Source organism: Rutidosis leptorrhynchoides, chromosome 8, assembly GCF_046630445.1.
Source record: "Rutidosis leptorrhynchoides isolate AG116_Rl617_1_P2 chromosome 8, CSIRO_AGI_Rlap_v1, whole genome shotgun sequence".
Taxonomy (NCBI): Eukaryota; Viridiplantae; Streptophyta; class Magnoliopsida; order Asterales; family Asteraceae; genus Rutidosis; species Rutidosis leptorrhynchoides.
Window position 1 is genome coordinate 35485314 of NC_092340.1, and position 72089 is coordinate 35557402.

A 72089-nucleotide genomic window follows, 5' to 3' on the forward strand; every position below is an offset into this window, starting at 1 on the left:
AACCTACGTACTTAATGACACGTTTTAACATATAAACGAAAGTAATCCACATGTAGTAAGATCCCAGAGTATAGTATATGTGACGATCGCTCCAAATCCATATGGACGAATACGTCATTCATTGATTTCATTGCGAGATATTTGACCTCTATATGATACGTTTTGTAAACATTGCATTCTTTTGAAAAGGCATACCATAAATGAATATTTAATTCCAAGGTTTTCGACATCTGATGATTTCTACATATAGACAATCACCGTAAATAATAGTTTACAATAATACATCCGTTGACAATGCAGTCAAAATAGATACATGATGATGATTTTGTGAATGCAACGTTTTCTTGAATAAAGCATGCAAGACTCCATGCACATAGCTTGTATAACGTATAAGCAAACAACGGAAGACTTCTAGGGAACCTGAGAATAAACATGCTAATAAGTGTCAACACAAAGGTTGGTGAGTTCATAGTTTTAGTGTTTCGCATAATATGTATATAAAAGTGGATCACAAGATTTCAGTTGTTTCATCTAGAAACGTTTATCAAAATATTCTACGAAATTGAGCACCCTGGTAACTAAACTTAACGTATATATAATTTGTACCCTTTGTATAATCATCTTAAAAATACACGCAAACCAACGTGTACGCTTCTCAAATAGCATATGTCCGTTAAAAGGCTAGTGCTCTAGCTTGGACGGGGATATCAAGCCCTATGGATCCATATATAACTACTCACGCCCACCAGTTCTTATAACCGGCAGTTACTAGTTACCAAAGCTAAGGGATTTTCGGTTCAAACTCGGTGTAGAATTTAGTATGTACTTATGATAGTTATGCGAGGTGTATATGAAATACTATTAAATTTTAGAAGGAAATACTATTAAATACGATACAATTTTACACAAGATATTTATTTATTTATAGAATGGATATACCTAAACCTTGCTACAACACTATAGGCAGTGTACCTAATCGTAGAGTAGTATAGTTTTTAGTAAGTCCGGTTCGTTCCACAGGGAGCTGGCTTATTTCACACTATATTTTAAACAATTATATTCGTACAAAATATATTATATTAATAATATATAAAAGGGGTTTTACCGTTTAATGACCGGTTTGTCGATTTATATTTTAAGCGAAGCGTAAAGTAAATGACGATATTTAACTAATAAATAACAATAATTAAAATGACAATAAATAAAAGTACGAGAAAAAATGAAATAAAATATATTATGCTTATTTAAACTTCCGTAACCATGATGGTTGACGTGTTGATTTTAGTTTTATGCCCATGGGTTAATTGTCCTTTGTCCTGGATTATTTAATATGTCCGTCTGGTTTTTGTCCATAACAGTCCATCAGTCATAAATTTAAAGTGCGAGTGTCCTCGTCAAATTATTCTTATACCCGAAGTCAAATATTCCAACTAATTGGGGACTTAAACTGTAACAAGGTTTTAATAATTACACCAGGATATCGACTGCGTGTAACCCAAGATTTTAATACTTTGTTATCAATTATGCCAAGTGTCCTTGTACATAATTTCACCCCTGTTTTAATAATTCCATAGACTATTAATCCATTCCCGTGTCCGGTTAAATGAACGATTATTCGTACATATAAATATCCTGCCCATCGTGTCCGATCGAGTGTATGTGGTTATTTATAGGTACGTCCAATTGTAAATCTTTATATTAAAATTAACAAACTATCATTTATTAAACAAATATAAAGCCCATTAATAGCCCATAGTCTAATTTCCACAAGTGTCGTTCTTTTGTCCAAACCCCAATTATGGTACAAAGCCCAATTACCCCGTCTTTAATATTTAGTCCAACATCATGATTACTTTGGCTCAAATAAGCATAATAATAACTTAAGTACGAGACATTAATTTAAAAAGGAGAACATAGCTTACATTGATTATTTATCGCGTAGTGGTACACGGACAGAGCTCCGACTTTAAAACCCGTAAAAATAACTTTTACATAACCCAAACTAATCTAATATAACACTAATCTATACTATATATATATATATATATATATATATATATATATATATATATATATATATATATATATATATATATATATATTATATTTATTTATTTATATTATACTACGGAGTATTATTATTATTATGTTATTTTACTCGGCCAAATGCTCGAGTCTTTTATAAGCATTTCTGAAATCTTGTGCTCCGCGAGTCGCGATAGAAAAAGGCTGGGATCTCCGCGAGTCGCGGAGATCGTGAATACAGCTCATCCAAGTTTGGAACTTTGCTTTGCCGACATATTATTTATATAATTATAATATTTAAATAATTAATATAATTATTTAAATATTATATTATATTCTCGTGCATAGTTGACTCGTAATTTTTAGTCCGTTGCGTCGAGCGTTGAGAGTTGACTCATGTCCTGGTTCCGGATTTTCAAACGTCCTTTCGTACTATTTTATATCGTGCACTTTACGTTTCGCGATTTGTAATTTGCACAAAAATTGTTCTCCTTAAATTTCAAAATCCGTGTGAGTCTTTTACTCACTTTTTAGTGGCACTTTTAAGTGTACTATGGCTTTAGTGGCACTTTTCAGGCTTTAGTGGCACTTTTTCTTCAATTCTTTAATCTTCGTGCTTCGTCTTCACATTTATTTATTTAAACAATTACAATGAAAATATAATACAATTACATATAAAAATCTATTATTTAGGAGGGATATTGCTATAAAATATATGTTCCTTTTTAGCCTTATCAAATATCCCCACACTTGAGCATTGCTTGTCCTCAAGCAATACAGAACTTGAAATAAAAACATACATGAATCACTTTTTTATTCATCACACTTTGTACATTAGTGATTTTGATATGGTGGTATAAACAATGATAGTAACGATAGAACCATGGTTAAAGGTGGGTGTGTCATCCACAGTTGCCTCGGGTTTAGGTCAACGACACTTGCAATCAAATAGCCGATTTACTTTCGGTTTCCAAAGCAAAGTGCACATTTGAAAGGCGGTTTATAGTCCCACATGACTATGAAAATTTAGATCCGTAAGGAAATTGGATCTTTATGAAAATATTTGATCTTTTGAAAATTCAATCTAGTTTTTACCCTAGATAATTTTTCCGGAATAACCCTTCACCGGTTTTTGCAAATTATTTTTGTGGGTTGTGTGGGTTTCAGATTTGAAAATTTTAGCTCAACACTTGTGGTTTTGTGTTACCCACTTGCTAACCTTGTATTAGGAAAGCAACACGTCCAGTTTACTTGTCCCGTATATTACCTTTCGGCAAACTACCGTCCGGTTGTAAAGGAAAGCGATGAACAAGAAACTGTTAAGGCAATGTCCCGTGACATGCTTTTAATTATGGTTAAAAACGTGTCGGATGCAGTTACTATCCTTTGTAGGAGCAATAGTAAAGATCACCCTATACTTTTTCGGTCTGGCACAAGGTCCTGTCTTCGACCATGCTATGCAACCACCGTTCTTACGGTTGACACCCGATTTGGTTCAGGTGACCTAATGAATTCCAGGTGAATTCCTAGGATTTTACGTTCAATGGTAATGAACGCATTGAAAATGGGTTTTCAAAAAATAAATCGGTTTTAATTTGATCAAAATATTTTCTCGTTCAAGCTCGAGTTTAGATATCATCGAATTCCATGAGTTTGTAATTCTCAATCTTTAAAGTCAATCTCAAGGATTGAGTAATATCAGTCTTAAAAGCTGATTTTTAATCTTTAAAAGGAGATTATCCTTTCTGGGGGTCTGATTCATTAGTCTTATCAAGCTAATTTGCACGGTGCCCCCCATTGTGCGAGATAAATCCTTCTCATGGTTAGGATAAATCTGACCACATGACGACCCTGTTTGATGCTGAGGTCTGTGGATTTCCTGCTGATTTTAGAGATGAATTTTCTAGATTTTTCGTCAACCTACAGCTGGTCTGGATGACAACTTCATGACTTAAATCAAGAAGCACGTTTCTTTTTCGGAAGACTTTACTTCCTTTTAATGATGGAATTGATTAATCGTGTAGATCCATCTTTCTTACAGTAAATCGGGTAAACCAGTTAATTTAGTCCAAAGTAAAAGCACCTGCAATAACTTTACAAAAATATGTGATAGATAGTTTTTAATTGAATAACTTGGTACATTCTCCCCACACTTGGCTTTTTTCATGCGTCTTTTTATATCTTAATAAATAAATTCAAGCATTTTAGTTGTTTCTCAATTTATGTCCTTTCCGAGGTAACAATAATTTCGGCATTAACACCTAGTTTTATCGTTCATAAATATGTATAAACATGATTTTGAATTCATTTAGTTTAAAAATTTTAAAATTTTCATAATATTTAGAAAATAAGTCAAGTATAAACCCGAGATAATTTATAACCTTTCCCCACACTTAAGATCATGCAATGCCCTCATTTGCATGAAATCAGACTATAATTATAAATTCATGAGGGTGATTAGTGTAGAAAGTAGTTAAAGATACCATAAAATTGCAGGATGATAGATGGTGCACCTCATCGTTCATTCCTTCTTGTTTTATCACACATGTTTTTCTTCAAAAAGGGTTGCTTTTCTGAACTGTTTGATAATTTTTGAAAATGCGTCTTTTACCCTAATCGTGCATTTTTATTAACGAGTTATGCACTAACCCGAACCCCTAATTTAACGTTAAGTGGGGTTAAACTTCCCCACTCTTAGCTGACGACATGTGAAGTCGGTAGAATAAGTTCCACGAATTAGAGTAGTGAGCCAGTTATTTACATCTCGGGTGGTGTATAATATATCAATGGGTTTAAAGTTTAGACTCGCCCGATTGTCACTACTTAATTCTTTTTTAAGTGTAGCTTTTAGTAAAAGGATATGTCTCTTTTCTGGTTCTTGATCAAATGGATCGATATACATCGACATACATATTTCTATAGGGTGGATAATTCCTAACATTTCCTTCCGTTCATTCTCGGGATCAAAGGTTTCACCTCTATTACCCAATTGGGTGAAATTCGAGGTGTCATTATCTATTAAAGCTCGTAGTTCATCTTCGGTAGATGACTCGTCTATTGAGAATATTGGGTTAGAAGGTTGTGGAATGGTGAATTTCGGGATTGGAGTAGATTCTTCTTCATTAACGGTACTTATTGGTCTCACCATTTTGGTCTCGGGGGTAAAATTTTCAACGTTATCGTTTTCCCAAGAGTACCAATTTGTCACCCTTACTTCTTCTTTATCCATTGATGGATCGATGATTTCGTCGGTAGAGGCTAATGTGTCGATATGTTGTGAAATTGGTAAGACTGAATAAAAAGTATCATCGGGATAGTTGGTAATTTCGGAGCTCTCGAATTCATCAAAATTCGATGATATGAGATTTTCTTGCACAATACTCCTCAGATCAGCAGGTGTGTAGTCTGATAGAGTTTCAGCTTGCCGGTTTACAAACTCTCTCATTTGTTCATTTTGAGCATTGAGTTCTTCGAGTTTGATTTTCATATTGTCTAATAAATTTTCAGACACGTAATTTTCCTCGTCTACTGGTTGTTGAGTTTGGATATATTCTTGAGAATAATCCCAATTTGAATTGTATTCTTCATAATCATTCCATTCAGGTTCCGTGGGTGCGTAATTTTCCAAAGGAACGTAATAATAACATTCCCATGTTGAGTGATAATCTCCACAGATTTCACAACCAGTTATTGTTTCGTCATTCGTGATCCAAGATTGACCGAACGAATTGTCATCAACACTCGTTTGAGAGTATTGATTTAATTGATTTTGGATATCAAAAAGGGTTTCCATAGCCTTGTTTTCAAAATTTTCCATTTTATTGCAATGGCCAAATTTTAGCTACAATGTGGTGCATTTACTAATTATCCTATTAGTTATAAAAATAGAAAAACTTATATAAGTTGTCCAATTAATAGACTTTTCTGCTTTTGCCCACGTTTCGAATAGCCAAAAGATGCAGCAGGGAGCCAGAACCCTTTAAATCGGAAGCTCACTACTCAGCCACTAACAAATCCAACTATTACTACGAAGCAGAAAATTGTCAACGTCCATTAATTTAACCACTTAAATAATTTTTCTTTCCATTTGAGATATTAGATAAGAAATAGAGAAAATTTCTAAGTCCTAAAAACTAAAGCGTCGAGAAATAAGAAAGAAAAAGAATGCGCGTCGAAAAACGTCGAAAAATAAAAATAAGAAAATAGCTCGTCGTAACTTAAAAGTCTAAAAATTATATCTAAAAAGTTGCGCCTAAAGGTCTAAAGGTAAATGCAATTTTATTCAGAAAACGGCAATTACTTAAAGGCACTAAAATCTATTTAAAACTAAAGCGAAAAACAGCGTCGTAAAATTCTAAAGCACCTAAATCTTAGTCTAAAGAAAAAGCACTTAAGGGATTTTACGGTAAAGCCTAAAAATCTAGAAGTAAAAATAACTATGGCAAAAACTATGGATTAAAATTAAATACGAGCGAAAAACATACAAATATTACGCTAAAAACAAATAAAAAGGGACAAAATATAAAAATATACTAAAATCCGTAAAAAGTACAATTTTTATAAAAATATTATTTTTATATTATTTATTTAATAAAACTATTAATTTTATAATTTAATAAAACTAATTAAACTAAATAAACAAAATAATAATAAAACTAAAACTAATTAATAAATTAATTAACTAATTTAGGGTTTATTAATAATAATAAATAATAATATACCGTAATAAATGCTGGTTTAGGGTTTCAGGTGCGTCAGACAGGGCGGCTCCGCGAGTCGCGGTTCCACTTGCCATACAACTCCGCAAGTTGCGGAGGATGTAAAACGTTTTTTTTTTTAAATTTTATATTGTTTTTCTAAAAATATATTTATACAAATATATATTAAAAATATAGCGTTTTGCCGATTCCCCTGCAGCGGCGCCAAAAACTTGATAGTTATGCGAGGTGTATATGAAATACTATTAAATTTTAGAAGGAAATACTATTAAATACGATACAATTTTACACAAGATATTTATTTATTTATAGAATGGATATACCTAAACCTTGCTACAACACTATAGGCAGTGTACCTAATCGTAGAGTAGTATAGTTTTTAGTAAGTCCGGTTCGTTCCACAGGGAGCTGGCTTATTTCACACTATATTTTAAACAATTATATTCGTACAAAATATATTATATTAATAATATATAAAAGGGGTTTTACCGTTTAATGACCGGTTTGTCGATTTATATTTTAAGCGAAGCGTAAAGTAAATGACGATATTTAACTAATAAATAACAATAATTAAAATGACAATAAATAAAAGTACGAGGAAAAATAAAATAAAATATATTATGCTTATTTAAACTTCCGTAACCATGATGGTTGACGTGTTGATTTTAGTTTTATGCCCATGGGTTAATTCTCCTTTGTCCTGGATTATTTAATATGTCCGTCTGGTTTTTGTCCATAACAGTCCATCAGTCATAAATTTAAAGTGCGAGTGTCCTCGTCAAATTATTCTTATACCCGAAGTCAAATATTCCAACTAATTGGGGACTTAAACTGTAACAAGGTTTTAATACTTTGTTTAATAATTACACCAGGATATCGACTGCGTGTAACCCAAGGTTTTAATACTTTGTTATCAATTATGCCAAGTGTCCTTGTACATAATTTCACCCCTGTTTTAATAATTCCATAGACTATTAACCCATTTCCGTGTCCGGTTAAATGAACGATTATTCGTACATATAAATATCCCGCCCATCGTGTCCGATCTAGTGTATGTGGTTATTTATAGGTACGTCCAATTGTAAATCTTTATATTAAAATTAACAAACTATCATTTAGTTAAACAAATATAAAGCCCATTAATAGCCCATAGTCTAATTTCCACAAATGTCGTTCTTTTGTCCAAACCCCAATTATGGTACAAAGCCCAATTACCCCGTCTTTAATATTTAGTCCAACATCATGATTACTTTGGCTCAAATAAGCATAATAATAACTTAAGTACGAGACATTAATTTAAAAAGGAGAACATAGCTTACATTGATTATTTATCGCGTAGTGGTACACGGACAGAGCTCCGACTTTAAAACCCGTAAAAATAACTTTTACATAACCCAAACTAATCTAATATAACACTAATCTATATATATATATATATATATATATATATATATATTATATATATCTATTTATATTATACTACGGAGTATTATTATTATTATGTTATTTTACTCGGCCAAATGCTCGAGTCTTTTATAGGCATTTCTGAAATCTTGTGCTCCGCGAGTCGCGATAGAAAAAGGCTGGGATCTCCGCGAGTCGCGGAGATCGTGAATACAGCTCATCCAAGTTTGGAACTTTGCTTTGCCGACATATTATTTATATAATTATAATATTTAAATAATTAATATAATTATTTAAATATTATATTATATTCTCGTGCATAGTTGACTCGTAATTTTTAGTCCGTTGCGTCGAGCGTTGAGAGTTGACTCATGTCCTGGTTCCGGATTTTCAAACGTCCTTTCGTACTATTTTATATTGTGCACTTTACGTTTCGCGATTTGTAATTTGCACAAAAATTGTTCTCCTTAAATTTCAAAATCCGTGCAAGTCTTTTACTCACTTTTTAGTGGCACTTTTAAGTGTACTATGGCTTTAGTGGCACTTTTCAGGCTTTAGTGGCACTTTTTCTTCAATTCTTTAATCTTCGTGCTTCGTCTTCACATTTATTTATTTAAACAATTACAATGAAAATATAATACAATTACATATAAAAATCTATTATTTAGGAGGGATATTGCTATGAAATATATGTTCCTTTTTAGCCTTATCAACTTGTGTCCATTGCTTTTAAAATAAAGTGCATGTATTCTCAGCCCAAAAATATATATTGCAAAAGCAATTAAAAAGGGAGCAAATGAAACTCACCTTAGCAGCATATAAAGTCGTTCACCAAAATGTGATCGAAACTCGGAATATCAAATAACCGTAGTCCTCAACGTATTAATATTGTGATTCAATATTGCAGGAAAGTATGTAGTCGCAACGAAGATGATAAACACTAGGTTGACTTGTGAATATTACCCACGAATATTACCCATAATCTCTATAGTTATAACCCATAGTTTCCTTAGCTTTATCCCGCTCGAAAACCATTTTTGAAATCGTTTGGACATAACCTCGTCGTAGTATTTTATGTATTATACTAATAATAATAATAAGATTAATAATAATATTAACCTTAATAATAATAATATTAATAATAATAATAATAATAATAATATAAATAATAATATAAATATATATATCAGAGAGAAAGAAAGAAATAAATATGAAGGTGTAAAGATTCGGGCAGAACTCGTGGCCTTTTATAGACTTGGCCAGATTTTTGCCTCCATGCGATCGCATGGATTTCTAGGCTTGTGGCCATGCGATCGCATGGCCTCAGATTCCAGCTCACATATGATTTTGTCCTAACTCTTGTCGACATAATTTAATATAAATATATAATATATAATTTAAATAATTAATTATATATTATATTAAATTCACGTGCATAGTTTATTTGTAATTTTTGTTCTGATAAGTCGTACGTCATCACTCAACTTATGTCCCGGTTCCAGTTTTTCAAATGTCCTTTCGTACGCTGAGAAAACTTGCATTTTACGTTTCGTGACACGTACCTTTGTTAAAATATAGTCTTAAATTATCAATAAACTATATCACTCAAAGTGTATCTTAAACTTTCGAGTGTTTTGGTCATTTACTTCTATAAATCATCGTCTCGTAGTATATACATATACATATATACATTTTCATTTTGAAATAGTGTTTTCCTGTAGTAAAGTTTCTGTAGCAAAGTCAATTTTTACTGTAGCAAAGTCAATTTTTACTGTAGTAAATAGTGATTTTCCAAAACACTGTAGCATTTTGGGTACTGTAGCAATTCGAAAATACTGTAGCAAATTAGTGTTTTACTTGTTTATTTTAAACGTTTTAGTTCAATTATCTAAATATCAATCGAATTAACAAACGAATGTTACTATCGTTTACTAAATAACTTGAAATCATATATATATATATATATATATATATATATATATATATATATATATATATATATATATATATATATATATATATAGTTCGTGAATCATAGAGAACAATCAAAGAATAATTGATTATATGAATATAGTTCCAAAACTGTCGTGACTCAATATTACAGACTTTGCTTATCGTGTCGGAAATGTTAATCATACAAAGATTAAGTTTAAATTTGGCCAGAAATTTCCGGGTCATCACAGTATAGCTTAGTAAGCACAAATACGCAGTTTTGTGAAGGCACAAAGCACAAAAGCAAGTCGAAAAAGTCGGGTCGTTACATTACCCACCTGTTAATGAAAATTTCGTCCTAAATTTTAAGTTGAGGTAGATGGTAGAGTTGTGAAGAGGTGAGGATATTTCTGTTTCATCTGATCCTCTCGCTCCCAAGTAAACTCAGGTTCTCGTTTAGCATTTCAACGAACTCGGACGATTGGAATCTTGTCCTCCAGGGTTTGGATCGTGCGCTCGCTCTGTCTGTCGATTTGCGGGTGATACGCTGTACTCATATATAGACGTGTTCCCAAGGCTTCTTGTAAAGAACACCAAAATCTGGAAGCAAAACGGGTATCGCGATCTGAGATAATCGATAAGGGTACACCGTGACGATATACAATCTCCTTTATATATAACTGTGCCAGTCTCTCCATCGTATCAGTTTCCTTCATGGCTAGGAAGTGTGCAGATTTGGTAAGATGGTCAACGATAACCCAGATGGTATCATAACCGCCTACCGTCCTCGGTAGCTTCGTGATGAAGTCCATTGTTATTCCATCCCACTTTCATTGCAGGATTTCGGGTTGTTGAAGTAACCCAGACGGCTTTTGATGTTCGGTTTTGATCTTGGAACAAGTTAAACACTTTCCAACATATGCTGCAACATCCCTTTTGAGGTTTGGCCACCAATATTGAACCCTGAGGTCGTGGTACATCTTACCAGCTCCTGAATGAATTGAATACCTTGACTTGTGGGCTTCGTCTAGAATAAGGCTCCGTAAATCCCCATAACTAGGCACCCAGATTCTTCTGGCAAAGTATTGGAGTCCAGTTTCCTTAACCTCAAATCGAGAAACGAGAATGTTCAAGTGCTCTTGAGCAATATTCTCCTCCTTGAGAGCTTCATCTTGAGCTACACGGATCTAGATGTTGAGATTTGTCTGAATGGTGATGTTCAAGGCACGGACACGAAGAGGTACCGTTCTCTCTTTTTGGCTTAAGGCATCGGCTACAACATTTGCCTTGCCAGGATGGTAACGGAGTTCACAATCATAGTCGTTCAACGTCTCGATCCATCGACTTTGTCTCATATTCATTTGCTTCTGATCAAAGATGTGTTAGAGGCTTTTGTGTTCAGTGAAGATAGTGCTCTTAGTCCCATAAAGATAGTGTCTCCACAGTTTTAGTGCGAAGACAACAGCTCCAAGCTCGAGATCGTGAGTTGTGTAGTTTCGCTCGTGAATCTTTAGTTGTCGGGAGGCGTAAGCAATAACCTTCTTCCGTTGCTTCAATACACACCCAAAGCCTTGTCGGGAGGCATCGCAATACACAACGAAGTCATCTATGCCTTCAGGAAGGGACAGAATAGGTGCGGTGGTTAACTTTTACTTCAAGGTTTGGAATGCCGATTCTTGCTCGGTTTCCCAAACGAACTTCTTCCCCTTATGAGTTAATGCAGTCAAAAGACGCGCAATTAGAGAGAAACCTTCAATGAACCTTCAGTAATAACCGATGAGGCCTAAGAATTGGCGGATATGAGTCGGAGTAGTGGGGGTTTCCCACTTGCTGATAGCTTCGATCTTTGCGGGATCGACTTTGATACCCTGATCGCTCACGATATGACCGAGAAATTGAACTTCCTTCAACCAAAATTCGCACTTAGAGAATTTGGCATAAAGTTGCTCTTGTCTCAAGAGTTCTAGCACGAGTCGAAGATGTTGCTCATGTTCTGTTTCACTTTTGGAATAGATGAGGATATCATCTATGAAGACGATAATGAACTTGTCCAGATATGGCTTGCATACACGATTCATGAGATCCACGAACACGGCAGGTGCGTTAGTTAAGCCAAATGGCATCACCAGAAACTCGTAGTGGCCATAACGTGTTCGGAACGCCATCTTATGTACATCGCTCTCCTTCACCCTCAACTGGTAATAACCTGACTGTAGATCGATCTTGGAGTAAACACTGGATCCTTGCAGCTGATCAAAAAGATAGTCAATTATAGGAAGAGGATACCGATTCTTGATCGTCAATTTGTTCAACACTCGATAGTCGATACACATGCGGAAATATCCGTCCTTCTTCTTCACGAAAAAATAGGTGCGCCCCAAGGCGATGAACTCGGTCGGATAAATCCACGGTCTAGCAATTCCTGTAGTTGACTCTGCAACTCTTGCAGTTCGGAAGGTGCAAGTCGATAAGGTGCGGGAGCTACAGGTGCAGCTCCTGGCACTAGATCAATCTAAAACTCTACTGATCTCGGCGACAGTAATTGTGACGCCCCGTACAAAACCATCGTGTACGATTCGTCAACAACAGGATCTTTACACGGTCAATTACTACATGTTGTTTGAAAACTAGTTTTGCATTCATAAAAAGATAGCGTTTACAAAAGTTAACGTGACACAAAGGTCGTTACAAAGTCATTATTTGAAAATAACATAAGTTTCGAATGCAAGATAAAAGTTCCATGATTGAGACATCTCTAAGTAATGCAGAAGTCTATAACACCAAGACAGTAAGTCTAACAACGGAAGCAACATCGTCTAAGCACCTGAGAAATACACGCTTAAAAGTTAACACGAATGTTGGTGAGCTATAGTTTGTAACCAGTAAAGTAATGTAGACCACGAGTTATCATATTCAAAACAATATGAAAAGTATATGCTTGTCCGTGGGCACCCGGTAACTAACTTAACGTAATAGTAATACCCCCTAAAAGTACACTTGACGAGTACGTATGTCCTCGAAGTATCAAACACCCGTTAAATGCTAGCGCGACTAGCTCGAGTGGGGATGTCAAATCCTATGGATCCATATCTAATATTCGCGTTCATTGGTTCAAAACCAATGATTAAACGTTACCGTGCTAAGGGGAATCTTTATGCCGTTATATAACCCACACATATGTAAAGTTTAAGTTCTCGTGTCAAGTAAGTAAAACATGAAAAGCGCATGTATTCTCAATCCCAAAAATAGCATAAGTAAAAAGAGAAGCTATAACTCACAGTGAATAAGCAGTAAAAGTCGATACGAAACGTATGCAGGTAGTAAGTCGGACCGAAAGGTCGTCAACCTAAGTCAAAGGTCACTAGGTCAGTATGTTGTCCCAAAAGTTTAAAAGTGAATAAATTAAGTTTATGTGTCATCATCGACATCATCATTATCATCATCATTCATCAACACTAAGGTAAGTTTAACAAGAATAGAGATCGAAACAAAAGGCTGACTTCGGACAGCTGTTACGACCTCTATACAAATAAAAAAGACTCATAGTCAGTGGCTATGGCTCCGTATGTGAGTCCTCTAACCGCTGACCAATTTTCAGAACATAACTCGTATTCGTTTGACTGTGGTGATGGTTTAAGTGTGAGTAGTTCAGAAATTTCAGCACAACGTTACAAGGGCGTAGTGACTTTCGGAAGGCCATAAATCCTAAATCGTATATCGGATTAAGTTGAGGCCTAAATGAAAAGTCATCTAATCGAAATGAAATATCTGAAAATTAATTTTACAGAAGCCCAGGAGTCTGATCAGACCCCGAAAAACAGCAAACAAGTGCTCCCGTGAGGTTCTTGGTGCTTGATGCTCATCACGGTTCTCATCCTTGATACTTGTAAGCTTTAAGTGTACAACTCTTTGATGTTTTAGCATCACTTTGACCAAGGTTAAACCATCAACACACAACTAAAAGTAAAATCTATCATTCTACAAGTTTTGAACATCAAGATTGCCTCTATATTGCATGAATCCAATAAAGCTTCAACCTTTGTCCATTTTACACAAGTTCATGCATCTATATCATATGTGATGATGAAGACTTGATCTTTATCATCACAACAAACACAAAAAGGTTCCAAGTAAATGAGATCTACAATAATAACTTAGATCTCAAGTATTAAGAAAATCCCAAGCTAGAAAGCTTGGATCTTTACAAGATTAATGAGACCATAAGCTAGAAAGCTAAGATTTTTAACAAAATAATGAAAGTAATGAGAACATAAGCTAAAAAGCTAAGATCTTTAATATAATAATGAAACCCTAAGCTAAAAAGCTTGGATCTTTAGTGTTCTTGAAGATCTTGAAGCATAAAGCTTGGATCTTTAAGATACATGAAGATTACAAACACAAGTTTGAATCTTTATAACAAAATAACAAGATTAAAGCTAAGAAGATTTAGATCTACAAAATAAGTGAAGATTCAAAGCTAGAAAGCTTGAATCTTCCATGTTCTTGAAGGATTAAAACCCAAGTTTTGAACCTACAAGATGTAATCAAGATCAAAAGCTAAAAAGTTTGATCCCTTTGATGATGATGATGATGTCGTGGGTGATGAAGGGAGAAGAAGAAGAAATAAATCAAAAACTTACACTTTTAGAGTGAGAAAGACTAGAGAGAGAATTAGAGAGTAAGTGTGTGTAAATTGCAAATGTGATCAAGTGTGAAATGAGTGAAATAAAGCTTGTATTTATAGGTGGTGAGGTGAGGGTGGGGTGGTGTAGGTCGTGGGTTAGTGGGGGGGGGGGGGACAAGAGGGATACCTTTTTGCTTTTTGGTTAATGGTTGTTTAAAGTAAGTGCTTATGTTAGGATCCCATGAAACATTAAGGATAATGCTTAACAAAAATGCTAGTATGTTCCCTCTAATAAATGAGCATTTGTCTTTCATTAATATGGGTCACTAACTTATTTAAATTGGGCTAATTAAATAGTCCACTAGCTAGTGTAGGGTGGGCTAAAGTCCAACAAGGTAGAAAGTCCAACAAGACTAACTAGTGTGCTCTAGTAAATTACTAAGCGTAATTAAGCATCCAAAAACCCAAGTAATTGTTATTATAAAATAACAATTAGTATTTTGTAGTCGTAATATTCCGGTTACGACAAAAGTTAAACGTGTACATAGTACGCAGTTCGTTCAAAATGTCAAGTGACACTAACGATCATAAAGGCTTCCTGGGTTCAAGTTAAGTAACCTACGTACTTAAAGGAACATTTTAATATATAAATGAAAGTAATCCACATGTAGAAAGTTCCCAGAGCATAATATAGTTCGGTACGCACAGATACGCAGTTTCATGAAAAGCACAAAGCACAAAAGCAAGTCGAAAAAGTCGGGTCGTTACATTACCCACCTGTTAATGAAAATTTCGTCCCAAAATTTTAAGTTGAGGTAGACAGTAGAGTTGTGAAGAGGTGAGGATACTTCTGTTTCATCTGATCCTCTCGCTCCCAAGTAAACTCAGGTCCTCATTTTGCATTCCATCGTACTCGGACGATCGGAATCTTGTTGCGTTTCATGGTCTTAACCTCACGGTCCATAATTTCGACAGGTTCTTCCACGAAATGGAGTTTGTCGTCAATCGTAAGCTCCTCGAGAGGTATGACGAGTTCTGGTTCAGCAAGACATTTCTTCAGATTCGATCGTGAAAAGTGGGATGAACTGCGCTCAATTGAGTCGGAAGATCCAAACGGTAAGCAACGGGTCCAACACGCTCCAAAACTTCAAAAGGACCAATATATCACGGGTTCAACATCCCACGCTTTTCGAATAGGATTACACCTTTCCAAGGTGCGACTTTCAACATAACACGGTCGCCGATTTGAAATTCGCAATCTCCACGTTTAAGGTCGGCATAGCTCTTCTGACGATCACGGGCCGTCTTGAGCCTCGCTTGAATTTGGACAATCTTCTCGGTGGTTTCATGGACGAGTTCGGGACCGGTGAGTTGCTTTTCACCTACCTCGACCCAACAAATAGGAGAACGACACTTGTGGCCATACAACGCTTCGAAAGGCACGGCATTAATACTCGAATGATAGCTGTTGTTGTAAGAAAATTCGGCTAGAGGTAAATGCTTCTCCCAAGCTTTTTCGAAATCTATAACACAAGCATGTAGCATGTCCTCTAAAGTCTGAATCGTGCGCTCGCTCCGTCCGTCAGTCTGCGAGTGATATGCGGTACTCATGTCGAGACGTGTTCCCAAGGCTTCTTGTAAAGAACGCCAAAATCTAGAAGCAAAACGGGTATCGCGATCTGAGATAATCGATAAGGGTACACCGTATCGAGATACAACTTCCTTTATGTATAATTGTGCCAGTTTCTCCATCGTATCAGTTTCCTTCATGGCTAGGAAGTGAGCAGATTTGGTAAGACGGTCAACGATAACCCAGATGGTATCATAACCTCCTACCTAAAATGTCCCGTTCATATTGATTATAAACGTTCCATATTAATTGATTTCGTCGCGAGGTTTTGACCTCTATATGAGACGTTTTTCAAAGACTGCATTCATTTTTAAAACAACCATAACCTTTATTTTATCTATAAAGGTTTAAAAGCATTACGTAGATTATCAAATAATGATAATCTAAAATATACCGTTTACACACGACCATTACATAATGGTTTACAATAAGAATATATTACATCAAAAATAAGTTTCTTGAATGCAGTTTTTACATAATATCATACAAGCATGGACTCCAAATCTTGTCCTTATTTTAGTATGCAACAGCGGAAGCTCTTAATAATCACCTGAGAATAAACATGCTTAAAACGTCAACAAAAATGTTGGTGAGTTATAGGTTTAACCTGTATATTATCAAATCATAATAATAGACCACAAGATTTCATATTTCAATATACATCCCATACATAGAGATAAAAATCATTCATATGGTGAACACCTGGTAACCGACATTAACACGATGCATATAAGAATATCCCCTATCATTCTGGGAAATCCTTCAGACATGATAAAAACAACATCGAAGTACTAAAGTATCCGGTACTTTGGATGGGGTTCGTTAGGCCCAATAGATCTATCTTTAGGATTCGCGTCAATTAGTAGATCGGTTTACTAATTCTTAGGTTACCAAACAAAAGGGGCATATTCGGATTCGATCATTCACCCATATAATGTAGTTTCATTTACTTGTGTCTATTTCATAAAACATTTATAAAACTGCATGTATTCTCATCCCAAAATATTAGTTTTTAAAAGTGGAACTATAACTCACTTTCATAGATTTTTACTTCGTCGGGAAGTAAGACTTGGCCAATGGTCGATTCACGAACCTATAACAAATATGTACATATATATCAAAGTATGTTCAAAATATATTTACAACATTTTTAATACCTTTTAATGTTTTAAGTTTATTAAGTCAGCTGTCCTCGTTAGTAACCTACAACTAGTTGTCCACAATTAGATGTACAGAAATAAATCAATATATATTATCTTGAATCAATCCGCGACCCAGTGTATACACGTCTCAGACTAGATCACAACTTAAAGTATATATATTTTTGGAATCAACCTCAACCCTGTATAGCTAACTCCAACATTACTGCATATAGAGTGTCTATGGTTGTTCCAAATAATATATATGCATGGGTCGATATGATATGTCACAACATTTGCATACGTGTCTATGGTATCCCAAGATTACATAATATATTAGAATACATGTATAATACAATATAAGTTAGCTAGGATATGATTAATATAGATTTGTTACAATATTTCCTGTAGCTACAACAATCAAAAAAATATCCAATCTATTTTTACCCATAACTTCTTCGTTTTAAATCCGTTTTGAGTGAATCAAATTGCTATGGTTTCATATTGAACTCTATTTTATGAATCTAAACAGGGAAAGTATAGGTTTATAGTCGGAAATATAAGTTACAAGTCATTTTTGTAAGAGGTAGTCATTTCAGTCGAAAGAACGACGACTTGATGACCATTTTGAAAAACATAATTCCACTTTGAGTTTAACCATGACTTTTGGATATAGTTTCATGTTCATAATAAAAATAATTTTCCCAGAATAACAACTTTTAAATCAAAGTTTATCATAGTTTTTAATTATCAAACCCAAAACAGCCCGCAGTGTTACTAAGACGGCGTATGTCCGGTTTTACGGTATTTTTCGTGTTTCCAGGTTTTAAATCATTAAGTTAGCATATCATATAGATATAGGAAATGTGTTTAGTTGATTTTAAAAGTCAAGTTAGAAGGATTAACTTTTGTTTGCGAACAAGTTTAGAATTAACTAAACTATGTTCTAGTGATTTCAAGTTTAAACCTTCGAATAAGATAGTTTTATATGTATGAATCGAATGATGTTATGAACATCATTACTACCTCAAGTTTTGTGGATAAACCTGCTGGAAAAGAGACAAATGGATCTAGCTTCAAAGGATCCTTGGATGGCTTGAAAGTTCTTGAAGCAGAATCATGACACGAAAACAAGTTCAAGTAAGATCATCACTCGAAATAAGATTGTTATAGTCATAGAAATTGAACCAAAGTTTGAATATGAGTATTACCTTATATTAGAAAGATATCTTACTATAAATAAGAAAGATTTCTTGAGGTTGGATGATCACTTTACAAGATTGGAAGTAAGCTAGCAAACTTGGAAGTATTCTTGATTTTATGAAACTAGAACTTATAGAATTTATGAAGAACACTTAGAACTTGAAGATAGAACTTGAGAGAGATCAATTAGATGAATAAAATTGAAGAATGAAAGTGTTTGTAGGTATTTTTGGTCGTTGGTATATGGATTAGATATAAAGGATGTGTAATTTTGTTTACATGTAAATAAGTCATGAATGATTACTAATATTTTTTTTAATTTTATGAGATATTTCATGCTAGTTGCCAAATTATGGTTCCCACATATGTTAGGTGACTCACATGGGCTACTAAGAGCTGATAATTGGAGTGTATATACCAATAGTACATACATCTAAAAGCTGTGTATTGTACGAGTACGAATACGGGTGCATACGAGTAGAATTATTGATGAAACTGAACGAGGATGCAATTGTAAGCATTTTTGTTAAGTAGAAGTATTTTGATAAGTGTCTTGAAGTCTTTCAAAAGTGTATGAATACATATTAAAACACTACATGTATATACATTTTAACTGAGTTGTTAAGTCATCGTTAGTCGTTACATGTAAATGTTGTTTTGAAACCTTTAGGTTAACGATCTTGTTAAATGTTGTTAACCCATTGTTTATTATATCTAAAGAGATGTTAAATTATTATATTATCATGATATTATGATATATCAATATATCTTAGTATGATATATATACAGTTAAATATTGTAACAACGATAATCGTTACATATATGTCTCGTTTCGAAATTCTTAAGTTACTAGTCTTGGTTTACATATGTAGTTCATTGTTAACACACTTAATGATATACTTAATTATCATTTTATCATGTTAAACATAGTGTATCATTATCTTAATATGATTCATATGTATTTAGTAAGACGTTGTTATAACGATAATCGTTATATATATCGTTTCGAGTTCCTTAATTCAATAAGCTCATTTTTATGTATATAACTCATTGTTAATATACTTAGTGAGATACTTACTTATCATAATCTCATGTTAACCATATATATATCCATATATATATCATCATGTAGTTTTTTCAAATTTTTAACGTTCGTGAATCGCCGGTCAACTTGGGTGGTCAATTGTCTATATGAAGCACATTTCAAATAATCAAGTCTTAATAAGTTTGATTGCTTAACATGTTGGAAACATTTAATCATACAAATATAGTTTTCATTTAATATATAACATGGAAAAGTTCGGGTTACTACACTACCGTCTTCGGTAACTTCATGATGAAATCCATTGTTATTCCTTCCCACTTCCATTGCGGGATTTCGGGTTGTTGGAGTAATCCAGATGGATTCTGATGTTCGGCTTTGATCTTGGAACAAGTCAAGCACTTTACAACCTAAGCTGCAACATCCCTTTTGAGGTTCGGCCACCAATATTGAACCTTGAGGTCGTGGTACATCTTACCAGCTCCTGGATGAATCGAATACCTTGACTTGTGGGCTTCGTCTAGAATAAGGCTTCGTAAATCCCCATAACTAGGCACCCAAATTCTTCCAGCAAAGTATCGGAGTCCAGTCTCCTTAACCTCGAATCGAGAAACGAGAATGTTCAAGTGCTCTTGAGAAATATTCTCCTCCTTGAGAGCCTCTTCTTGAGCTACGCGGATCTGGTTATTGAGATTCGTCTGAATGGTGATGTTCAAGGCACGAACAAGAAGTGGTACCGTTCTCTCCTTTCGGCTCAAGGCATCAACTACAACATTTGCCTTGCCAGGGTGGTAACGAAGTTCACAATCATAGTCGTTCAATGTCTCAATCCATCGACGTTGTCTCATATTCAGCTGCTTCTGGTCGAATATGTGTTGGAGGCTTTTGTGATCGGTGAAGATAGTACTCTTGGTTCCATAAAGATAGTGTCTCCACAGTTTGAGTGCGAAGACAACAGATCCAAGTTCAAGATCGTGAGTAGTGTAGTTTCGCTCGTGAATCTTCAGTTATCGGGAGGCGTAAGCAATAACCTTCTTCCGTTGCATCAATACACAACCAAATCCATGTTTCGAGGCATCGCAGTACACAACGAAGTCATCACTGCCTTCGGGAAGTGATAAGATAGGTGCGGTGGTTAACTTCTGCTTCAGGGTTTGAAATGCCGACTCTTGCTCGGCTTCCCAAACGAACTTCTTCCCCTTATGAGTCAATGCAGTCAAAGGACGCGCAATCAGAGAGAAACCTTCAATGAATCTTCGGTAATAACCGACGAGACCTAGAAATTAGCGGATATGATTCGGAGTAGTGGGGGTTTCCCACTTGCTGATAGCTTCGATCTTTGCGGGATTGACTTTGATACCCTGATCGCTCACGATATAACCAAGAAATTGAACTTCCTTCAACCAAAATTCGCACTTGGAGAATTTGGCATAAAGTTGCTCTTGTCTCAGGAGTTCTAGCATGAGTCGAAGATGTTGCTCATGTTCTTCTTCGCTTTTGAAATAGATGAGGATATCATCTATGAAGACGATAACGATCTTGTCCAGGTACGGCTTGCATACACGATTCATGAGATCCATAAATACGGCAGGTGCTTTGGTTAAACCGAATGGCATCACAAGAAACTCATAATGGCCATAACGGGTTCTGAACGCAGTCTTCATCACATCGCTCTCCTTCACCCTCAACTAGTGATAACCTGATCGTAAATCAATCTTGGAGTAAACACTGGATCCTTGCAGCTGATCCAAAATATCGTCAATTCTAGGAAGTGGATACCGATTCTTGATCGTCAAATTGTTCAGTTCACGATAATCGATACACATGAGGAAAGATCTGTATTTCTTCTTCACGAACAAAACAGGTGCACCCCAAGGCGACGAACTCGGTCGGATAAATCCACGGTCTAGTAGTTCATGCAGTTGACTCTGCAACTCTTGCAGTTCAGAAGAAGGTGGTAGTTAGTAAGGTGCGCGGGCTACAGGTGCAGCTCCTGGTGCTAGATCGATCTGAAATTCCACTGATCTCGGCGGTGGTATTCCCGGTAATTCTTCTGGAAAGACATCGAAAAATTCGTTCACAATTTGCACATCCTCCACACTTTTCTCTTCAACTTTTAGCTTCTTCACATGTGCTAAAACAGCAAAACGTCCCTTCTTCATAACCTTTTGTGCCTTCAAGCAACTAATAAGCTTCAACTTTGGACAACATCTATCTCCGTAAACAATCAGAGGCTCACCATCTTCGCGTGGTATACGGAGAATCTTCTCACCACAAACAACTTCGGCTCTTACCTTGGACAACCAGTCCATACCGATAATCACATCAAAGCTTCCCAACTTGATGGGTATCAATTCAATCTCGAAATCTACACCAGCTAAGTTTATTATACCTCCTCGGCCAATTTGGTCAACTTTCTCAAGTTTTTCATTGGCTACCTCAACTAGCATACTCTCCTCCAAAGGTACTAACGACCAATCTATCTTAGAGCAAAAGTGTCTATCTACATAACTCATATCGGCACCAGTATCAAACAAGACAGAAGCTAATAGATTGTTGATAGTGAATGTACCTGTGACCAAGTCAGGATCCTCACGGGCATCTCGGGCGTTCATGTTGAAGACTCTTCCACGTGCTGGCCCGCCATCCTTCTTCTTGTTCGGACATTCGTTTTTGAAGTGGCCTTACTGGCCGCACTCAAAGCACTTCCTGGGTCCAATCGGGTTTGTCCTCATAGCTTGGGCGGTGATCTTACAATCTTTGCTGATGTGTCCAGTCCTCTTACACTTTTCACAAACCACGTTGCAGTACCTAGTATGATTCTTATAGCATCTCTTGCACTGAGGAAGGGTACCCTTGTAGTTAGGGTTCGAGCTAGGTGATAGTGCTCCAAATGAACATGTATTTAGGCACAATATCCTTTTAATATGTAAAGCTTTTAGTTGTAATTGTTCTATTTTTATGTAATATTCGTTTAAATATATAAGTGCGAAGACAAAAGAAGAAAACGACGATTTGAAGACGCAAATGACCAAAAAGCTCAAAAGTACAAAGTACAATCCAAGTGGTTCAATTTATTGATAAGAAACGTCTAAAAGTTACAAGAGTACGAGCCGCAAAAAGAAAAGTACAAGATAATAAATAGTACGCAAGGACGTTTGAAAATCCGGAATCAGGACCAGAGTCAACTCTCAACGCGCGACGTAACGGGGCTAAAATTACAAGTCAACTATGCACATAAATATAATATAATATATAAATAATTCTTAAAATTATATATATTATATTATATAATAAAACGTCGGCAAAACTAGAAAACAAAAGTGATTGGGCTGGATCCAGCTGGCCATGCGATCGCATGGCCAGGATGCCTAAAATCCATACGATCGCATAGAGGGAAAATCCTGGCCAAGTCTATAAATCGAGCAGTTTTTGGACGAATTTAAGACACATCTTTTTCTTTTTCCTTCTATGTAACGTGTATATATATATATATATATATATATTTATAATATAATTTTAATTTTAAATTAATAATAATAAGGTTATTTTAAGAATGTTTTACGGGTTTTAAGTCGAAATTCTGTCCATGCAACGCTACGCGATTAATCACCACTGTAAGCTATGTTCTTTCTTTTTAAATTAATATCTCGTAACTAATTTATTATTATGCTTATTTGAGCCGAAGTAATCGTGATGTTAGACTAAAATATTAAGACGGGGTTATTAGATTTTGTACCATAATTAAGGTTTGGACAAAAGACCGACACTTGTGAACATTGGACTATGAACTATTAATAGATGGGGGGTATTTGTAGTGACCCGAACTTTTCCATGTTTATATATATTAAATGAAATTGTTATTTACATGATTAAGTGTTTCCAACATGTTAAGTAATCCAACTTGTTAAGACTTGATTAATTGAAATAGGTTTCATATAGACAATTGACCACCCAAGTTGACCGGTGATTCACGAACGTTAAAACTTGTAAAAACTATATGATGACATATATATAGATATATATATAGTTAACATGATATTATGATAAGTAAACATATCATTAAGTATATTATCAATGAACTACATATGTAAAGGCAAGACTACTAACTTAATGATTTTGAAACGAGACATATATGTAACGATTATCGTTGTAACGACATTTAATGTATATATATATATATCATATTAAGAGATATTCATACATCATATTATCATGATAATATAATAATTTATAATCTCATTTGATATTATAAACATTGGGTTAACAACATTTACCAAGATCGTTAACCTAAAGGTTTCAAAACAACACTTACATGTAACGACTAACGATGACTTAACGACTCAGTTAAAATGTATATACATGTAGTGTTTTAATATATATTCATACACTTTTGAAAGACTTCAAGACACTTATCAAAATACTTCTACTTAACAAAAATGCTTACAATTACATCCTCGTTCAGTTTCATCAACAATTCTACTCGTATGCACCCGTATTCGTACTCGTACAATACACAACTTTTAGATGTATGTACTATTGGTATATACACTCCAATGATCAGCTCTTAGCAGCCCATGTGAGTCACCTAACACATTTGGGAACCATAATTTGGCAACTAACATGAAATATCTCATAAAATTACAAAAATATGAGTAATCATTCATGACTTAATTACATGAAAACAAAATTACATATCCTTTATATCTAATCCATACACCAACGACCAAAAACACCTACAAACACTTTCATTCTTCAATTTTATTCATCTAATTGATCTCTCTCAAGTTCTATCTTCAAGTTCTAAGTGTTCTTCATAAATTCTACAAGTTCTAGTTTCATAAAATCAAGAATACTTCCAAGTTTGCTAGCTTACTTCCAATCTTGTAGAGTGATCATCTAACCTCAAGAAATCTTTCTTATTTACAGTAAGATATCTTTCTAATACAAGGTAGTACTCATATTCAAACTTTGATTCAATTTCTATAAATATAACAATCTTATTTCGAGTGGAAATCTTACTTGAACTTGTTTTTCGTGTCATGTTTCTGCTTCAAGAACTTTCAAGCCATCCAAGGATCCTTTGAAGCTAGATCCATTTTTATCATTTCCAGTAGCTTTATCCAGAAAACTTGAGGTAGTAATGATGTTCATAACATCATTCGATTCATACATATAAAGCTATCTTATTCGAAGGTTTAAACTTGTAATCACTAGAACATAGTTTAGTTAATTCTAAACTTGTTCGCAAACAAAAGTTAATCCTTATAACTTGACATTTAAAATCAACTAAACACATGTTCTATATCTATATGATATGCTAACTTAATGATTTAAAACCTGGAAACACGAAGAACACTGTAAAACCGGACATACGCCGTCGTAGTAACACCGCGGGCTGTTTTGGGTTAGTTAATTAAAAACTATGATAAACTTTGATTTAAAAGTTGTTATTCTGGAAAAATGATTTTTCTTATGAACATGAAACTATATCCAAAAATCATGGTTAAACTCAAAGTGGAAGTATGTTTTCTAAAATGGTCATCTAGACGTCGTTCTTTCGACTGAAATGACTACCTTTAAAAAAATGACTTGTAACTTATATTTACGACTATAAACCTATACTTTTTCTGTTTAGATTCATAAAATAGAGTTCAATATGAAACCATAGCAATTTTATTCACTCAAAACGGATTTAAAATGAAGAAGTTATGGGTAAAACAAGATTGGATAATTTTTCTTGTTGTAGCAACGTGAAAATTGGTAACAAATCTATATTAATCATATCCTAGCTAACTTATATTGTATTATACATGTATTCTAATATATTATGTAATCTTGGGATACCATAGATACGTATGCAAATGTTTTGACATATCATATCGACCCATGTGTATATATTATTTGAAACAACCATAGACACTCTATATGCAGTAATGAGGGAGTTAGCTATACATGGTTGAGGTTGATTCCAAAAATATATATACTTTGAGTTGTGATCTAGCCTGAGACGTGTATACACTGGGTCGTGGATTGATTCAAGATAATATATATCAATTTTTTTTCTGTACATCTAACGTTGGACAACTAGTTGTAGGTTACTAACGAGGACAGCTGACTTAATAAACTTAAAATATCAAAATGTATTAAAAGTGTTGTAAATATATTTTGAATATACTTTGATATATATGTACATATTTGTTATAGGTTCGTGAATCAACCAGTGGCCAAGTCTTACTTCCCGACGAAGTAAAAATCAGTGAAAGTAAGTTATAGTCCCACTTTAAAAATCTAATATTTTTGGGATGAGAATACATGCAGGTTTTATAAATGATTTACAAAATAGACACAAGTACGTGAAACTACATTCTATGGTTGAATTATCGAAATCGAATATTGTAGTGACCCGAACTTTTCCATGTTTATATATATTAATTGAGATTGATATTTACATGATTAAATATTTCCAACATGTTAAGCAATCAAACTTGTTAAGACTTGATTAATTGAAATATGTTTCATATAGACAATTGACCACCCAAGTTGACCGGTGATTCACGAACGTTAAAACTTGTAAAAACTATATGATGACATATATATGGATATATATATATATATATATAGTTAACATGATACTATGATAAGTAAACATATCATTAAGTATATTAACAATGAACTACATATGTAAAAACAAGACTACTAACTTAATGATTTTTAAACGAGACATATATGTAACGATTATCGTTGTAAAGACATTTAATGTATATATATCATATTAAGAGATATTCATACATGATAATATCATGATAATATAATAATTTAAAATCTCATTTGATATTATAAACATTGGGTTAACAACATTTAACAAGATCGTTAACCTAAAGGTTTCAAAACAACACTTACATGTAACGACTAACGATGACTTAACGATTCAGTTAAAATGTATATATATGTAGTGTTTTAATATGCATTTATACACTTTTGAAAGACTTCCATACACTTATCAAAATACTTCTACTTAACAAAAATGCTTACAATTACATCCTCGTTCAGTTTCATCAACAATTTTACTCGTATGCACCCGTATTCGTACTCGTACAATACACAGCTTTTAGATGTATGTACTATTGGTATATACACTCCAATGATCAGCTCTTAGCAGCCCATGTGAGTCACCTAACACATGTGGGAACCATCATTTGGCAACTAGCATGAAATATCTCATAAAATTACAAAAATATGAGTAATCATTCATGACTTATTTACATGAAAACAAAATTACATATCCTTTATATCTAATCCATACACCAACGACCAAAAACATCTACAAACACTTTCATTCTTCAATTTTCTTCATCTAATTGATCTCTCTCAAGTTCTATCTTCAAGTTCTAAGTGTTCTTCATATATTCTACAAGTTCTAGTTACATAAAATCAAGAATACTTTCAAGTTTGCTAGCTCACTTCCAATCTTGTAAGGTGATCATCCAACCTCAAGAAATCTTTGTTTCTTACAGTAGGTTATCATTCTAATACAAGGTAATAATCATATTCAAACTTTGGTTCAATTTCTATAACTATAACAATCTTATTTCAAGTGATGATCTTACTTGAACTTGTTTTCGTGTCATGATTCTGCTTCAAGAACTTCGAGCCATCCAAGGATCCGTTGAAGCTAGATCCATTTTTCTTTTTTCCAGTAGGTTTATCCAAGGAACTTAAGGTAGTAATGATGTTCATAACATCATTCGATTCATACATATAAAGCTATCTTATTCGAAGGTTTAAACTTGTAATCACTAGAACATAGTTTAGTTAATTCTAAACTTGTTCGCAAACAAAAGTTAATCCTTCTAACTTGACTTTTAAAATCAACTAAACACATGTTCTATATCTATATTATATGCTAACTTAATGATTTAAAACCTGGAGACACGAAAAACACCGTAAAACCGGATTTACGCCGTCGTAGTAACACCGCGGGCTGTTTTGGGTTAGTTAATTAAAAACTATGATAAACTTTGATTTAAAAGTTGTTATTCTGAGAAAATGATTTTTATTATGAACATGAAACTATATCCAAAAATTATGGTTAAACTCAAAGTGGAAGTATGTTTTCTAAAATGGTCATCTAGACGTCGTTCTTTCGACTGAAATAACTACCTTTACAAAAACGACTTGTAACTATAAACCTATATTTTTCTGTTTAGATTCCTAAAATAGAGTTCAATATGAAACCATAGCAATTTGATTCACTCAAAACGGATTTAAAATGAAGAAGTTATGGGTAAAACAAGATTGGATAATTTTTCTCATTTTAGCTACGTGAAAATTGGTAACAAATCTATTCCAACCATAACTTAATAAACTTGTATTGTATATTATGTAATCTTGAGATACCATAGACACGTATACAATGTTTCGACCTATCATGTCGTCACATCTATATATATATTTCGGAACAACCATGGACACTCTATATGTGAATGTTGGAGTTAGCTATACAGGGTTGAGGTTGATTCCAAAATATATATAGTTTAAGTTGTGATCAATACTGAGATACGTATACACTGGGTCGTGGATTGATTCAAGATAATATTTATCGATTTATTTCTGTACATCTAACTGTGGACAACTAGTTGTAGGTTACTAACGAGGACAGCTGACTTAATAAACTTAAAACATCAAAATATATTAAAAGTGTTGTAAATATATTTTGAACATACTTTGATATATATGTATATATTGTTATAGGTTCGTGAATCAACCAGTGGCCAAGTCTTACTTCCCAACGAAGTAAAAATCTGTGAAAGTGAGTTATAGTCCCACTTTTAAAATCTAATATTTTTGGGATGAGAATACATGCAGGTTTTATAAATGATTTACAAAATAGACACAAGTACGTGAAACTACATTCTATGGTTGAATTATCGAAATCGAATATGCCCCTTTTTATTAAGTCTGGTAATCTAAGAATTAGGGAACAGACACCCTAATTGACGCGAATCCTAAAGATAGATCTATTGGGCCTAACAAACCCCATCCAAAGTACCGGATGCTTTAGTACTTCGAAATTTATATCATATCCGAAGGGTGTCCCGGAATGATGGGGATATTCTTATATATGCATCTTGTTAATGTCTGTTACCAGGTATTCACCATATGAATGATTTTTATCTCTATGTATGGGATGTGTATTGAAATATGAAATCTTGTGGTCTATTATTATGATTTGATATATATAGGTTAAACCTATAACACACCAACATTTTTGTTGACGTTTTAAGCATGTTTATTCTCAGGTGATTATTAAGAGCTTCCGCTGTCACATACTTAAATAAGGACGAGATTTGGAGTCCATGCTTGTATGATATTGTGTAAAAACTGCATTCAAGAAACTTATTTTGTTGTAACATATTTGTATTGTAAACCATTATGTAATGGTCGTGTGTAAACAGGATATTTTAGATTATCATTATTTGATAATCAACGTAAAGCTTTTTAAACCTTTATTGATGAAATAAAGGTTATGGTTTGTTTTAAAATGAATGCAGTCTTTGAAAAACGTCTCATATAGAGGTCAAAACCTCGCAACGAAATCAATTAATATGGAACGTTTTTAATCAATAAGAACGGGACATTTCAAATATGCCCCTTTTTATTAAGTCTGGTAATCTAAGAATTAGGGAACAGACACCCTAATTGACGCGAATCCTAAAGATAGATCTATTGGGCCTAACAAACCCCATCCAAAGTACCGGATGCTTTAGTACTTCGAAATTTATATCATATCCGAAGGGTGTCCCGGAATGATGGGGGATATTCTTATATATGCATCTTGTTAATGTTGGTTACCAGGTGTTCACCATATGGATGAATTTTATCTCTATGTATGGGATGTATATTGAAATATGAAATCTTGTGGTTTATTATTATGATTTGATAATATATAGGTTAAACTTATAACTCACCAACATTTTTGTTGACGTTTTAAGCATGTTTATTCTCAGGTGATTATTAAGAGCTTCTGCTGTTGTATACTAAAATAAGGACAAGATTTGGAGTCCATGCTTGTATGATATTATGTAAAAACTGCATTCAAGAAACTTATTTTTGATGTAGTATATTCTTATTGTGAACCATTATGTAATGGTCGTGTGTAAACGGTATATTTTAGATTATCATTATTTGATAATCTACGTAATGCTTTTTAAAACTTTATAGATAAAATAAAGGTTATGGTTGTTTTAAAAATGAATGCAGTCTTTGAAAAACGTCTCATATAGAGGTCAAAACCTCGCGACGAAATCAATTAATAAGGAACGTTTATAATCAATATGAACGGGACATTTCAGTTGGTATCCGAGCGTTGGTCTTAGAGAACCAGAATTTTTCATTAGTGTGTCTTATCGAGTTTGTTAGGATGCATTAGTGAGTCTGGACTTCGACCGTGGTTACTTGAAAAATGATTGCTTAACAAATTTTGTTGGAAACTATATATTTTTAACATGTAAATATTATGTGATATATTAATCTCTTAACGTGTTTGATATTATGTGATAGATGTCTACCTCTAGAACAAGTCCCATTGACTCACCTAATAATAATGAAGAGTCAAATGTAAATTGGAATGATTCGTGGACTGATTCACAAGTTCCCGAAGAGGAACCGGAAGAAGAGTCGGAACCGGAAGAAGAATCGGAACCGGAAGAAGAATCGGAACCGGATGAAGAAATAGAACCAGTGGGGGAAATAATAAAACGGTTAAGTAAAAGAAAATCCTCAACCAACCGACTAAGGTTAATTATGGTCAATGGTGTTTCCGCCAAGGAAGCAAAATATTGGGAGGATTACCAATTCTCCGATGAATCGGATTCCGACGAGAATTCCGATGATGTTATAGCTATTACCCCAACTGAATTTAAAAAGGCAAAAGAAAATAATAAGGGAAAGGGCATAAAAATAGAGAAATCTAATTCCAACCCCGATGAACTTTATATGTATCGTCAACCCCCGAAGTCCTTAAGTTGTAACAATGACCCGGGAACCTCTAAACCACCAGGTTTTTCTAAACCAATGTGGAAAACGACGGCTCGTATTAGGGGAACATCATATATCCCTAGAACCTTGGCAAAATGAACCAAAACCGAAGAAGAAGAAACGAGCGAATCGGAATAAGATAGTTGTATTCGTGTGGTGTAATATATGTAATATAGTGTGCTTATGCTTTATGATATATGTAAAAATTGCTTGTATTAATAAGTATTTTTTTTTATGAATCTAACTCTTGTCTATTTGACAGTATAAAAACACAAAATGGATAGACAACCCAATATTTTAAGAGACCTACCCGGAGACATGATTGATGAAATCTTGTCTAGAGTCGGTCAGAATTCCTCGGCACAACTATTTAAGGCGAGATCAGTTTGTAAGACATTCGAAGAACGTTCCAAGAATGCCTTGGTTTATAAAAGGCTTTCGTTCGAAAGATGGGGGATATCACATTGGGAAATCCGTAAGTTACGATGTGTTTACTTTGACGCATATATTGCGGGGAACCCAAATGCTTTTTTATGCAACGGGTTAAGAAATTATTTTGACACAATATATTCGAATATAGGACTTCGTGATTTAGAAAAAGCGGCTAACATGCAACATAAAGAAGCATGTTATGCTTACGGGTTAGTAATGTTCGCTTCTCACCAAAGTGAGAACAAGAACATCGGGCTACAACTATTAAACAAAACGTTCCCACAAGTGACGGACTCAGTAGTTGGGGTGAGAAACAAAGTTTTTAGATTGTTACGGGACTGTTGGACATTACGTAACCCTCGTCCCTTTGACGACGTTACAACACGCTGTCTTATCAACGGCCATAACGGTTATGTTCCACAAGACCATGGATGGGAATCAGTCCTAGTAAAACCAGAATGCATGAATTGTTTCTGGACGTATGAATTACGTGTCTTTATTGCCTTTGCTGAACGACTTGTGTACTAGCTAGAATTATATTCACAACTATCTTGTATCAAAGTTATTGTGTGCTATATTTCATGTTATATGTAAAATAAGCGGTATTGTAAGTTTGTAAAATATTGTGAAAAAGTTTAAACGCGAAATATTATTATAATCAGTTTTTCATATAGAATTGTAGTAGTTGAATTGTATATTAGCTACTAAGTATGAACTTAACGGGTAGGTACTGTAGTGACCCGAACTTTTCCATGTTTATATATATTAAATGAAATTGTTATTTACATGATTAAGTGTTTCCAACATGTTAAGTAATCAAACTTGTTAAGACTTGATTAATTGAAATAGGTTTCATATAGACAATTGACCACCTAAGTTGACCGGTGATTCACGAACGTTAAAACTTGTAAAAACTATATGATGACATATATATGGATATATATATATATATATAGTTAACATGATATTATGATAAGTAAACATATCATTAAGTATATTATCAATGAACTACATATGTAAAGGCAAGACTACTAACTTAATGATTTTGAAACGAGACATATATGTAACGATTATCGTTGTAAAAACATTTAATGTATATATATATATATCATATTAAGAGATATTATGTAAAATAAGGACAAGATTTGGAGTCCATGCTTGTATGATATTATGTAAAAACTGCATTCAAGAAACTTATTTTTGATGTAATATATTCTTATTGTAAACCATTATGTAATGGTCGTGTGTAAACGGTATATTTTAGATTATCATTATTTGATAATCTACGTAATGCTTTTTAAACCTTTATAGATAAAATAAAGGTTATGGTTGTTTTAAAAATGAATGCAATCTTTGAAAAACGTCTCATATAGAGGTCAAAACCTCGCGACGAAATCAATTAATATGAAATGTTTATAATCAATATGAACGGGACATTTCAGTATTGTCTAATCGAATGACAACTCATTGGAATCTGTCGAACCTATCTTCAAATTAGTTAATCTAATAATTATTAAAATGATTATGTATGTTCTATTTAGTGACGTTTATACGACATCTTTTACGATCATTTAATTAATTATTTGGGTTGGGTAATTGATTATTCATTCTGATCAAGTGGATAAATTAATATTCATATCTCATTAAAACAGGGGTGGATTACATACAAGGATAATTGGTGTAATTGTTAACAAAGTATTAAAACCTTGGATTACACGCAGTCGATAACTTGGAGTAATTTTTAACAAAGTATTAAAACCTTGTTACAGTTCGAATCCCTAATTAGTTGGAATATTTGACTTTGGGAATAAGGTTAATTTGACGAGCATTTTATAATTATGACCGATGGACTATTATGGAAAAAACCAGATGGGTATCAAATAAATCCAGGACAAAGGACAATTAACCCATGGTAATAAATTAAAATCAACACGTCAAACATCATGATTACAGAAGTTTAAATAAGCATAATTCCTTTATTTCATATTTTATCGCAATTTTATTTATCGTCATTTTATTTATCGCACTTTAATTATTGTCATTTACTTTACGCTTTAAATTAAGTTATTTTTATTTTTAATATTTTACATTAGGTTTTAACTGCGACTAAAGTTTTAAAATCGACAAACCGGTCATTAAACGGTAAAAACCCCCTTTTTATAATAATAATTATAATACTACTTATATATATATTTATATATATACAAATATAGTTTTAAAAATATAGTGTTAAACTTGGCTAGTTCCCTGTAGACGAACCGGACTTACTAAAAACTACACTACTTTACGATTAGGTACACTGCCTATAGTGTTGTAGCAAAGTTTAGGTATATCCACTCTATAAATAAAAAAAACTTGTATAATATTTTGCCGTTTTTCATATTAAAAATAATTATATTTCGTATACACCTCGCAACACATCAAGTATTTTTGGCGCCGCTGCCGGGGAACTCGGCGAAACGCTATATCTTTACGCTATATTTTAGTGAAACTATATTTTTATAAAAATATATTATTTCTTATTTCATAAAAATATTTTGTATTTATAATAAGTGTTAAAAATAATAAAAAGAAAAAAATATATATATAGGGGCAGGATCAATGGGGAAGTAACCATTCGGGGGGAAGCAAAATTTTTTTTTTTTTTCATTTTTTTTGAATTTTTTTTTCCGGCATCAAGATCACACGAAAATATGAACATTTAGAAGAGACACTTCGTGATGAATGTTATTATTTAGGCGGAAAAACGATCGACAAAAATAACATTCAAGATAATATTGTTCGTGAAGAATATGAACGTTTTTTTTCTTCATGTTTTGTGAAGTAAAATTTAGCCCAATTTAGAGTTTAGGGTTTAGGGTTTAGTGTTTTGGGTTTATTCCATAAACCCAAAACACCAAACCCTAAACCCTAAACCCTAAACCGTTCGTGTTAAAAACTCAATCTAAATCCTAAATCTAAACTCTAAATCTAAACCCTAAACCCTAAATTTCTAAACCCTAATATCTAAACTCTATAAACCCTAATATCTAAACCCTAATATCTAAACCCCAATAGCTAAAACCTCAAAATCAGCTCGAAAAACACGATAATTGTTATATATTACTTCTTCGAGCGTTTTCCCGCCAAAATAAAAACATTTATCACAAAGTGTCTCTACTAAATGTTCATATTTTCATCTCATCTATAATGTTCGTGAACAAAGTTTTTTCAAAAAACGAAAAAAAAAGTTTTTGCTTCCCCCCGCTTCCCCCCGAATGGTTACTTCCCTCTTGATCCTACCACTATATATATATATATATATATATATATATATATATATATATATATATATATATATATATATATATATATATATATATATATATTTAAGACTATATATATATATATATGTATATATATATATATTTAAGACTTTATTTATAAAATTAATGTAGCGACCCGACAAAATCATCATTGACGGCGCCGTCTACTTAGGTCCCGTTACGTGGTCATAAGTCTTTAAAACAACGTTTGACCAAAAGATATGTCGCATTCATTTCAAATGTAAAGATTGTTCAAAGTTTACGAGAATAGTTCCACCACAAAATTTCGTTACAAGGTTATAAGTACAAATGAAACTTACGCGACACAATTTAAAAGTAGCCAAAAGACGCTCTGTGTATGCATATATACTCGACATCCAATGCAAGTATCAAAATAATGAGCGGAAGCATGTATCATGTATCGTTCAAGGACCTGAGAAAAACATAGAAATCTGTCAACGAAAACGTTGGTGAAATCATAGGTTTAAGTAAGTAAGTACAAATGAACCACAAGATTTGCATCAATGAAATAATAGTAATACATTCCAAAAGTTTGTTTCACGAGCACCCAATTATCAATGCTTAACATTCCTTCCATTGAACCCCATCACTTAGTGCTAGAACATACACTGTTTCTCGAAAATATATTTCATTCGTAAACGGTAGCGAACCGTTTGAATGAGGGTTTGTCAAACCCATATGGATCCATACAACATAAGTTCTTGCTTACACCCGGCAAGTGTAACTAATGATAATCGAATTGAGAATTTTGTTCTAAACTCGTATGTAGAATGTTTGTTTTCCTGTACTTGTGTTCACTTAGTAAAGAAATGTTTATGTTTTCTCATCCCAAATGTAAGTTCAAAAAGAGTAAAAGTGGGACTATGATCTCACCTTTGATTGCAAGAGTATAAATGTACTTCACAAAGTAAACGTGTGCATGAATGTTGCTTAGCCTTGACCTAAACAAGTAAGTTGTATCAATTAACCAGTTACGACACAAGGTCGAGCGAAATGTGTTCAATTAGTCCTATGGCTCGTTACGACTCGAATAGTATAGCATGTGAATCACGTTGTCAAGTTTCATGCAAGAATCAAGTATAAAAGCATGTTAGAATGATTGTATAAAAGTTTGGTTAAGTTTGACTAAAAGTCAAACTTGGTCAAAGTCAATGAAAAAGTCAACACGTTCGGGTCGGGTCCCGAACTATTTTTCTATGCTAGTTATTCATATATAAGCATGTTAAAACAAGTTGCATGTAAATTGGAGGTCTAGAACATGTCAAACATTTTTAGTAAAAAGGTCAAGGGAAACAGAATCTGGACACGGCTTATGTCGCGCCGCGACCTGGAGCGCCGCGCCGCGGCCATACACGAGGTCTGGTGCCTGGTCAGTTTCAAATGTTCAAGTCTTGGTCAAAACTTCAAACAACCATAAAACGCAAACCGTAAACAACTAGAAGGCGTATCTTATACCGTTGGAAAGCTCTTTTGACAAGGAGCACAACTAAACATGTATCATCAATCAAAAACATCATTTTCAACAACCGATTTCTCGTCAAGTGATCAATAAAAGTCTATTTTCAAATTTTCAAGTTCATCAAATGCATTTTGAGTTTCGGGAATCCAATTCTCACATATGATATGCCGTTTTGAAGGTAATGAGGCATACATTACAACTAAACACTAACAATTAACATTCCATGGCATGCAAGCATCCAAAAATTCATGTCAAGAACTATCAAACCCTAGTCAAACATCTCAAAATCAATAATCATGCTTTTGAAGTTTTCTTAATCAACCTACACATCAAATTGAAGCTAATGATGCTAGTAACACATTTAATACATGAACTTTAACAATTAAACAACATTTAATCATCCAAAATCAAAGATTAAGCACACCCATTTCAAAGTTCATACTAGTTACTCCAAATCAACAAATCGAGCAAACAAAACATATATTCATATTATACACGAGCCATAGACACTAACTAACACAATTTCAAGTCAAAAACACGAATTTAAAGAAAATTAGTGATTTTAGAAAGTTACCCAAAATGGATGAAATTGGTACCAAATCGAAGAGGATGAAGAGAGGATCACGAATATGTAATTTTTTTTTGAAGTTTGCTTCCCGATCTGGATTTAGATGATGATTTATGTTTGTGTTCTTGAGAGAAAAAAAAGAAAGAAAGAAAAAAAATAGAAATGGATGAATGAGTGGGTGGAGGTGGAAGATGGTTGACTAGTCAAGTGCTAGTTACCATTTTGGGGTTTTGGCAAAACAAGTCCCTCAAGTTGTAGTCGGGTGCGGGAATTACCTAAACGAAATATTTTAAAACGCGTATTAACGGAGGATGTTAAAATCCAATAACGGAAAAATATTAAGAATGTTAGCTAACGGAGGATACGAATTTAGTTACGAAGGATATTATTAAAATAAAAAGACGGGCGTTAAAATAATTTAACGGAAAAATGCGGGATGTTACATTACCCACACCTTAAAAGAAATTTTGTCCCGAAATTTAGTTGGAAGTAATAGTCGATGTCTCTTCCTTGAAACCTTGCATTGTCAATGCTATGAATAAGTGAAGATACGTCCTTGGGCATTCCCACGAATTTGGACAGTCGGGGTTTTATGTTGTATTAAGGCTTGGTTTTACGATCCACAATTTCAACCGGTCTTTCTACGAAGAGGAGTTGTCATCAATAGTAAGTTTATCTAGAAGGATAGCACGTTCCTGTTCCTCAGGACACGTATCTAAGTTTGTTACATGGAACGTAAGGTAAACGGGAACTTAATTGAGTCGGAAGTTCTAAACGGTAGGAAGCGGTTCCAATACGCCCCAAGATTTCAAAAGGATCAATATTGCGGATATAAATTTCCTCGATTTCCCAAAACGGATTACACCTTTCCAAGGTGTGGTTTTCAATGTTACACGGTTACTGACTTTAAATTTGAGAGATTTTCATCTAACATTGGTATAACTCCTTTGGCGACCACGGGCCGTCTTGAGCCCTTCTCGGACTTGAACTATCTCAAAGGTTATTTCTTGAATGATTTCGGATCTGATGATTTGCTTGTCACCTACTTCGGTCCAACGAATAGGAGAACAACATTTGTGGTTATATAAAGTTTCGAAAAGTGCGCGTTAACACGCGAGTGGTAACTACTGTTGTAAGAGGGATCAACTAAAGGCGACAACACAAGTTTGTAACATGTCTTTCCAAGATGTAAATTGTTCGTTTGCTTAGCTCTTCTGTTTGTGGAAGATACGCAGTACTCACGTCTAAACGTGTTCCGAAGGCTTCTTGTAAACAAGATGTGTAGCGAGTATTTTCGATCCGGGATAATTGACAATGATACACCGTGTTGGAATATAATTTCTTAAGATATGTTTGGACAAGTTAGTTAGGGTTCGAAAGCGTTTGTTGGAACAGGTTTCTTGTCGGCTACTGAAAAATGTTCGTAAGGGCTAGTCACCCTCGTGGCGAATACTAGTAACACGTGAAGGGTCTCTCTCTCCATTGAGAAATTATATAAAAAGGTTTCCGTATACGGAAGTACGAGCGAAAAGATAGGAGTGAAATGAGAACTTAGAATAGGATGAGTTCACATTTTGAGGTAGCCATATCGCGCATCTAGTGGCCAAATGTTGAGACTTGGTGGGAAACGAGATAGTACACGTAGTTGTATAGCTCGGGGTTGAGTAGTAGTTGGCCGTATAACAGAAGCACAAGGACGTTAAGTCAAAGAAGAAAGGGGTATCCTTGGATTGTGTGTTATCTTTGGTCCCAGTAATATCAGACGGTAATAGTGAAATAGCATAGCTATGTATCGTGGTACGCGATGACGAGAAGATTGATCGGATCCATAAATAAGTATTCAAATTCTCCGTGTAAAATAACGAATTTCAGCTTCCTTGATTTCGAGTCGAGAGGGGTTGCCTTTCAGGCGTTCACGTAGAAGTATTTCTATATTTGAGTTCCATTTTGTGCCACACGAATTTATCTAGTAAGGTTGGTGTGAAAAATCACGTTCAAAGTCCGGACACGGAAAATGTTTAATTCTTTCCCTTAGTACGTTAACAAGGTTAAAGGGCGAGCGATACGGAAAAATTGGAAATTAATCTTTGGTAATAATCGCGAGATCCAAAATTTTACGAATACAAGTCGGAGTCGTGAGTGTTTCTCCAAAATTAATTAATTAATTAATTTTTTTTTTTTTTTTTTTTTTTTTTTTTTTTGCGAGATCTACTGTAATACCTTGACCACTAACAACATGGTTTAGAATTTGGACTTCGTTTAACCAAAATTCTCACTTGGAGAATTCGGCATAGAGTTGCTCTTTTCTCAAGAGTTCGAGCGCAAGACAGAGACGTTGTTCGTTTTTCCTTTCCGCTTGAATAGCTTAAAACTTCAATTATAAGTACGGTAATGGATTTGTCTAGATAAGTTTGCATACGCGGTTCCGGAGGTCTATGAATACGGGCGGAGCCTTAGATAAACTGAACGGCACTAAAAGAAATTTATAACTATCGTAGCGAGTTCGAAAAGCGGTTTAGGAGACATCTTCTCCCTTAACCCTCAATTGATGATAACCAGAATGAAGGTCAATTTTAGAATATACGCGAGATCCGTGTAACGGTTCAAGAGGTTGTTGATACGGGGAAGAGGATATCGGTTCTTAAACGGAAATTATTTAGTTCACTAAAATCACATATATGTGGGGAAAACATTCCCTTCCTAACGTATAGGTTTTGGGCTCCCTAGTTCTATAGATGTCAAATCAAAGTTCAAATTACCTACCCAATAAGTTTGACGTACACTCTCCGATAAATTTGTCGGTACGCAATAGTTTTCCGTTGGTCACTTGAATGGCCTAAGTAATATCTAGGGGGTGGTGGAGTGCAAATAGTTAGCTCTAAAGCCTTGGATACCAAACATTTATCGACATCCGATCGAATAAACATGAAGTATAGGAGTTGTTAAGAAGAAACGTACCCGTGACTAGTTCATGTCGTCTCGAGCATCCTCGGTGCTAATGTTGGAAGTTCGGCCGCGTGTGTTGGGGTTGGCTTTCTTCGTTGGACATGCATTCCTAAAATGACCCGGTTGGCCACATTCGAAACAAACACCCGGCTTTTGTGTGTTGGGTCCCTTTTGACTGACGGGGGCAGTACTTCCACAATATTTGGCAATATGACCACTTCCCTGGCACCGGTGGCAAATTAGCTTGCCACATTCACCAAAGTGATGCTTGTGGCATTTGTTACAAAAAGGTCGAGTTCCAGCATAACTTTTCTTGCCGACGGAGGTGAAAGGTTCCTTGGCAAAGTTGTTGCTATTGTAGTTGCTGGATTGAGAGGCTTCCCATTTTCTTTTGTTGTTACCCGGTTGGTCCTCAGCCGTTGGTGCCGGTGCTTCAATTTCATCCACCATTTCTATAGATTGGCGAGCCATCGTTAAAGCCTCTTGTAGATTGGCGGGTTTGGATGACATTACCCTGTGTTGAATGCTCTTCGGAAGGCCATCCATTTAAAGTTCAACTCTTAGGGACTCGAGAGTCATGAGGTTTGGACACATTAAGACTAGTTCAGCAAACCGTTGATTATAAGCTTCGAGGTCATTCCGGACCGTTTGTAAATTTCTTAGCCCCTGTTCGAGCCTTCGAGTCTCGTCGCGCGGAAAGTATTCGGTGATCATTCTTTCTCTTAATTCGGTCCAAGTGAGTGCGTGGGCTTCATCGATACCCACTGATTGTACATACGTGTTCCACCATGAGAGAGTAATACCGGTGAGAGTGAGGGTGGAAAACTTGACCTTATCTTGGTCCCGACAACCGCTTATGTTAAAAACGGCTTCCATTTGTTCAAACCATCTGGTGAGAGCAACCGGTCCCTCGGTTCCATCGAAAGTGGGAGGTTTGCACCCCATGAAGTTCTTGTAGGAGCACCCCTCGTTTGAATTACCAGCTCCATGATTATTGTTGTTGGAAAAGTGATCGGCCACGGCCGCACCCACGGCGGTGGTTATCATTCTTTGAAGAGCTCGTTCGAGAGTTTCGGAAGGAGTATTGGGTTGTCCTTGGTGAGCCATTGTTCCTTCATGACACAAGAATACCGTTGTTTAGTATTATCAATAATACTAATCGTGATATGGAATCAAGATAAAGAGGAAATTTTTCCTTGACTCGTCTTAAATTCTTTATGTCATAATGTCGGAACGTTCATATGAGTCACCGTAATATAATCCCGGAAATTATATTACCCTGATTCATATGTGCATTCGACATCATTTCATATAGTCAAGGTGGCGTGTCAATCAAATTAAACAACGTGAGATTAAGATGAACTAAGAGTAGATATGAGTAGAAGCGTTCGAGTATAAATGCACAAGTAGTCAAGTAATTCCTACTTCAAGTCTATATGCCGGTTGTAGTCTAGACTCACCAATGTACCCTATGACTCGGGGTCGACACCAATGAACTCTAAATCCCTACAACCAATGCTCTGATACCATCTGTAGCGACCCGACAAAATCATCATTGACGGCGCCGTCTACTTAGGTCCCGTTACGTGGTCATAAGTCTTTAAAACAACGTTTGACCAAAAGATATGTCGCATTCATTTCAAATGTAAAGATTGTTCAAAGTTTACGAGAATAGTTCCACCACAAAATTTCGTTACAAGGTTATAAGTACAAATGAAACTTATGCGACACAATTTAAAAGTAGCCAAAAGACGCTCTGTGTATGCATATATACTCGACATCCAATGCAAGTATCAAAATAATGAGCGGAAGCATGTATCATGTATCGTTCAAGGACCTGAGAAAAACATAGAAATCTGTCAACGAAAACGTTGGTGAAATCATAGGTTTAAGTAAGTAAGTACAAATGAACCACAAGATTTGCATCAATGAAATAATAGTAATACATTCCAAAAGTTTGTTTCACGAGCACCCAATTATCAATGCTTAACATTCCTTCCATTGAACCCCATCACTTAGTGCTAGAACATACACTGTTTCTCGAAAATATATTTCATTCGTAAACGGTAGCGAACCGTTTGAATGAGGGTTTGTCAAACCCATATGGATCCATACAACATAAGTTCTCGCTTACACCCGGAAAGTGTAACTAATGATAATCGAATTGAGGATTTTGTTCTAAACTCGTATGTAGAATGTTTGTTTTCCTGTGCTTGTGTTCACTTAGTAAAGAAATGTTTATGTTTTCTCATCCCAAATATAAGTTCAAAAAGAGTAAAAGTGGGACTATGATCTCACCTTTGATTGCAAGAGTATAAATGTACTTCACAAAGTAAACGTGTGCATGAATGTTGCTTAGCCTTGACCTAAACAAGTAAGTTGTATCAATTAACCGGTTATGACACAAGGTCGAGCGAAATGTGTTCAATTAGTCCTATGGCTCGTTACGACTCGAATAGTATAGCATGTGAATCACGTTGTCAAGTTTCATGCAAGAATCAAGTATAAAAGCATGTTAGAACGATTGTATAAAAGTTTGGTTAAGTTTGACTAAAAGTCAAACTTGGTCAAAGTCAACAAAAAAGTCAACACGTTCGGGTCGGGTCCCGAACTATTTTTCTATGCTAGTTATTCATATATAAGCATGTTAAAACAAGTTGCATGTAAATTGGAGGTCTAGAACATGTCAAACATTTTTAGTAAAAAGGTCAAGGGAAACAGAATCTGGACGCGGCTTATGTCGCGCCGCGACCTGGAGCGCCGCGCCGCGGCCATACACGGGGTCTGGTGCCTGGTCAGTTTCAAATGTTCAAGTCTTGGTCAAAACTTCAAACAACCATAAAACGCAAACCGTAAACAACTAGAAGGCGTATTTTATACCGTTGGAAAGCTCTTTTGACAAGGAGCACAACTAAACATGTATCATCAATCAAAAACATCATTTTCAACAACTGATTTCTCGTCAAGTGATCAATAAAAGTCTATTTTCAAATTTTCAAGTTCATCAAATGCATTTTGAGTTTCGGGAATCCAATTCTCACATATGATATGCCGTTTTGAAGGTAATGAGGCATACATTACAACTAAACACTAACAATTAACATTCCATGGCATTCAAGCATCCAAAAATTCATGTCAAAAACTATCAAACCCTAGTCAAACATCTCAAAATCAATAATCATGCTTTTGAAGTTTTATTAATCAACCTACACATCAAATTGAAGCTAATGATGCTAGTAACACATTTAATACATGAACTTTAACAATTAAACAAAATTTAATCATCCAAAATCAAAGATTAAGCACACCCATTTCAAAGTTCATACTAGTTACTCCAAATCAACAAATCGAGCAAACAAAATATATATTCATATTATACACGAGCCATAGACACTAACTAACACAATTTCAAGTCAAAAACACGAATTTAAAGAAAATTAGTGATTTTAGAAAGTTACCCAAAATGGATGAAATTGGTACCAAATCGAAGAGGATGAAGAGAGGATCACGAATATGTAATTTGTTTTGAAGTTTGCTTCCCGATCTGGATTTAGATGATGATTTATGTTTGTGTTCTTGAGAGAAAAAAAAAAGAAAGAAAGAAAAAAAATAGAAATGGATGAATGAGTGGGTGGAGGTGGAAGATGGTTGACTAGTCAAGTGCTAGTCACCATTTTGGGGTTTTGGCAAAACAAGTCCCTCAAGTTGTAGTCGGGTGCGGGAATTACCTAAACGGAATATTTTAAAGCGCGTATTAACGGAGGATGTTAAAATCCAATAACGGAAAAATATTAAGAATGTTAGCTAACGGAGGATACGAATTTAGTTACGAAGGATATTATTAAAATAAAAAGACGGGCGTTAAAATAATTTAACGGAAAAATGCGGGATGTTACAATTAAAAAGTACTTTTATTTTTTAAGATTTTAAAATATAAGCTAATTATATTTTATATAAATATTCTATAAATATTTTCTTTATTAAAATCAAAAATCAAAAATCAAATAAAAATATAATTTGGGCCGAAACTGGTACCAGCCTGAATCAGTTCTGGAATTCCTGGGCCATGCGATCACATGACCCCAACGCTAAAAAATCATGCGGTCGCATGAGTAGACCTGACAGGCCACAAACCTGGTACGCATTTATGACAGTAGGGTTTATTAATATTTATTATTATTTATTAATTAGGGTTTAATTATTTATTATTAATTAACTAGTATTTAGTTTTAATAATAATTAGTAATTTTAAGTTAAATTATTATTTTTAATTATATAGTTTAATATTTTTATATAATATAAATATAAAAATAATATATTTATAAAAATTGTATTTTTTTATAACTTTAGTTTTATTTTTAAATTTTGTATCTTTTTAATTGTTTAATTGTAATTTGTATTTTTATCGTTTGTAATTAGTTTTAAGTCTAGTATTTTGCCGTAGTTATTTTTTATTTCTAGATTTTTAGGCTTTGCCGTAAAATCCCTTAAGTGCTTTTTGTTTAGACTAAGATTTAGGTGCTTTAGAATTTTGCGACACCGTTTTAAGATTTTAGTACATTTTAAGTTATTGCCGTTTTGGATATAGAATTCCTTTTAAGCTTTAATTCCTTTAGACGCAACTTTTAATATTTAATTTTTAGACTTTTATTTTTCGACTCTTATTTTTCGACCTTTTATTTTTCGACGTTTTCCGACGCACTCTTTTTCTTTCTTATTTCTCGACACTCTAGTTTTTAGGACATAGATTTTTATTTCAAAATTTCGACAAAAAAATTATTTTAAGCAGTTAAATTAATAGACATCCAAAATTTTCTGGTTCGTAGTAATAGTTGGATTTGTTAGTGGCGAGTTGTGGGCTTCTGATTTAAAGGGTTCTGGCTACCTGCTGCATCTATTGGCTATTCGAAACGTGGGCAAAATCAGAAAAGTCTATTAATTTGATAACTTATATAATTTTTATCTTTTATAACTAATAGGATATTCAGTGAATGCACCGAGCAAAACGTTCACCACCTTTCATACGTTCACTACCTGTAACCAGATCAAGACATCTAGCCAATATTATCGCCATTGATTTTTCTTTAGAATCATCGTCAAGTCGAACAAGTACTCCAACTCAAATTTCCGATAATCCATCTTTTATACCCGACTTCAAAATTGAAAACCCGGAGGATATTCAAGGACAATTCCAAGATCCTGAAACACTAATCATTCCTCCTGAACTACAAACCGTTAAATCAGAATCCTCTAGTGATTCGTATTCAACAAATTCAATAATGGAAGTAACTGAACCTCTAAGTATGGAAGATCGAATGAGAGCCACACGCACGGGCCAAGGTCACGCCATTATTAAGCCAGACATTAATTCGCCAGATTATGAAATCAAAGGACAAATCCTACATATGGTAACTAATCAATGCCAATTTAGTGGTGCGCCGAAGGAAGATCTAAATGAACATCTTCGTACCTTTAATAGGATCTGTACTCTATTCAAAATCCCAGAAGTGGAGGATGAACAGATCTATCTCATGTTATTTCCCTGGACTTTAAAGGGAGAAGCCAAAGATTGGTTAGAATCGTTACCTGAAGGGGCGATTGATACATGGGATGTCTTAGTTGAAAATTTTCTTAAACAATTCTTTCCGGCATCTAAATCCGTGAGACTTCAAGGAGAAATTGTTACGTTCACGCAAAAGCAAAATGAAACATTATATGAGGCATGGACAAGATTCGGAAAGTTGTTGAGAGGATGTCCTCAGCACGGTTTAGACACTTATCAAATAGTATAAATATTCTACCAAGGATGCAACGTTGCTACACGAAAAGACATCGACATAACAGCTGGTGGTTCCATTATGAAGAAAACCGCAACTAAAGCTCACAAAATTATTGATAACACAGCCTCCCACTCACATGAGCGGCACCAAGAAAAAAGATATCTTTCGTTCATCTAAAGCAGCTAGAGCCGATTCTAGCCATGACTTTGATTCCGTTTCCGCAAAAATAGATGCTTTCGAGAGACGAATGGAAAAGATGAATAAAGATATTCACGCAATACGAATCAATTGTGAGTAATGCGGTGGACCACACTTAACGAAAGATTGTCACATTGAACAAACGATGGAAGAACGAGAGAACGTTTCCTATATGAACCAAAGGCCTGGAAATAATTATCAAAATAATTATCAACCGCCAAGGCTAAACTTTAATCGAAATCAAAACATTCTTTACAACCCAATGGACCCAACAATAACTCGTACAACCAACAAGGTCCGAATAACCAACCAACTCAAAACAACACTTTCAATCAACAAACCGCCAAGGCCAAACTTTAATCGAAATAAAAACATTCTTTACAATCCAAATGGACCCAACAATAACTCGTACAACCAACAAGGTCCGAATAACCAACCAACTCAAAACAACACTTTCAATCAACAAAGACCTGGCTTATATAAACCACCACAACAAACCGAAGAGAAAAAGTCAAATCTAGAAGAAATGATGGTAAAACCAATGGAATCTCAAACATAATTTATTACATCTCAAACCCAAACAAATGAGAGGTTTGATCAATCATTAAGAACTCAACAAGCTTCCATTTTAAATCTAGAAAAACACGTAGGTACTCTTGCTAGCATGATGAGTGAGAGGGAACAAGGAAAGCTACCGAGTAATACTAAAGTAAATCCTCATAATGAGAATGTTAATATGGTGTCAACAAATTCTGAAAAACCAGCTCCAGAAGATGGGAAGGTTTTAGATGTGAATAACAATGAAGAAGTTACAACACCACCACCACCCGAGTATGTAAAGCCAGTGGTGGCACCATACAGACCACCCATCCCGTTTCCAAGAAAAGGAGTTGAGTATGAGCAAGTGATGTAGTGACCCGAACTTTTCCATGTTTATATATATTAATTGAGATTGATATTTACATGATTAAATGTTTCCAACATGTTAAGCAATCAAACTTGTTAAGACTTGATTAATTGAAATAGGTTTCATATAGACAATTGACCACCCAAGTTGACCGGTGATTCACGAACGTTAAAACTTGTAAAAACTATATGATGACATATATATGGTTATATATATAGTTAACATTATATTATGATAATTAAACATATCATTAAGTATATTAACAATGAACTACATATGTAAAAACAAGACTACTAACTTAATGATTTTGAAACGAGACATATATGTAACGATTATCGTTGTAACGACATTTAATGTATATATATCATATTAAGAGATATTCGTACATCATAATATCATGATAATATAATAATTTAAAATCTCTTTTGATATTATAAACATTGGATTAACAACATTTAACAAGATCGTTAACCTAAAGGTTTCAAAACAACATTTACATGTAACGACTAACGATGACTTAACGAATCAGTTAAAATGTATATACATGTAGTGTTTTAATATGTATTTATATACTTTTGAAAGACTTCAATACACTTATCAAAATACTTCTACTTAACAAAAATGCTTACAATTACATCCTCGTTCAGTTTCATCAACAATTCTACTCGTATGCACCCGTATTCGTACTCGTACAATACACAGCTTTTAGATGTATGTACTATTAGTATATACACTCCAATGATCAGCTCTTAGCAGCCCATGTGAGTCACCTAACACATGTGGGAACCATCATTTGGCAACTAGCATGAAATATCTCATAAGATTACAAAAATATGAGTAATCATTCATGACTTATTTACATGAAAACAAAATTACATATCCTTTATATCTAATCCATACACCAACGACCAAAAACACCTACAAACACTTTCATTCTTCAATTTTCTTCATCTAATTGAACTCTCTCAAGTTCTATCTTCAAGTTCTAAGTGTTCTTCATAAATTCCAAAAGTTCTAGTTTCATAAAATCAAGAATACTTTCAAGTTTGCTAGCTCACTTCCAATCTTGTAAGGTGATCATCCAACCTCAAGAAATCTTTGTTTCTTACAGTAGGTTATCATTCTAATACAAGGTAATAATCATATTCAAACTTTGGTTCAATTTCTATAACTATAACAATCTTATTTCAAGTGATGATCTTACTTGAACTTGTTTTCGTGTCATGATTTTGCTTCAAGAACTTTGAGCCATCCAAGGATCCATTGAAGCTAGATCCATTTTTCTCTTTTCCAGTAGGTTTATCCAAGGAAATTAAGGTAGTAATGATGTTCATAACATCATTCGATTCATACATATAAAACTATCTTATTCGAAGGTTTAAACTTGTAATCACTAGAACATAGTTTAGTTAATTCTAAACTTGTTCGCAAACAAAAGTTAATCCTTCTAACTTGACTTTTAAAATCAACTAAACACATGTTCTATATCTATATGATATGCTAACTTAATGATTTAAAACCTGGAAACACGAAAAACACCGTAAAACCGGATTTACGCCGTCGTAGTAACACCGCGGGCTGTTTTGGGTTAGTTAATTAAAAACTATGATAAACTTTGATTTAAAAGTTGTTATTCTGAGAAAATGATTTTTATTATGAACATGAAACTATATCCAAAAATTATGGTTAAACTCAAAGTGGAAGTATGTTTTCTAAAATGGTCATCTAGACGTCGTTCTTTCGACTGAAATGACTACCTTTACAAAAACGACTTGTAACTTATTTTTCCGACTATAAACCTATACTTTTTCTGTTTAGATTCATAAAATAGAGTTCAATATGAAACCATAGCAATTTGATTCACTCAAAACGGATTTAAAATGAAGAAGTTATGGGTAAAACAAGATTGGATAATTTTTCTCATTTTAGCTACGTGAAAATTGGTAACAAATCTATTCCAACCATAACTTAATCAACTTGTATTGTATATTATGTAATCTTGAGATACCATAGACACGTATACAATGTTTCGACCTATCATGTCGACACATCTATATATATTTCGGAACAACCATAGACACTCTATATGTGAATGTTGGAGTTAGCTATACAGGGTTGAGGTTGATTCCAAAATATATATAGTTTGAGTTGTGATCAATACTGAGATACGTATACACTGGGTCGTGGATTGATTCAAGATAATATTTATCGATTTATTTCTGTACATCTAACTGTGGACAACTAGTTGTAGGTTACTAACGAGGACAGCTGACTTAATAAACTTAAAACATCAAAAGATATTAAAAGTGTTGTAAATATATTTTGAACATACTTTGATATATATGTATATATTGTTATAGGTTCGTGAATCAACCAGTGGCCAAGTCTTACTTCCCGACGAAGTAAAAATCTGTGAAAGTGAGTTATAGTCCCACTTTTAAAATCTAATATTTTTGGGATGAGAATACATGCAGGTTTTATAAATGATTTACAAAATAGACACAAGTACGTGAAACTACATTCTATGGTTGAATTATCGAAATCAAATATGCCCCTTTTTATTAAGTCTGGTAATCTAAGAATTAGGGAACAGACACCCTAATTGACGCGAATCCTAAAGATAGATCTATTGGGCCTAACAAACCCCATCCAAAGTACTGGATGCTTTAGTACTTCGAAATTTATATCATATCCGAAGGGTGTCCCGGAATGATGGGGATATTCTTATATATGCATCTTGTTATTGTCGGTTACCAGGTGTTCACCATATGAATGATTTTTATCTCTATGTATGGGATGTGTATTGAAATATGAAATCTTGTGGTCTATTGTTACGATTTGATATATATATAGGTTAAACCTATAACTCACCAACATTTTTGTTGACGTTTTAAGCATGTTTATTCTCAGGTGATTATTAAGAGCTTCCGCTGTCGCATACTTAAATAAGGACAAGATTTGGAGTCCATGCTTGTATGATATTGTGTAAAAACTGCATTCAAGAAACTTATTTTGTTGTAACATATTTGTATTGTAAACCATTATGTAATGGTCGTGTGTAAACAGGATATATTAGATTATCATTATTTGATAATCTACGTAAAGCTTTTTAAACCTTTATTGATGAAATAAAGGTTATGGTTTGTTTAAAAATGAATGCAGTCTTTGAGAAACGTCTCATATAGAGGTCAAAACCTCGCAACGAAATCAATTAATATGGAACGTTTTTAATCAATAAGAACGGGACATTTCAGTTGGTATCAGAGCGTTGGTCTTAGAGAACCAGAAAATTTGCATTAGTGTGTCTTATCGAGTTTGTTAGGATGCATTAGTGAGTCTGGACTTCGACCGTGTTTTCTTTAAAAATGATTGCTTAACATTTTTGTTGGAAACTATATATTTTTAACATATGAATATTATGTGATATATTAATCTCTTAACGTGTTTGATATTATGTGATAGATGTCTACCTCTAGAACAAGTCCCATTGACTCACCTAATAATAATGAAGAGACAAATGTAAATTGGAATAATTTGTGGACTGATTCACAAGTTCCCGAAGAGGAACCGGAAGAAGAGTCGGAACCGGAAGAAGAATCGGAACCGGAAGAAGAATCGGAACCGGATGAAGAAATAGAACCGGTGGGGGAAATAATAAAACGGTTAAGTAAAAGAAAATCCTCAACCAACCGACCAAAGTTAATTATGGTCAATGGTGTTTCTGCCAAGGAAGCAAAATATTGGGAGGATTACCAATTCTCCGATGAATCGGATTCCGACGAGAATTCCGATGATGTTATAGAAATTACCCCAACTGAATTTAAAAAGGCAAAAGAAAATAATAAGGGAAAGGGCATAAAAATAGAGAAATCTAATTCCAACCCCGATGAACTTTATATGTATCGTCAACCCCCGAAGTCCTTAAGTTGTAACAATGACCCGGGAACCTCTAAACCACCAGGTTTTTCTAAACCAATGTGGACAACGACGGTTCGTATTAGGGGAACATCATATATCCCTAGAAACTTGGCAAAACGAACCAAAACCGAAGAAGAAGAAACGAGCGAGTCGGAATAAGATAGTTGTATTCATGTGGTGTAATATATGGAATATAGTGTTCTTATGCTTTATGATATATGTAAAAATTGCTTGTATTAATAAGTATTTTTTTTTATGAATCTAACTCTTGTCTATTTTACAGTTTAAAAATACAAAATGGATAGACAACCCAATATTTTAAGAGACCTACCCGGAGACATGATTGATGAAATCTTGTCTAGAGTCGGCCAGAATTCTTCGGCACAACTATTTAAGGCGAGATCAGTTTGTAAGACATTCGAAGAACGTTCCAAGAATGTCTTGGTTTATAAGAGACTTTCGTTTGAAAGATGGGGGATATCACATTGGGAAACCCATAAGTTACGATGTGTTTACTTTGACGCATATATTGCGGGGAACCCAAATGCTATTTTACGCAACGGGTTAAGAAATTATTTTGACTCAATATATCCGAATATTGGACTTCGTGATTTAGAAAAAGCGGCTAACATGCAACATAAAGAAGCATGTTATGCTTACGGATTAGTAATGTTCGCTTCTCACCAAAGTGAGAACAAGAACATCGGGCTACAACTATTAAACAAAACGTTTCCACAAGTGACGGAGTCGGTAATTGGGGTAAGAAATGAGGTTTTTAGATTATTACGGGACTGTTGGACATTACGTAACCCTCGTCCCTTTGATGACGTTACAACACGCTGTCTTATCAACGGCCATAACGGTTATGTTGCACAAGACCAAGGATGGGAAGTAGTCCTAGTAAAACCAGAATGCATGACTTGTTTCTGGACGTATGAATTATGTGTATTTATTGCCTTTGCTGAACGACTTGTGTACTAGCTAGAATTGTCTTCACAACTATCTTGTATCAAAGTTATTGTGTGCTATATTTCATGCTTTATGTAAAATAAGCGGTATTGTAAGTTTGTAAAATATTGTATAAAAGTTTGAACGCGAAATATTATTATAATCAGTTTTTCATATAGAATTGTAGTAGTTGAATTGTATATTAGCTACTAAGTATGAACTTAACGGGTAGGTACTACCCGAATTTAAACTTATAAAACGCTAATATGAAGAAAAAGCTTTTATAAATGAGTTCATATTATGCTACGAAATACTATTAACTACTCTTAATATTCTGTATGAATAACTTGTTCCATTTAACTATTTTGAAGGAAATGGCACCGACTACTCGACACACCGTGAATATGAATGAAGAGGAATTCCGTACTTTTCTAGCTTCAAACATAGCCGCAGTACAGGCTGCGCTACATACCAATAATAACCTTGGATCTAGCAGTACAGGAAATCGTGTAGGATGCACCTACAAAGAATTCACTGCCTGCAAACCTCTGGAATTTGATGGAACCGAAGGACCGATCGGATTGAAACGGTGGACCGAGAAGGTTGAATAGGTGTTTGCCATAAGTAAGTGTACTGAAGAGGACAAAGTGAAGTACGCTACGCATACCTTCACAGGTTCTGCGTTAACATGGTGGAATACCTATCTAGAGCAAGTGGGACAAGATGATGCGTACGCACTACCGTGGTCAGCATTCAAGCACTTGATGAACGAGAAGTACCGTCCCAGAACCGAGGTCAATAAGCTCAAGACAGAACTTAGAGGGTTACGAACCCAAGGATTTGATATTACCACGTACGAAAGACGATTCACAGAATTGTGCCTATTGTGTCCGGGAGCATTCGAAGATGAGGAAGAGAAGATCGACGCGTTTGTGAAAGGATTACCGGAAAGAATCCAAGAAGATATAAGTTCACACGAGCCCGCCTCCATACAACAGGCATGTAGAATGGCTCACAAACTCGTGAACCAAATTGAAGAAAGAATTAAAGAACAGACTGCTGAAGAGGCCACTGTGAAGCAAGTCAAAAGAAAGTGGGAGGAAAACGGTGATAAGAATCACCAATACAACAACAACAGCAATTACAACAATAATCGCAACAATTATCCCAACAATCGCAACATCAATCGCAACTACAACAAACGGCCCAACAACAACAACAACAACAACAACAACAACAGCAACTACAACAATTATCCCAACAACAATAATAACCGCAACAACAACAACAATCAGAAGCAACTATGCCAAAGGTGTGAAAAGAATCACTCGGGGTTCTGCACCAAATTTTGCAACAAGTGTAAAAGAAATGGTCATAGCGCGGCGAAGTGTGAGGTCTACGGACCAGGGGTTAATAGAACGAAAGGAACAAATGGTGTCGGAACGAGTAATGGCGGAGCAAGTAGTGTCGGAGCAAGTTATGCCAATGTAGTTTGTTATAAATGTGGAAAACCGGGCCACATTATTAGAAATTGCCCGAACCAGGAGAATACGAATGGACAAGGCCGTGGAAGAGTTTTCAATATTAATGCGGCAGAGGCACAGGAAGACCCGGAGCTTGTTACGGGTACGTTTCTTATTGACAATAAATCTGCTTACGTTTTATTTGATTCGGGTGCGGATAGAAGCTATATGAGTAGAGATTTTTGTGCTAAATTAAGTTGTCCATTGACGCCTTTGGATAGTAAATTTTTACTCGAATTAGCAAATGGTAAATTAATTTCAGCAGATAATATATGTCGGAATCGAGAAATTAAACTGGTTAGCGAAACATTTAAGATTGATTTGATACCAGTAGAGTTAGGGAGTTTTGATGTGATAATCGGTATGGACTGGTTGAAAGAAGTGAAAGCGGAGATCGTTTGTTACAAAAATGCAATTCGCATTATACGAGAAAAAGGAAAACCCTTAATGGTGTACGGAGAAAAGGGCAACACGAAGCTACATCTTATTAGTAATTTGAAGGCACAAAAACTAATAAGAAAAGGTTGCTATGCTGTTCTAACACACGTCGAGAAAGTACAAACTGAAGAAAAGAGCATCAATGATGTTCCCATTGCAAAAGAATTTCCCGATGTATTTCCGAAAGAATTACCGGGATTACCCCCACATCGATCCGTTGAATTTCAAATAGATCTTGTACCAGGAGCTGCACCAATAGCTCGTGCTCCTTACAGACTCGCACCCAGCGAGATGAAAGAACTGCAAAGCCAATTACAAGAACTTTTAGAGCGTGGTTTCATTCGACCAAGCACATCACCGTGGGGAGCTCCTGTTTTGTTTGTCAAAAAGAAAGATGGTACATTCAGGTTGTGTATCGACTACCGAGAGTTGAACAAACTTACCATCAAGAACCGCTACCCACTACCGAGAATCGACGACTTATTTGATCAACTACAAGGCTCGTCTGTTTATTCAAAGATTGACTTACGTTCCGGGTATCATCAAATGCGGGTGAAAGAAGATGATATTCCAAAGACTGCTTTCAGAACACGTTACGGTCATTACGAGTTTATGGTCATGCCGTTTGGTTTAACTAATGCACCAGCTGTGTTCATGGACCTTATGAACCGAGTGTGTGGACCATACCTTGACAAGTTTGTCATTGTTTTCATTGATGACATACTTATTTACTCAAAGAATGACCAAGAACACGGTGAACATTTGAGAAAAGTGTTAGAAGTATTGAGGAAGGAAGAATTGTACGCTAAGTTTTCAAAGTGTGCATTTTGGTTGGAAGAAGTTCAATTCCTCGGTCACATAGTGAACAAAGAAGGTATTAAGGTGGATCCGGCAAAGATAGAAACTGTTGAAAAGTGGGAAACCCCGAAAACTCCGAAACACATACGCCAGTTTTTAGGACTAGCTGGTTACTACAGAAGGTTCATCCAAGACTTTTCCAGAATAGCAAAACCCTTGACTGCATTAACGCATAAAGGGAAGAAATTTGAATGGAATGATGAACAAGAGAAAGCGTTTCAGTTATTGAAGAAAAAGCTAACTACGGCACCTATATTGTCATTGCCTGAAGGGAATGATGATTTTGTGATTTATTGTGATGCATCAAAGCAAGGTCTCGGTTGTGTATTAATGCAACGAACGAAGGTGATTGCTTATGCGTCTAGACAATTGAAGATTCACGAACAAAATTATACGACGCATGATTTGGAATTAGGCGCGGTTGTTTTTGCATTAAAGACTTGGAGGCACTACTTATATGGGGTCAAAAGTATTATATATACCGACCACAAAAGTCTTCAACACATATTTAATCAGAAACAACTTAATATGAGGCAGCGTAGGTGGATTGAATTATTGAATGATTACGATTTTGAGATTCGTTACCACCCAGGGAAGGCAAATGTGGTAGCCGATGCCTTGAGCAGGAAGGATAGAGAACCCATTCGAGTAAAATCTATGAATATAATGATTCATAATAACATTACTACTCAAATAAAGGAGGCGCAACAAGGAGTTTTAAAAGAGGGAAATTTAAAGGATGAAATACCCAAAGGATCGGAGAAACATCTTAATATTCGGGAAGACGGAACCCGGTATAGGGCTGAAAGGATTTGGGTACCAAAATTTGGAGATATGAGAGAAATGGTACTTAGAGAAGCTCATAAAACCAGATACTCAATACATCCTGGAACGGGGAAGATGTACAAGGATCTCAAGAAACATTTTTGGTGGCCGGGTATGAAAGCCGATGTTGCTAAATACGTAGGAGAATGTTTGACGTGTTCTAAGGTCAAAGCTGAGCATCAGAAACCATCAGGTCTACTTCAACAACCCGAGATCCCGGAATGGAAATGGGAAAACATTACCATGGATTTCATCACTAAATTGCCAAGGACTGCAAGTGGTTTTGATACTATTTGGGTAATAGTTGATCGTCTCACCAAATCAGCACACTTCCTACCAATAAGAGAAGATGACAAGATGGAGAAGTTAGCACGACTGTATTTGAAGGAAGTCGTCTCCAGACATGGAATACCAATCTCTATTATCTCTGATAGGGATGGCAGATTTATTTCAAGATTCTGGCAGACATTACAGCAAGCATTAGGAACTCGTCTAGACATGAGTACTGCCTATCATCCACAAACTGATGGGCAGAGCGAAAGGACGATACAAACACTTGAAGACATGCTACGAGCATGTGTTATTGATTTCGGAAACAGTTGGGATCGACATCTACCGTTAGCAGAATTTTCCTACAACAACAGCTACCATTCAAGCATTGAGATGGCGCCGTTTGAAGCACTTTATGGTAGAAAGTGCAGGTCTCCGATTTGTTGGAGTGAGGTGGGGGATAGACAGATTACGGGTCCGGAGATTATACAAGAAACTACCGAGAAGATCATCCAAATTCAACAACGGTTGAAAACCGCCCAAAGTCGACAAAAGAGCTACGCTGACATTAAAAGAAAAGATATAGAATTTGAAATTGGAGAGATGGTCATGCTTAAAGTTTCACCTTGGAAAGGCGTTGTTCGATTTGGTAAACGAGGGAAATTAAATCCAAGGTATATTGGACCATTCAAGATTATTGATCGTGTCGGACCAGTAGCTTACCGACTTGAGTTACCTCAACAACTCGCGGCTGTACATAACACTTTCCACGTCTCGAATTTGAAGAAATGTTTTGCTAAAGAAGATCTCACTATTCCGTTAGATGAAATCCAAATCAACGAAAAACTCCAATTCATCGAAGAACCCGTCGAAATAATGGATCGTGAGGTTAAAAGACTTAAGCAAAACAAGATACCAATTGTTAAGGTTCGATGGAATGCTCGTAGAGGACCCGAGTTCACCTGGGAGCGTGAAGATCAGATGAAGAAGAAATACCCGCATCTATTTCCAGAAGATTCGTCAACACCTTCAACAGCTTAAAATTTCGGGACGAAATTTATTTAACGGGTAGGTACTGTAGTGACCCGAACTTTTCCATGTTTATATATATTAATTGAGATTGATATTTACATGATTAAATGTTTCCAACATGTTAAGCAATCAAACTTGTTAAGACTTGATTAATTGAAATAGGTTTCATATAGACAATTGACCACCCAAGTTGACCGGTGATTCACGAACGTTAAAACTTGTAAAAACTATATGATGACATATATATGGTTATATATATAGTTAACATTATATTATGATAATTAAACATATCATTAAGTATATTAACTATGTAAAAACAAGACTACTAACTTAATGATTTTGAAACGAGACATATATGTAACGATTATCGTTGTAACGACATTTAATGTATATATATCATATTAAGAGATATTCGTACATCATGATATCATGATAATATAATAATTTAAAATCTCTTTTGATATTATAAACATTGGATTAACAACATTTAACAAGATCGTTAACCTAAAGGTTTCAAAACAACATTTACATGTAACGACTAACGATGACTTAACGAATCAGTTAAAATGTATATACATGTAGTGTTTTAATATGTATTTATATACTTTTGAAAGACTTCAATACACTTATCAAAATACTTCTACTTAACAAAAATGCTTACAATTACATCCTCGTTCAGTTTCATCAACAATTCTACTCGTATGCACCCGTATTCGTACTCGTACAATACACAGCTTTTAGATGTATGTACTATTAGTATATACACTCCAATGATCAGCTCTTAGCAGCCCATGTGAGTCACCTAACACATGTGGGAACCATCATTTGGCAACTAGCATGAAATATCTCATAAGATTACAAAAATATGAGTAATCATTCATGACTTATTTACATGAAAACAAAATTACATATCCTTTATATCTAATCCATACACCAACGACCAAAAACACCTACAAACACTTTCATTCTTCAATTTTCTTCATCTAATTGAACTCTCTCAAGTTCTATCTTCAAGTTCTAAGTGTTCTTCATAAATTCCAAAAGTTCTAGTTTCATAAAATCAAGAATACTTTCAAGTTTGCTAGCTCACTTCCAATCTTGTAAGGTGATCATCCAACCTCAAGAAATCTTTGTTTCTTACAGTAGGTTATCATTCTAATACAAGGTAATAATCATATTCAAACTTTGGTTCAATTTCTATAACTATAACAATCTTATTTCAAGTGATGATCTTACTTGAACTTGTTTTCGTGTCATGATTTTGCTTCAAGAACTTTGAGCCATCCAAGGATCCATTGAAGCTAGATCCATTTTTCTCTTTTCCAGTAGGTTTATCCAAGGAAATTAAGGTAGTAATGATGTTCATAACATCATTCGATTCATACATATAAAACTATCTTATTCGAAGGTTTAAACTTGTAATCACTAGAACATAGTTTAGTTAATTCTAAACTTGTTCGCAAACAAAAGTTAATCCTTCTAACTTGACTTTTAAAATCAACTAAACACATGTTCTATATCTATATGATATGCTAACTTAATGATTTAAAACCTGGAAACACGAAAAACACCGTAAAACCGGATTTACGCCGTCGTAGTAACACCGCGGGCTGTTTTGGGTTAGTTAATTAAAAACTATGATAAACTTTGATTTAAAAGTTGTTATTCTGAGAAAATGATTTTTATTATGAACATGAAACTATATCCAAAAATTATGGTTAAACTCAAAGTGGAAGTATGTTTTCTAAAATGGTCATCTAGACGTCGTTCTTTCGACTGAAATGACTACCTTTACAAAAACGACTTGTAACTTATTTTTCCGACTATAAACCTATACTTTTTCTGTTTAGATTCATAAAATATAGTTCAATATGAAACCATAGCAATTTGATTCACTCAAAACGGATTTAAAATGAAGAAGTTATGGGTAAAACAAGATTGGATAATTTTTCTCATTTTAGCTACGTGAAAATTGGTAACAAATCTATTCCAACCATAACTTAATCAACTTGTATTGTATATTATGTAATCTTGAGATACCATAGACACGTATACAATGTTTCGACCTATCATGTCGACACATCTATATATATTTCGGAACAACCATAGACACTCTATATGTGAATGTTGGAGTTAGCTATACAGGGTTGAGGTTGATTCCAAAATATATATAGTTTGAGTTGTGATCAATACTGAGATACGTATACACTGGGTCGTGGATTGATTCAAGATAATATTTATCGATTTATTTCTGTACATCTAACTGTGGACAACTAGTTGTAGGTTACTAACGAGGACAGCTGACTTAATAAACTTAAAACATCAAAAGATATTAAAAGTGTTGTAAATATATTTTGAACATACTTTGATATATATGTATATATTGTTATAGGTTCGTGAATCAACCAGTGGCCAAGTCTTACTTCCCGACGAAGTAAAAATCTGTGAAAGTGAGTTATAGTCCCACTTTTAAAATCTAATATTTTTGGGATGAGAATACATGCAGGTTTTATAAATGATTTACAAAATAGACACAAGTACGTGAAACTACATTCTATGGTTGAATTATCGAAATCGAATATGCCCCTTTTTATTAAGTCTGGTAATCTAAGAATTAGGGAACAGACACCCTAATTGACGCGAATCCTAAAGATAGATCTATTGGGCCTAACAAACCCCATCCAAAGTACTGGATGCTTTAGTACTTCGAAATTTATATCATATCCGAAGGGTGTCCCGGAATGATGGGGATATTCTTATATATGCATCTTGTTATTGTCGGTTACCAGGTGTTCACCATATGAATGATTTTTATCTCTATGTATGGGATGTGTATTGAAATATGAAATCTTGTGGTCTATTGTTACGATTTGATATATATATAGGTTAAACCTATAACTCACCAACATTTTTGTTGACGTTTTAAGCATGTTTATTCTCAGGTGATTATTAAGAGCTTCCGCTATCGCATACTTAAATAAGGACAAGATTTGGAGTCCATGCTTGTATGATATTGTGTAAAAACTGCATTCAAGAAACTTATTTTGTTGTAACATATTTGTATTGTAAACCATTATGTAATGGTCGTGTGTAAACAAGATATATTAGATTATCATTATTTGATAATCTACGTAAAGCTTTTTAAACCTTTATTGATGAAATAAAGGTTATGGTTTGTTTAAAAATGAATGCAGTCTTTGAAAAACGTCTCATATAGAGGTCAAAACCTCGCAACGAAATCAATTAATATGGAACGTTTTTAATCAATAAGAACGGGACATTTCAAGTGATAGGTAATAAAGTTTGTGATACCTCTGGAAAGAAGAAGAAGAATAAGAAAGTACAAGAAATAAAAACCGTAAAAGTAAACCCGGTGAAGACAGTTCCACCAAAACCTCCACCCAGGGTGGGTGATCCGGGTGAATTTATTGTTCCTTGTCTACTTAGTGATTGTGTCATGTATGATGCACTAGCAGATTTAGGTGCGAGTGTGAGTGTTATGCCTCTTTCATTATATAAGAGATTAGGAGTAGGTGAGTTAAGTCCAATGAAAATGAGTGTTCGACTCTTTGATCAAACCATTAGGCACTCAGTTGGAATTGCTGACAACCTACCCGTTCAAGTGGGTAATTTAACCTTTCTAGTCGAAATTATTGTCATTGACATAGAAGAGGACCCAAACATTCCTCTAATTTTAGGTCGACCATTCTTAGCATCTACCGGGGTGTTATTTGATGTAAGAGAAGGTAGATTGACACTTAGTAATGATGAAAAATCGATCACCTTTGTGAGTCGAAAGTCTAAATCTCCATCAACCAAAACCGTTGAATCAACAAAAACGATTGGTAAGAACCATGTTGTTTTACCAACTCCAACGGTAGTGCTTAACAATAATAAAATGCCTAAATGTGGGGAAGATGAAGTAACACCTAATGATGACCTGATAACAAAGAACCCCATTTTTGATACGAAATTAAATGACACCGTTATTAACAGTTCAATGAAGAAACTTATTAAACGGATTCGCGATGCCAGAACCAAGGGGAACTTTAATTTATGTAACCGGTTAGTATCCAATCTATCACCTAAAGAAAAGGCAAAACTAGTTGAATTTGTGGATATTACACAAGAATCCGACCAATGGCTTAAAGCAAAAGTCACAGATATGCAAGTTGATTATGGTCCAAGAGAAATTGACAATGAAGTTAATCACAAATTCGACACCACAGCTACCTAATTGTGGGGAGATTCAAATGTTCTAAAAAGAAAACGTTGTCTAGAGTTAGTTGTTCTATTCTCGTGTAGTTCCGAGAATGGAATTCGATTGGTCTTTTCCACTAGCAGACATTAAAGAACTTGTTTTCTCCCTCCATTCTAATTTTTTTTTGTTTTATAGGTTTTGTATGAAATTAATATGCTTTTCAAATTTAAGTATTGTGTGAATTTAAAAACAAAATTTACTTTATTTCATTAAGTTTAAAAAATGATTTCTAAAATTCATCGTAAGTTGAAGACTAGCTCATGGAACCGAAATTGCTTTACCCGAGGGCGGGGCGAAAATTTTTGTTATCATTATTTTTAATTTTATTGATCTAAAGTATACCAAAAAAAAAAAAATTTAAAAACCCAAAAATCTTTGTTTTTAAAACAATCGCTTTAAAAATGACAAATTTTACATTTTGTCGAGGGATAGACTAGGTAAACATACCGAAACTACCTAAAGTAAAAGGAAACAAAATTTTAAAAAAATTATTCATTTAAATTGTTTTAATAAATAAAGGTTTTATATAATATATATATATATATATATATATATATATATATATATATATATATATATATATATATATATATATATATATATATATATATATATATATATATATATTATGTTTGTAGTTTATCTTATGTACAAAACAGGATAAAATAGCACACTTTCAAAGACTGGCATTAAGTTCAGCAAAAGCTACTAATTTTGACGATAAGACGCAAAACATATGTGAAATTATAACAAAAGGAATGAACGATGAGGCGCGCCATCTATCATTCGACGACCTTAGTAATTACAAACTGGGTATTTTTAATCACTTTTCTACACTAATCACCCTCATGAATTTATAATTATAGTCTGATTTCATGTAAATGAGGGCATTGCATGATCTCAAGTGTGGGGAAGGGTTATAAATTCTCTCGGGTTTACACTTAGTTTAATTGCCAAATTTTGTGAAAATTTGAAAAATTTTCAACTAAATGAATTCAAAATCATGTTTATACATATTTATGAACGATAAAAGTAGGTGTTAATGCCCAAATTATTGTTACCTCGGAGAGAACATAAATGGAGAAACAACCCAAAACGTTAGAATTCATTTAAAATGGAATAGAGGAGAATAAAAAGGCAAAGAAAAAAATGAATAAAAGCTAAGTGTGGGAAGAATTACCAAGTTCTTTAAAACACATATCACATATTTGGTACAGATTATTGCACGTACTTTTGTTTTGGACGATTTTAATTAGTTTTACCTAATTTATTGTAATATATTTGAAAGAAAGATGGATCTGCATGATGAATCAATTTCATCATTAAAAGGAAGTAAAGTCTTCCGAAAAAGACACTGATAATGCTAAAAACGAACATATATTTCATAGCATTATCCCTCAAGAAAGACAAGCTTTTAGTTGCAATTGTTCTATTCACAAGTGATATTCGTTTAAATAATAAAAGGTGAAGACAAAAGACAGATTCGATGAATTGAAGACGCAAACGACCAAAAAGCTCAAAAGTACAAAGTACAATCAAAGAGGTTCAAATTATTGATGAGAAACGTCTCAAAATTACAAGAGTACAAGACGCGAAATGCAAAATACAAGATATTAAATTGTACACAAGGACGTTCGAAAATCCGAAACCGGGACCAGAGTCAACTCTCAATGCTCGACGCAACGGACTAAAAATTACAAGTTAACTATGCACACGAATATAATATAATATTTAAATAATTCTATAAATTATTTATATATTATATTATTATTAAAAACCGTCGGCAAGAAAGAAAACAAAGTCATGTGAACTCTCCCAGCTGGCCATGCAATCGCATGGCCTGGAAGAACAAAAGCCATGCGATCGCATGGCCCCAGAAGTCAGGCCACATCTATAAATTTCGCGTGTTTTGGCCAGTTTTAATATATCTTTTTCTCTATCTCTCTCACGTATACATATATATATATATATATATATATATTATATTTTAATTTTAATTTTAATTTTAAATTCTAATAATAAGGGTATGTTAGCGAATGTTGTAAGGGTGTAAGTCGAAATTCTGTCCGTGTAACGCTACGCTATTTTTAATCATTGTAAGTTATGTTCAACCTTTTTAAATTAATGTCTCGTAGCTAAGTTATTATTATGCTTATTTAAGCCGAAGTAATCGTGATGTTGGGCTAAAATATTAAGACGGGGTAATTGGGCTTTGTACCATAATTAGGGTTTGGACAAAAGAACGACACTGGTGGAAATTAAACTATGGGCTATTAATGGGCTTTATATTTGTTTAATTAAATGATAGTTTGTTAATTTAATATAAAGATTTACAATTGGAAGTACCTATAAATAACCATATACACTTGATCGGACACGATGGGCGGGATATTTATGAGTACTAATAATCGTTCGTTTAACCGGACACGGGAATGGATTAATAGTCAATGGACTTATTAAAACAGGGGTGAATTATGTACAAGGACACTTGGCATAATTGTTAACAAAGTATTAAAACCTTGGGTTACACGCAGTCGATATCCTGGTGTAATTATTAAACAAAGTATTAAGACCTTGTTACAGTTTAAGTCCCCAATTAGTTGGAGTATTTGACTTCGGATATAAGGATAATTTGACGAGGACACTCGCACTTTATATTTATGACTGATGGACTGTTATGGACAAAAACCAGACAGACATATTAAATAATCCAGGACAAAGGACAATTAACCTATGGTACCAAATTAAAATCAACACGTCAAACATCATGATTACGGAAGTTTAAATAAGCATAATTTCTTTATTTTGTATTTAATTGCACTTTTAATTATCGCACTTTTATTTATTTCAATTTCATTATCGTTATTTATTTTACGCTTTAAATTAAGTTATATTTATTTTTAATATTTTATATTAGGTTTTAACTGCGACTAAAGTTTTAAAATCGACAAACCGGTCATTAAAAGGTAAAATCTCCCTTTTATAATAATAATATTATTTATATATTTTTGTATTTTTACAATTATAAGTTAAAACTAATATAGCGTTAAACTTGGCTAAGATCCCTGTGGAACGAACCGGACTTACTAAAAACTACACTACTGTACGATTAGGTACACTGCCTATAAGTGTTGTAGCAAGGTTTAAGTATATCCACTCTATAAATAAATAAATAAATAAATTGTGTAAAAATGTATCGTATTTAATAGTTTTTCCTTGTAAAAATATAACTATTTTATACACCACCACGCACACATCAAGTATTTTTGGCGCCGCTGCCGGGGACTTGCTTAAACGCCGGAAGCGAAACGCTATATATATATAAAAAAAGATTTTTTATTAAGTTCTTTGTATAAAAAATATACGTTTTAAATATTAAAAATACAAAAATATAAAAAGAAAACAAAATATATATATTTTTAAGAGATTGATAAAAATATATAAAATTATAAATTTTTCTATTTTTATTTTTAGTTTTTAACAATTAAGTTTTTATTTACTCTATATAAATATTCTATATATTTTAAAACAGAAAAAAAAATATAAAAGAAATCAAACGGCCTGGTACTGTAGCAGCCCAACTCTGGCTCGAAACCCTACTCCATGTGACTGCATGGATATATAACGTGAAGGCCATGCGATCGTATGGCCTGTTCTGACACACCGAAGTTGACCTGATTACAGCAATAATTACGGAGTATATTATTATTATTATTATTAAAACCCTAATTAGGGTTTAGTTTTTAATTAATTAGTTTAGTTTTTATTATTAATTTATATTTTTAGTTTAATTAGTTTTATTAGTTTTATTAATATATAAAAATTAATAGTTTTATAAAATGAATAATATAAAAATAATATTTTTATAAAAATTGTACTTTTTACAACTTTAAGTTTATTTTTATATTTTGTTTATTTTTATTTGTTTTAGCGTAATATTTGTATTTTTCGCTCGTATTTAGTTTTAATCATAGTTTTTGCCATAGTTATTTTTATTTCTAGATTCTTAGGCTTTGTCGTAAAATCCCTTAAGTACTTTTTCTTTAGACTAAGATTTAGGTGCTTTAGAATTTTGCGACGCCGTTTTTATATTTTAGTACCTTTTTAAGTTTTTGCCGTTTTGGATATAGAATTTCTTGTAAGCTTTAATATTTTTAGACGCAACTTTTAATTCTTAGTTTTTAGTTCCTTTTTAAGTTTCGACGCGCTACTTTCTTATTTTTATTTTTGGACGCCTATTATTTTTTTCGACCTTTTATTTTTTGACGTTTTTCGACGCGCTCTTTTTTTCTTTCTTATTTCTCGACGCTCTAGTTTTTAGGACATAGAATTTTCTATTTCTTCTCTAAAATTTCAACGAAAAATTATTTTAAGTGGTTAAATTGATAGACATCCAAAATTTTCTGGTTCGTAGTAATAGTTGAATTTGTTAGTGGCGAGTTGTGGGCTTCCGATTTAAAGGGTCCTGGCTACCTGCTGCATCTTTTGGCTATTCGAAACGTGAGCAAAATCAGAAAAGTCTATTAATATGATAACTTAAATAATTTTTATCTTTTATAACTAATAGGATATTCAGTGAATGCACCGAGCAAAACGTTTACCACCTTTTGTACGTTCACCACCTGTAACTCGATCAAGACATCTAGCCAGTATTGTCGCCGTTGATTTTTCTTTAGAATCGTCATCAAGTCGACCAAGTACTCCAATTCAAATTTTTGATAATCCATTTTTTGAACCCGACCTCACAATTGAGAATCCGGAGGATATTCAGGGACAATTCAGAGATCCTGAACCATTAATCTTTCCTCCGGAACCACCAATCATTCAAACAAAGATTGTTGAGGAACAACCCATTAAATCAGAATCCCTTAGTGATTCAGATTTAACAAATTCAATCATGGAAAATCTGGAACCTCTAAGTATGGAAGACCGAATGCGAGCTAAACGCACTGGCCAAGGTCACGCAATTACTCAACCTGACATTAATGCGCCAGATTATGAAATCAAAGGACAAATCCTACACATGGTAACTAATCAATTCCAATTTAGTGGTGCGCCGAAGGAAGATCCAAACGAACATCTTCGTACTTTTAATAGGATCTGTACTTTATTCAAAATCAGAGAAGTGGAGGATGAACAAATATATCTCATGTTATTTCCCTGGACTTTAAAGGGAGAAGCCAAAGATTGGTTAGAATCGTTACCTGAAGGGGCGATTGATACATGGGATGTTTTAGTTGAAAATTTTCTTAAACAATTCTTTCCAGCATCTAAAGCCGTGAGACTTCAAGGAGAAATTGTTACGTTCACACAAAAGCCAAATGAAACTCTATATGAGGCGTGGACCCGATTTGAAAAGTTATTAAGAGGATGTCCGCAATATGGTTTAGACACTTGTCAAATAGTACAAATATTCTACCAAGGATGCGACATCACTACAAGGAAAGACATCGATATAGCAGCTGGTGGTTCCATTATGAAGAAAACCGCAACTGACGCTTACAAAATTATTGATAACACTGCTTCCCACTCACATGAGTGGCACCAAGAAAAAGATATCGTTAGATCATCTAAAGCAGCTAGAGCCGATTCTAGCCATGACTTAGATTCCATTTCCTCAAAGATAGATGCTGTCGAGAGACGAATGGAAAAGATGACTAAGGATATACACTCAATACGAATTAGTTTTGAGCAGTGTGGAGGACCACATTTGACAAAAGATTGTCTCAGTATTGAACAAACAATGGAACAAAGAGAGAATGTTTCATACATAAACCAAAGGCCTGGAAATAATTATCAGAATAATTATCAACCGCCAAGACCAATCTACAATCAAAATCAGAAGTATAACCGAAATGTTCCATACAACAACCAACAAGGTCCTAGCAATCAACAAGTATCCAATAATACTTACAATCAGCAAAGACCTAATTTTCAAAATAAACCACCCCAAACCGATGATAAAAAGCCAAATTTAGAAGATATGATGTCGAAGCTAGTTGAATCTCAAACGCAGTTTTTCACATCTCAGAAACAAACCAATGAACAAAATGCTCAAGCATTTAGAAATCAACAAGCTTCTATTCAAAATTTGGAACAAGAAGTAAGTAACCTAGCAAGGTTAATAGGTGAAAGAAAACCGGGAAGTCTACCTAGTGATACAAATGCTAACCCCCGGAATGAAACAGCTAAAGCTATTACCACAAGAAGTGGTATTACACTTAAACCACCTTAAATACCTCTAATTTCTGATGACTCTATTCCTACTCCACAAGAACCACAATCTGAGCAAGATAAGGAAACAGAACCGGTAGTTGAAAAGGTTAATGAAGATAACACATTTAAGGCTAAACCTTATGTTAAACAATACCAACCACCACTTTCTTGGATATGTTTAAACAGATAAATGTAAATCTTCCTTTCATTGATGTGATTTCAGGAATGCCTAGATATGCTAAATTTCTGAAAGATCTAATCACAAATAGAAAGAAAATGGAAGAACTCTCGGCTGTTACTATGAATGCCAATTGTTCTGCAGTACTGTTGAATAAGATACCAGAAAAATTATCAGATCCAGGAAGTTTCACAATTCCATGTTTTCTGGGTAGTCTTAGTTCAATAGAAGCATTGGCAGACTTAGGTGCTAGTATAAATCTAATGCCGTATTCACTATACGCTAAACTAGACCTTGGAGAATTGAAACCAACACGAATAAGCATACAACTGGCAGATAGATCAGTAAAATATCCTAGAGGGATAATGGAGAACATGCTAGTTAAAGTTGGTACTTTAGTATTTCCAGTAGATTTTGTTATTCTGGATATGGAAGAAGATTCTCGAGTTCCTCTCATATTAGGAAGACCATTCTTAAACACAGCTAAAGCAATAATAGACGTGTTTGGTAAGAAATTGACCCTAAGTATAGAGGACGAGAGTGTTACCTTTTCTGTTGATCGAGCCATGCAACAATCGCAATCTGCAGATGATACATGTTATTATATTCAAACTATAGATTCACATGCAGAATTGTTAGAAGAATTTCCAGAATTACAAGGAACATGAGAATGTTCTTTAGGAGAAGGAACTGAACCAATTGATGAAACTGAAATGTTAGCTACACTTATGGCTAATGGATATGAACCAACAATAGAAGAAATTCAAATGCTAAAAGAGGAAGACAGATATCGATATAAATCATCGATAGAAGAACCACCGACATTAGAGTTAAAGCCACTTCCAAACCATTTGGAATACGCTTATTTACATGGTGAATCTGAATTACCTGTAATAATATCGTCTTCTCTTACTGAAAATGAAAATTCACAACTCATTTCTGTGCTAAAAGCTCATAAACCAGCTATTGCATGGAAGATTCATGATATTAAAGGAATAAGTACTTCGTATTGCACACATAAAATCCTTATGGAAGAAGGTCATAAAACGTATGTGCAACGCCAACGAAGACTAAATCCGAATATGCAAGATGTTGTTAAGAAAGAAATTATTAAACTGCTAGATGCAGGTTTAATTTATCCAATCTCTGATAGTCCATGGGTAAGCCCAGTTCAATGTGTACCTAAGAAGGGTGGCATGACTGTCATCACAAATGAAAAAATGAGCTTATTCCTACTAGGACTGTAACAGGATGGCGTATTTGTATAGATTATAGAAAATTAAATGACGCCACCAGAAAAGATCACTTTCCCTTACCTTTCATTGATCAAATGTTGGAAAGATTAGCCGGAAATAGTTACTATTGTTTTTTTGATGGTTTTTCCGGATATTTTCAAATTCCAACACCAAGACAAAACCACGTTCACGTGCCCTTATGGTACTTTTGCTTATAAACGCATGCTATTTGGACTTTGCAACGCCCCTGCAACCTTTCAAAGGTGCGTGATGGCAATTTTTCACGACATGATAGAAGAATGCATGGAAGTTTTCATGGATGACTTTTCAGTCTTCGGTGATACTTTTGAAACATGTCTAGTTAATCTTGAACGAATGCTTATTAGATGCGAACAATCAAATCTAGTACTTAATTGGGAGAAATGCCATTTCATGGTTAAAGAAGGCATCGTTCTTGGTCATAAGATTTCAAAGGAAGGAATTAAAGTGGATAGAGCTAAAGTAGATGTAATTGCTAAACTTCCACATCCCACCAATGTTAGAGGAGTTAGGAGTTTTCTAGGGCATGCTGTTTTTACCGACATTTTATAAAAGATTTTTCTAAAATTGCCACTCCTATGAATAAACTCCTAGAAAAGGATGCTCCATTCATCTTTTCAGATTAATGCATCAAATCTTTTAATATTCTTAAAGAAAAACTTACTAATGCGCCGATCATGATAACTCCAAATTGGAATCTACCGTTTGAACTTATGTGCGATGCAAGTGATTTTGCAATGGGAGCCGTTTTAGGACAAAGGATTGAAAAACGATTTCAACCTATTTATTATGCTAGTAAGACGTTACAAGGAGCACAAACAAATTACACAACTACTGAAAAAGAACGCCTTGCTATTGTCTTTGCTTTTGACAAATTTCGTTCATATCTCGTTCTAGCTAAAACGGTGGTCTATACCGACCATTCTGCTCTTAGATACCTATTTTTGAAACAAGATGCTAAACCAAGATTAATCCGTTGGATCTTACTCTTACAAGAGTTCGATATTGAAATCCGAGACAAAAAGGGAGCAGAAAATCTCGCCGCTGATCATCTTTCTCGTCTTGAAAATCCCGAATTAGAAGTTCTAAATGAATCGGCCATACAAGACAACTTTCCTGATGAATATCTCTTGAAAATCGATTATAATGAAATTCCATGGTTTGTAGACTATGCAAACTACTTAGTATGTGGATTTCTTGAAAAAGGGTTGTCGTACCAAAAACGAAAGAAATTCTTTAGTGATATAAAACACTATTTTTGGAAAGATCCACATTTGTTTAAAAGTTGTCTCGATGAAATAATACGCCGATGTGTATTCGGGGATGAAGCTAGTAAAATCTTAAACCATTGTCACACAGGACCAACAGGAGGGCATTATGGGCCTCAGCTCACAGCAAGAAAAGTTTACGACGCTGGATTCTATTGGCCTACAATTTTCAAAGACGCACACCTTCTTTGAAAATCCTGTGATGCATGTCAAAGGGCCGGAAAAATAAGTCAACGTGATGAAATGCCACAAAATGTCATTCAAGTATGTGAAGTATTTGACATTTGGGGTATTGACTTTATGGGTCCATTTCCAAAATCTCATAATAATCTCTACATTCTCGTTGCCATTGATTATGTATCTAAATGGGCGGAAGCACAAGCTCTCCCAACTAACGATACACGAGTTGTAGTTAACTTTTTAAAATGTCTTTTTGCCAGGTTTGGAACACCGAAAGCTTTAATAAGTGATCGGGGTACTCATTTTTGTAATAATCAACTTGAGAAAGTTCTTAAAAGATATGGAGTAACTCATAAAATCTCAACCGCTTATCATCCACAAACAAGTGGACAAGTTGAAAATACTAATCGAGCATTAAAACGTATTCTAGAGAAAACCGTAGGATCAAATCCGAAGGAATGGTCCATGAAATTGGAGGATGCACTCTGGGCTTTTAGAATAGCCTACAAAACTCCAATTGGAACCACACCTTTTAGACTCGTTTACGGAAAAGCATGTCATCTTCCAGTAGAAATTGAACATAAAGCATTTTGGGCTTTGAAGACATGTAATCTTGATTTACATGAAGCCGGACGTCTACGATTAAGTCAGCTAAATGAATTAGAAGAATTAAGACATGAAGCATATGAAAATTCGTTAATCTATAAGGAAAGAACGAAGAAATGGCATGATAAAAGAATCAGAAGTTCAAAAGAATTTAAAGAAGGAGACAGAGTTCTTCTTTTTAATTCACGATTCAAGCTATTTCCTGGAAAATTGAAATCAAGATGGTCTGGACCATTCATAGTCAAAAGATTTTTTCCGTACGGAACAGTAGAATTAATAAATTTAAATGGGATTGAATTTAAGGTTAATGGTCACAGAGTTAAACATTACATAGATAATCCAATGGAAGTTAAAGATGAAGTTAATCACAATTTCGAGACCACAGCTAACTAAGTGTGGGAAGGTTCGAATCTTTTTAGAGTAATATATATTTCTGTTAGAGTTAGATATTCTGTTTTCGTGTAGTTTTCGAGAATGGAATCCGAATGGTCTTTCCCTAGCAGACCCTAAAGAACTAGTCTTCTCTCCCCATTCTGAATTTTTATTTTTTTTAGGTTTTACGAGATGAAGAATTCCTGTGAACTAAATCATGGTCTAATGCTACACGCTTTGATCACTAAACGTAAAAATGACACACTCCCGAGTGACCTGGTATCAGTAATAAGAGCCAAATTGGATGGAGTAAGAAAAGAACTCAGGAACGATCATAATAAGTTACATTTTGGTAAAGAAAAATCAAAATTCGTACCGAAAAGAAGAGCACGACACCTTGAAAGATGTCACAAATGCGGAAAATGGTCACACGAAGGAAAATGCTCGACGAATCAGACATATTCCAATACCGAGTTCGTTACTTTATGTAGAGAAGGACCGTTCATATGTTTCGAAGAAAAATCATTGAATGCTCGAGGTTATGCCTATGTAGCTATGAAAAATCAATTAGTCCGACTATCTTATGTAACGACCCAGAAATTTCCGACCAAATTTAAACCTTAAACTCTATAGGTTTCCGACACGATAAGCAAACACCTTAGTGTTGAGTCTAGAAAGTCTGAAATCTATATTTGGATGATCAGTTACCCCTTTGACTGTGCCCAACGATTCACGAACAAGTGTGTGTAATTAAATATGTAATGTATATAAATGTAGATATAAAATTTGATACATATAACATGTTATATCTTAATTTTAAATATTAAAATTATCAGATGTTATTATTATCTTTATCATTAAGAAACATAATTATTAACATTATTGAAAAAAAAAAAAAATACTATTTAGTAATTGTATCATTAGGAATATTATTATTATCATTTTATTTTTTTATCATCAATATTATTAATTATTAATAAATTTATTAAGATCATTATCATTATGAAGATCATCATATTATTATTAGTGTTTTTGTTAAAATTAATAATATTAATGAATTCTATTAATAAATCTATAATATAAATTAATGTTACAAGGATTTAATATAACAATTATATAAATTCAGAATTTTATAAAAATAAATACAGATATATTTATAAATAATAGAAATACAGATTATATATATATAAACATAATCCGATTAAATTTATAATTAAATAAGGGAATTACGTTTTTTTTTATTTAAACTGTTAAAAATTCTAACTTGTCTATAAATATATCTGTATAAGCTTTCAACATCGATATCTAACTCGCCCGTCTTCTTCTTCCCTTTTCATCTTTTTCTCTGCTCCTCGTGATCCTCTGTCGAACAATCATTGTTGTCAAATATCAATTATCATTGCAGTTATCGAGTGAATTAAATCAACTTGAGTGAAACCTCAACCCGTCTCCTCTGTTCTTGATTTCATCTTCAAAACAGATCGACTTCTAAATCAACTTCAAAATATGTTAAAGCAGATATGTTAGGATTCATATGGTTGAACTTTTT

General features: G+C 34.1%; 1 non-coding gene across 1 annotated transcript; it reads right to left on the reverse strand.

Moving 5' to 3' along the window:
* Positions 1-45151: 45151 nt before the first annotated feature.
* Positions 45152-45258, reverse strand: LOC139865104 (small nucleolar RNA R71). The gene has a single exon (XR_011764631.1). It is a non-coding gene; the product is annotated as a small nucleolar RNA R71 (small nucleolar RNA).
* Positions 45259-72089: the final 26831 nt, after the last annotated feature.